Here is a 71,409-nt window from a genome sequence, read left to right as displayed (position 1 = left end):
TCGTGGCAGCGGTACCACTAATCTCCTCCCCCTCACTATCCATGTCATGATCGGCTGCAAGATTAGCTTCAAATGCATATTCTTCCTCGACATCACTTTGACTAACATATCCACCATCTGCTGTTGTGGAGTATGCTCGTTGGCTTGGGCAATCCTTCATGACGTGGCCAATACCTTGGCAGCGATGGCACACAATGCCCGTTGTACGACCCATGGTAGCTGCACTTGAAGAAGAGCTTGGCATTGGATCCTGCGAAACAGTAGATTTGCTCACCTCACGTGATGGTGGTGGTGCTCCTGCTGAACACGCCCGAGTGTTGGAGGAGGGGGCAGCAGATCATGTAGATGTAGAAGGGAATGTTGTTACTCGTGAAGTAGATGTACTCCCAAAATTGTTCCGCAATTTCTGCACCTGTTGTCGACCCTGCAGTTCTTTTTCAGCCAAGATAGCAAAATGGAACAACCTATTAGTAGTATTGTAATCTTTATAATCAACAAGGTCCTGAATTTCACGTCTCAACCCGGAGTAAAAACGAATCATGGTATCCTCATCATCCTCTTGTATACTACAACGAAGTATAGCAATTTGAAGCTCTTGATAGTAATCATGCACAGATTTAGAACCTTGATTTAAACGCTGCAATTTCTTTTTCAATTCACGTGTATAATCAGGAGGAATAAATCTATTGCGCATGGTACGCTTTAGTCTAGGCCATGATTCAGGTTCTAAGCCACTAGAAACTAAACCATTCCACCAAATAATAGCATAATTCGTGAACTCACAAGTGGCTAGTCTAACTCTATGCATTTCAGGAACCATATGAGAACTATACTTTTGGTCAACCGTCATTTCCCAATTCAAATAAGCATCAGCATCATATGCACCATCAAAAGGAGGCATTGAAAACTTAATCTTAGAATAAGGATCATCGCGACCGTTGCGATTAACATTATTACCTCCGTTACCTTGACGACGTTGTTGTTGGTCACGACGTAATTGTTCAGCACGAGGACGTTGCTCAGCACGTGCATCTTGCCCAACAAAAAGCTCACCATCTTCTTGGTCACCATCTCCGTCACCATTATTATTATCATCATCATGTGAATGTTCATTATCCTGTGGTGGCTGTCGCAACTCAAGGTCGTTGACTCGCTGACAAGGTTAGCAATGCTTGTTCTAATGTCTGTCAATAGTCTAGTATGATCCTGCAAGGCTTTGTTGAGTTCTTCCTTGGACACACAATCCTTAAAATCCGACGGAGAGCCATCACCTGACATGGTTAGTAGAAAACAAAGGACAACACAATATTATCCCTATCAACTACTAGGTGGTGGAAGGTGGAATCACACACACTCAAGCGTCTTACCACGCTCTTACAAATGATCTTACCAACGCAGCAAGGAGGAACAACCGGTGATAAGTCTGGAAGCGTGGGATGATTGCAAGAGTGAACCTGTTCGGATCAAAGGAGGTGGAGCTTGGAAAGGCACAATATGGTAGCAAGGATTAGCAATAACTGTAATCAGATGAGCAAAGCTAAATAAGTGTCCAAAGTATGAATCACAGTTGCTGGTCTATCACGTGTCCCTAGTCCTAGCACAACAGCTGAAACAAAGCTAAACAGGATGATCAGAGAAAGACACAGCAAACAGCACAATTATCTGGGTGTTCTCTATGTGCTCCTCTTTTTTGTCTTTTAGCACTAGTAGGAATCACGAATTTTTTTTTGTATTTTTCTGATATTTTTTTTCTGAACTAGGAGCACACAAGAAACAACCACAGAATTTTTCAACTCAAACGGATGCAAGATGTGGCCTATAGAAAATCAAGCACATTCTCTGAAAAGCGTGCGGAAACTTCGCGGCTCGAATACTCAATCTTCCGAGCCGAATTTGGGAAAAAAATTTGGCGGAACCTAGCAAAGCAAGGGAGCAACGGATGTAACTTTTTCTGTAGATGTCCGTGAAATTTTTTTTTGCCTGATTTCGAGTCCATATGAGAAAGTTATGGTCGTTTTACTGAACCCCTGTCGAGTTAGGGTTTTTTTTTTCAAAGCACCTCTTGCAGAAATTGTTCTTGTTAAGGGATGGCAAGCAATAGGATCGCGAGATGAACAAGGAGGGCAGCAGTGGCAGAGCAATTGATACAAGGTGGCTTGCGACCTATCTAAAGTTGGCGTGGCGGAAAGTAACACAAGGCGGCTCGCGGTGGCAAATCGAGTAATGTGGTGGCTCGACTTGTTGGTGGGGATGGTGGCGATGGGATAGCAGCGTGATCAAAACAGCACGGAGCATTGACTAAAGACCAAGAACATGACTCTAAACCAGCAACAAGACTCGACCACGGACACAAACTCAACAACGCGCAACTGAGAACAAAAATTGCAAAGGCACAAAGGGTTCTAGGGCAACGGAAATTGACGGAATTGTTTTTTTTGGCTTTTTCTGGACTCTAGGTAATGAAAAACAGACTAATCTAAAGGGGAAAACGAAATTACCTAACGGGCAACCTGAAAATCTGATACCAGTTGATGAGATTGTAGGCCTGATCTTCCGATAGGTAGCGATAAGTCGGTAGGTGGAGAACTCGACGTTGATGATCCAAAGGCTTCGACCCGAACAGATCGTCCCCCTTGCAATCACTACACCACAGCTCCGTTGGTTATCAACCGTGTCGCGCGGTTGACCTCGCCAAGAAGGCTCAATCCCTGCAAGCGTACCGAGAACACAAGCAAGAACGTAGAAGATGCAATCTGAAATATTGTGAATAGAATTCAAGCACTCGAAATCAGGGTTCCACAAACACTTGCGGCGGCCTAGTCGGTCTGGAACAAGAGCGAAAATCTCACAATCTGTGTGTAGATCAATATCTAAGCAAAACTCAACCCTAATTGAGGTGGTGGCTACTGTATATAAGAGACTAGGGTCGGCCAAGGACCCCTGGACGCGTCCCTAATGGACTCCAACACGTTACACGGCCCAACGGCCCAAAAGATGGTGGCGCAGCACCCTAACAGATTCTGGATGTCCACTTGTTTCGACGATTCCTGTTGACTCAGAAAGAATTTAAACATGGGAATAGTCTCGTTGGAAAGCCTATCTCCTTAGCTTTCCAACCATGTGTAGAACGTCAAAAACAGAGTCTGTATGCGCCCTGGGCGACAATTTTAGTGCAGCATGGTCCTGGACTCCGAAACGGACTCGAACTTGATTGGACCTCCACCTTGGCTTGGGCGCCCTTGCTGGTCTTCTCTCGTGTTCCTAAGTAACAATACATCACAATTATTCAGTAGCATCCCATCCTTATCAAAATATAAAGGAACACTAAGGAACGAGCTCACCTCATGATTTAGTTGACGTGCACGAGCTCGTGTCAATGGACCTATTGTTGGAGGAATACTCGGTGTGTGTGTATCCGAAAGAGTGATGTCCTCATCAACGTCGGTGCACGTCTGACGGCCGAGATGAGTCGGCGTGGACACCACTGGACCTGGGAGGCGCCCCTGCTACATCTGTGGTAGATCGGCAGGAGGTAAGCTTCAAGGCGCACGCCGTCTTGTCGAAAACCCGCTTAATGAAGCTCTCAACATCCGACGCACTTAGGTGGTGCCCTTGCCGGACGAGGTCCATGGCAGCAGCTGCATCCCTATGTACATCATAAACGATATCTGCTTGCAGATACGAACATAAGTAAACAATTACAGTATAAGGTTACAGTAAACGATATATGGACTATGGACTTCAAAAAGTAACTTACTGCTAATGCGGCGTCCTCATCCCAATGCACCGGGTATGCCTCCGTTGTCGACGCGATGTGGGGCCAGACACCCTCAGGGGTGTAGATGACATGGGTTCACGTACGTGGAACATACCACCGTAGGTACTCCTTGAAGTTCCGCTCGCTGTGGGGACAAGCCTCCTCCACGACGTCCTGTAGCGCTTGGGCCCATGTTGCCACGTAAGGGGCCAAGCGCTCTGCCCAGAGGTTGCCAGCTGGCTGGCCTTTCCGTGTGTACCTGCATTCGAACCACGGTAAATGTAAGTCACAGTGAAATGAAGGTTGCTAAAACTGTAATTTTGCATATGTACCTGTGGACTTGCACGGGGACGCTACGGATGTGGACGAGCGGGAATGCCTAGTAACGGCCAAACTGCCACATGACACGGTGCGGTGAGTACTCTTCGATGTAGATGTCGAAGATAAGGGGCGCCTTCGTGAGCCAGTACTCCTCGTCGCGGGTGCACAAGGGTGACAAACCCAACCCTGCACACGCCTGCACGGCCAAGATGCTGTATGGCTCCCATACCATGTCGTCAGGACGTAGCCTGTCAAACTGGGTACGAAAATACTCATACGCGTTGTGAGGCTGCTCGTGCGCCCAGTGTGGCTGCGTGACAAACATCAATACAAATATTTAGAGACAAAAAGAATACGAAGGAAACTATTAATGTAAAATACGTACCCGACGATGACACCACATCGATGCCATAGTAGGCGTGTCCTTGTCCGGCTCGCCGTACCATTCCTCTAGGTACGGGGAGCGGTCCACCACCGGCTTGCCTATGGAGAAATGCTCGTACGACCACAGCTGTAGAAGAAGTGGACACCCGGCGAAAGTGGCTAGTGGCTCCTTCTTCGTGCATGCGTCGTAGAGCGCCCGATACATCGCAGCAAGAATAGCGGATGCCCAGCTGAACTACGGTACGTCCTCCGCATCAACGTCCACTATCGACCAGGCGTACGGCACAAGCGTCCTGGTAACCAGGTGGCCTTGGCCACTAGTGAACATTACCCACCCAAACAACCAAAGCAGGAAGGCCTCCAAATGCCTCGAGACCGCGTATGTGTTAGCGTGTGGGTGTATGTAAGCCGGCTGCACACATGACTGGTGTCAGAAACGATCATTACAACATACTATATTAGTATTTGATAGGTTGTATGTTACCGTACCTGGAACTGTAGGATCCAGTTCTTCATTGGCCCTCGTGCATCGGACAAGAACTCAGGCACGTAGGGGGGTGCGTCCGCCTTTCGCTCCACCGGGCCAAAGCGCTAATGTATGTCGTTCATCCAGTCAGCCTGCATATCGATGACCCCAACCGCAGCTCCCGCGCAAGGAAGGCCTAAGAGGTAGGCTACGTCCTGCAGGGTCGGGGTCATCTCACCGCACGGGAGATAGAACGTATGTGTCTCCGGCCTCCAACGGTCGACCAGTGCTGCTATCAGCGACCGATCAAAGTAGAAACGACGGGCCGCAACCTCGGGGTTCTCCGTCGATCGGGCCTCGACCAACCGGCAAAGCGGTAGGAGTCCGGCTGCTGCCAACCTATAAGTGTTGCAGTATATCAATAATATGGAATAACAGCAGTGATATGGCAATTTCGTATCAAATTTTCAAAGTACTTGTGCTTCCATCGCTCGTCTATCGTCAGCAGCTCTCCAGGACCCCGTGGTCGAAACACTCCTAGCTCCATTTGGTGCTCGGCGGATAAGAAGCTGCGATGCTTCTTGTCCATGGCAGGGTCTAAAAGATCGGGGGTCGCAGGGTCAGCCATATCTGCATTTAAAAGACATGTACATTAATACATTGTTAAATAAATATAGTAACAATATACTTTGAATGCAAATTAACTATATCACTATATGCAAAATTAACGAATATTAAAATGATACAAAACGAGCACAACGCACATAAAACTCACCTAGACAACAGGTGCATCACCGGGTGCATTTTTGAGACAATATTTGTAAGTGTGACCTACTTCATTGCACTGACTGCATCGCTTCATCCTAGGGCCAGCCTCAGATTCATCCATATCGTTGCGAATCCGACGAGTTTGTCTTCGGCCCGGTGCGTTCTTCTTCTTTTCCAAATCAGGCACATATATTCTTGCAGGCCCTGGATTACTTGTAAAAGTGTCAACAATGCCGTAACCATACAGCTCCTGATTCCAGGTGTTGAGTATTTGATCTTTCATAAAATACTTTGACACATATTGCCTGGGAAGCATATGGTGCTCCGCACACGCAGCTATGACGTGTGTACAAGGTTTGTGGAGTAATTGTGGCTTCTGACAACTACATATGCATGTCCCACTCCTTAGCACACACTCTTGAACATGCCGCTCACGTCTACCCCCTCCCCCCCCCCTCTCCGACCCTTATCCCGACACAGGACACTGAACCTGTGCTCTGCAGTGCCCTCTTGATTTGCGCGATGCATGTGGGCCTTCTTATTAGCCTTCTCCATATACTCATGCTCCTCCCACCGCAACTCCGGTAAGAACCCTGTCACCCTTCTTTCTTCCCTAGATTTAGTAGCCAAGGATGGATGGATGGAAGATTTTCCTATGCCCCGCCTTCGTGCTTAGGACAAAAATGATGAAACGATTACCAGTTTGTACTTGTCCAAAACTCTTGTTGCCTTCATACAAGTAAGCTAAGATATATATCAAGATTACTATATTGGGGCTAGGATAGATTGAGTTCTTGTTTTTTTAGAAGAGTTTGGGTAGATTGTATGTATGATGACTGATTGATCAATGTCCAGATTATAAGTACAACAGAACAATGTTAATTAGTTGTGAATATGCTAGTTGCTACTGGTGTAGAATGTGAATAATAACAGAAAAAACAAATCAGTATGTTTTTATGTGTAAGGTTTCATTGATTTATAAGGTGGACTCGAAATGTTTACATCTGCTGTTCAGTTCTATCAGCACATATGCCCTACTCTTTGTAGATGCCGCATGGATCTACTACCCGCCGCGTGGAGCCCCCCCCCCCCCCGGGTGTCCTCCTGGCCTATTCCCCTACGATGGCTTCGCCCACCCTCCTCGGCGCCCTCAGGGATGATCAAAATGTATACCTCTCATCTAGTTTGGTTGGACAACTAATAATTGGAAAATATGTAGTTGTTAAAGATTTGTCTATATTGATGTAGGTGATTCCTCCTCTAGTTTGGTTAAACATAATGATTGCTGACATAAAGGGGTTGTACACAACCTATTGTGACTACCAATATAGGTGATGGTGGTACAAGGAAGCTATCAATTAGTTTTCGGATGCAGGCAAGCGAAGAAGAATCTATCAATATTGTTGCCTCTGGCATCCAATCACCTGAGAGCTATGTGGTTGAAAAAAGAGCAGTGGCAGCAGTTTTGCAAGAGGTTGAGGATCAAGTTGGGTACATTTTACCTGACTACAGCTGTCGGAGGGTGAACTCCTGTCGCAGGGATCCTGAGGGACCCCTTTTGTAGAGATTCGGCCGGAGGGATGATCTTGAATATGTTCGCTGGAGAAATAAATGGGTATGAATGCGATGGCCGGTGGGGTGGAATGATCTAATGCGGAACGGAGTAAATGCGCTGGTGTTTAGACAGGTTCGGACCGCATGGAGGCGTAACACCCTACTCCTGTATGGATACTATAAATGCCTTGAGAATGTCCCTCAAGGATGTTGCTGGTTACAACAATATTTGTCTATCTTAGAGCCTGAGGCTCCTTGTTCTTCGGTCTGCATGTAGCTGCCGGCTTTGGGTGCTCTCGATCTTCTCTTCTCTGCTTATGAGCAATTGTTTCATCCTCTCTCTTTTTCGTCTGTTCTGCCAGCGGCTTTAAATACCCGCCGGCAGTAGCGTGCCCCGAACGGGAGGGGGGGCACGAGTTCCGAGACACCATAAATGGAAAGGGCGTCATCATTACCTCTGGGCGAAGTGACCGGGGGTGGAAAATACGTCCCACGTCCGGTCATCCATCACCATAAATGCACTGGCAACGGGTGCCATGGAGAGGGCCCACCGGGCATCCGCAGAGCGGCTCGGCGTGCCCGCCCTTCTTGTTCTCCTGCCACAGCAGCGTGGCAGACGGAATGCCTTGGCTCTTACGACGTTATCCCGAGACGGGCCGGATAGCACGGGATGGGACCCGTGCATTCAATGACCCCACGCCCTTCTGCCAGAATGTGGCAGGAACTAACACTGAGCGTGGCGGGAGCAGTTGGAGGTGACAGGCCACGCGCGCTCTTTAAATGCGGCCTTGGGCCTTTGATTGGCTGACACCTCATCAGTGGGCCCCTCGGGGGCCACTATCAGGGGGCTCTCTGAGTTGTCGGGGAACCGAGTGCTCGGGGATACTGTTCACTTCCCCGAGCGCTCTCTCCCGAGAATTCCCTTTCTTGATCCTCGGGGAACCGAGTGCTCGGGGGTACTGTTTACCTCCCCGAGCACTCTCTCCCGGGCACACTTGTACGGATCCTCGGGGGACCGAGTGCTCAGGGGCTGCCGCACACAGTCCCGAGCACTCTCTCCCGGAACTTCCTTCAGCGGGTCTTCAGGATACTTGGGTGCATAGGGAGCCACCGCTCGCGGCCCCGGGCACACTTCTCCCAGTACTTAGCTTTCCTGATCATCGGGGGACTCGGATGCTCGGGGGTCACCGTACACCTTCCCGAGCACTTTCTTCCCGGCACTTAGATTTCGCATATCATCAGGAGACTTGGGTATTCGGGGACCACCGACTGTGGCCCTGAGCGCCCTCTCCCGGGACTTAATCTTTTTTACCTCGCGGAGGAGACTCCGCGGGATGGCGCCATGTGGCGGATTGCTGGCCTGGCCTAGGGATTCGGGGACCCCTGGTTCCTGATTCACCGACAGCAGCCCCCGGGCCCATTGGCAGGCGATGGCCCAGAGACTGCGGATGGGCCCTTCGTCGTTAATGAGGCCGAAGCCAGTACTGACGCCATGCGGCGAGCTTTCAGATGGCGACCCTTCCGGTCCGGGCTCCTGGTACGGCCCAACGGGGGGCCGAACGGATGCGCGTCCGTCCGTCTTCCGAGGCGTGTGATAACGGGATGGGCAACGCATGATAACGAGGCAAGCGGCGTGCGTGGCAACCGCGCAAATCGAGGAAAATACGCCTGGCAACGGCTGACACCCGCACGGCCCGAGGGAGATTCGCCTTGCGGTTACACTGGCCGAGGAAACCGCCCCGCTGAGCGCGCCGTGGCAGGCGACGCTTGAATTCCCCTGGGGTATAAAAGGAGGAGGGGAGTGAACCACCCCCCTCTTTATGCCATCTTGCGATAGAGCTCTTGTCTTCCTTGCGCTCCTGAGCCCTAGACTTTCCTTAGGCGATCAGAGCACCCTTCTTCCCCCGCCGTCCAAATCATCCCCCACCCTGACGAGATGTTGAGAGCAGGAGGGAGCCGCCGATACAGGACTCCTGACGGCGTGCTGCCGGAGTCCCGCCTTGTGAACGAGGAGGCGGCGGACAGGGTGCAGAAGCTGATGGTGCCCGAGGGCCAGCGGGGGGCCTCGGTGGTGGCGCTGGCGAGCTTCTCGCCGGTGACGGACCGTCCGGGGCGCATCGTCCTTTTCACTTCTTTCGTGGTGACCGGGCTGGTGCCGCCATTCTCGACGTTCTTTCTTCAGATCCTGGATACGTTTGGGATCCAGTTGGTGCATCTCAGCCCCAACTCCGTCGTCATCCTGGCGGTCTTCGCCCACCTCTGCGAGATGTTCGTGGGGGTGCCGCCGTCGGTAACGCTCTTCCGGCACTTCTTTGTGCTGCGGTCGACCGGGAAGAAGAGGGGCCTCTCCACCACGGACGTTGTCGGTTGCTACAACTTCTGGCTGCGGGATGGCCTGGGGGAGCAGTACATTCCCCAGGTGCTGCGGAGCAAGTGGGAGGACTGGCGACGCGACTGGTTCTACGTCAACGTCAGCCCCCACGACCGTCTGACCCTGCCGGAGATGGCGGCGGAACCCCAGAAGGTGACCTGGGAGGTGCCGCCACAGGCGGACGCGCGGATGGCTCCGGTCCTGGAGCGCATCGACTTCCTGCGCCAGGTCGGGCTTACTTCAGTGATGGTGGTGGCGGACTACCTGCGCCGCCGCCTGGCACCTCTGCGGGAATGGGCCCGGCCCTGCTGGTTTTACACCGGCCCCCAGGACATCACCCGGAACCAGATCAGCGCGGAATGGGACCTGGGCAGGCCGGCGCTGAGGGGCCTGCTTCGGGTGGTGATTGGGGTGGACGACCTGAGCCGGGCGGAGCAACCGTGGAAGGAGCTAGCGCTCAGCGCTGACCCTGACTGGGCGGCGCTGCAGGCGAAGCTGTCGGAGTTCGACGCCCAGGGGGTGGTCGACAGGCCAGGGCACCGAAACCCCGGGACTATCCAGATTCCCGGGGTGGACGAGGCGGATGACGAGGAGGCCGCAAGCGATCCGGCGCAGACTGGTGGCCCGGGCACCGGAGGCGGCGAGCCGCAGGCCAGCGGTGGGGCTGCTGCGGGCAGCAGCAGCCAGGCCGGAGAAGGAGGCGCCGCCGACAGCGGGGCGGCGATAGCGCCGGGGGACAGAGGGAAGCGCCCCCGGACTTTCTTTCCTACACCGGCGTCCCCGTCGTCGCCGTCGCCTGGCGAGGAGGGAGGCCGGGGTGGTCAGTCGTCCAGCATGGGGCCATCGGCGGGGGCGGCATCTGCGGTTCTGGACCCAGACTTTGATCTGCTGGGGCCTGGTCTGGAGCCCGGAGACCGCACGGCGGCCCTGCAGAGCCCCCCGCGGAAGAGGAGGAGGGAGGACTCCGAGCCAACGCCATCGGGCCCGAGGTATAGGATCCCGGCATCGAGGTGGCAATACCGAAGACCCACATCTGCGTAAGTTTCCCCCCTTTTTCCCTGAGCATGCCTTTCCCGGGCTAAGTTTGGAGACTAACCTCGTTCTTCTTTTGCAGGCCGCCTACGGGCGCTGCCGGAGGCCAAAGACTGCCGGAGGCGGACGTGGCGGGAGAGATGACGCAGCTTGAGGCGAACCGCGCTGCCCTTGCCACGGAGAGGGAGCGGCTTGTCGCGGGCTGGCGCCTTTTTGAGGCCCGCGTCGCCGCGACACGCGCCGCCAATGAGAGCGAGCGGCGCACTCTAGAGGAGGAGCGGAGGGCCCTAGAGGGCATTCGCATGGAGACCGTGCGGGAATGGGAAGAAGCCGCCCGCCTGGCCGAGGCGTCGCAGCAATAGGCTGCCGAGGCACTCGCCAGGGAGAGGCAGGCACAGGCGCGGGAGGAGGCGGTCCTGGCCCGTGAGAGGACGACGGAGGCCTCCCTGGCTGACTTGGCCCGTCGGAAAGGCGAGGCTGACCAGATCCGCGCTGAACTCCAGCGCCGGGAGGAGGACGTCGCGATCCGAGAGACCGACGTCGGCATCACGACGGCGGATCTGGAGGCCCGGGAGGAACTGCTGATTCTCCGGGAGACGGAGGCTGCCGAGGCGGCGCTGGCCTCAGCCGCTCGGGAGGAGCGGGCCACCAAGTGGGAGTCTGAGCTGACCACCCGCGAGCAGGCCCTCTCCGCCCTTGCGGAGCGGGTGAAGCAAGCTGAAGCCCAGGCATCCGGCGCAGCCGGGGGACAGGGCCTCGAAGGGCAGCTGCGGAGCGTGACGGAGGAGCTCGAGACCGCCAAGACCGAACAGGCCAGCGTGAAGCAGATGATGGAAGACATCCTTCGGCAAACGCAGAGGTCCGTGAGGGTGGCTGGGCTCGGGCGAGTCCATGTGGAGGCGAAGGGGACAGGCCTCGGCCAGGTTGCCCTTGGCTTTCAGAGAATCAGCCAGCGCCTCGAGGCGCTCCCCCAGGCTGTCCAAGAACTAGCCACCCGGGTAGGGCGTGGCTTGGCCCAGGCAGTGGCCGAGCATGTCTTGGCCTGCTACCGAAGCCGGGACCCAAACTTCCCGCTGGAACCAGCTCGGGAAGGGGTGGTCAAAGCCGAGGAAGAGGCCGCCCGGGAGGCAGTCCGGGGCACCGCCGCCGAGGTGGCGGCCTGCTTCGCGCGAGAGGCGCCACCGACTCCGTACCCAGGGAGCAGCGGCGAGGGCTCCGACTTAGAGTAGGCTTTTGTAGTTTTTCTTTTTCTTTATCATGATGTAAATATGGGAGTGATCCCTCAGAATAGCTGTCCTTTTCTATGAATATAATGGAAGCCTTTCTTTGGGATCGCAACTCCAGTGTTCTTCTAAGTGCTTGATGAAGTTTCTGTTCTTTTCACTTGATGCCCCGAGGAGTACTCAGTCAGAGCGGGCCCGACCTTTCCCTCCCCAAGAACGAAGTCACCCCGACCACTCGTCGCCCGAGCAGTGAGGCCTTCTCGGCGCATTCAGCCCCCGAGCCCTCGCAAGTCCGCAACGGCTAAGTCAAAAGACAAAGGTACGAACTTCCTTGCTCGGGAGATAGATCGATCCAGCACGGAGCACGCCATGACCAGTGAACACTTTCCCACTCTGCGACCACTTAGCAAGTAGACTGGAGACACGTGCGGGCGGGAATGCGACCAAGAGTCCCCATGGTTTGGTGGTGCCCGGGCTTAGGACAGACCAGACCGAGCACCGACAGCCCGCCCCTGGGGCCTAGACTCCGGACTACTCGAACGGCTCGAGCGATAGGATTACCCGAGAACCCCAGGGACTCGGTAGTGCTCGGGGCCCTTTAAGCGGACCGAACACCACGACCACCATGAAAGACTTCGGTCAGACATTGCCGTACGTACGGTACATTTTTCTACTGACCGTTCTGTCGCTCCGGGAAAAGCGGACACGTTGCAGGGTTTTATGCGCGAGGAGACCATCTCGCCGAACAGATTAGAGTACGAGGGCCCCCGAGGACAACTCGGGAACAATATATTACTGAATGTAAATTCGTATGAATTTCACCACTCACCGGACAGCTGTCAGCTTTTCGGCCAACCGATCCAGGAGAGGCATGCGCTCTGAGCTCGGGGTGCCCAGGAACTTGGTTCCCATGGCTGGGGCGCCCGAGTAGTGGGGGGCGCAAGGATCTGGCGATCTCGACCACTCATGCCCGAGCAGTAGGACCACCCGAGGACCCTTAGGGCCGAGCAGTGACCTGGGCACTGAGGCCCTCGTGGTCGAGCTGCTTTTGCTTTTGATTATCGATCTGTGACTTGAGAAAAATAGAGAAATTCTTTGCTTGGTGCGCTCTGTTAGTGCGGTACTCATTATAGACTGCTCTCGTTTTCGACACGAGACCTCTCGAATACCCAGACCGGCGGACTAAACAGGCAGAGGCATAACCCAGAGGTCCTTTGGTTCGGTGGCGTCTGGGTATGACAGACCAGACCGAGCACCGACAGCCCGCCCCTGAGGCCTAGGCTCCGGACTACTCGAGCGGCTCGAGCGATAGGATTACCCGAGAACCCCAGGGGCTCAGTAGTGCCCGGGAGACTATCACGACACCGAACACCACAGCCTACCACAACAGACGTAAGTCAGCGCAACTGCCCGCGCGCATACCGATCGGGGTTCTTTTATCAACGGGGAAAATAAGAGAGCGAACTTTTCTCGCACAATCGAGCATCTCACCAGACAGATTAAACATAAGGAATCCAGAAAAATGAAATTTTGACATAAGAACGGCACATTGATATATGTATTGTATTGACAATTTTTTTTATAAGGTTGGGTGACTTACCCAGTTAGTGGTAGCCCCCGGTCAACTTGGGCGGGGGGGGGGGGGAGCCCCCGGCCTGGTTGACCTGAGCCTGCAAACATGGCCATCTACGGGAAGAACTTGCGCAGGTGCTCGATGTTCCACAGGTTGGGGAGCGGCTGCCCATCCTCTGCAGCCAACCGAAAGGAGCCTTCTCTCGGGACACCGATCACAGTAAAGGGGCCTTCCCACATAGGGGACAGTTTATTCCTTCCTTCGTGCGATTGGACGCGTCAGAGAACTAGATCCCCCACCTTGAGAGACTGGGCCTGGACATGATGCTGATGGTTGCGCCGCAGGCTTTGCTGGTAGCGGGCTGCTCGGATGGCGGCACGCCGTCGGTGCTCTTCCAAATAGTCGACGTCGTCGCGCCTTTGCTGCTCCTGTTCGCCTTCAGAGTAGGCATGCACCCGAGGGGAGCCTAGAGTGAGCTCAGAGGGGAGGACCGCCTCAGCGCCGTACACAAGGAAGAAAGGAGTCTCCCCGGTAGCGTGACTTGGCGTGGTCCGATTGGCCCATAGCACGGCAGGCAGCTCGTCGATCCACCCTTTCCCGTGCTTTGCGAGCACGTTGTAGGTCTGGGTTTTGTGCCCCTTCAGTATCTCCATGTTGGCGCGCTCGACCTGCCCATTGCTCCGAGGATGAGCGACGGAGGCGAAGCAGAGCTTGATGCCGAGGTCTTCGCAGTAGTCCCCGAACAGGGCACTTGTGAACTAAGTGCCATTGTCGGTGATGATCCGGTTCGGGACACCAAAGCGACTGGTGATACCACGGATAAACTGGAGCGCTGTGTTCTTGGTCACCTTGACGACTGGAACCGCCTCCGGCCACTTGGTGAATTTGTCGATGGCGACGTAGAGGTACTCATAGCCTCCGATTGCTCAGGGGAATGGAGCCAGAATGTCCAGCCCCCAGACCACGAAGGGCCATGACAGGGGGATGGTTTGAAGAGCCTGAGCTGGCTCGTGAATTTGCTTTGCGTGGAACTGGCACGCCCTGCAGCGTCGAACCAGCTCGGAAGCATCCTGGAGGGCTGTAGGCCAGTAGAAACCTTGCCGGAAGGCCTTCCCGACCAATGTGCGGAACGATGCATGGCCACCGCACTCGCCCTCATGGACCTCAGCGAGAAGCTCACCGCCTTCTGCCCAGGTGATGCATTTCAGGAGGATGCCGCCTGCGCTACGCCAGTAGAGATCCCCATCTACTATGGCATAGCGTTTGGACTGCCGAGCAACTCTTTCAGCAGAAGCCTCATCCCCGGGGAGGAACTTTTCCTTCAAGTACCCTCGGATCTCGTCTATCCACGAGGCATCTTGAGAACTGACAGCAAGCGCAGTGCACTCACCGGACGGTGGCACCCTGTCGGGGCTTCCCACTGAGGGCGCCACCGGGGTCCCCTGAATTGAGCTCAAGGTTTCCCCTTCGTCCTGTTCGGCAGGCAGGACGGAAGGCCGTGTGAGTCTTTCTTCAAGGACTCCGGTAGGGACGCACGCACGGGAGGAGGCTAGGCGGGAGAGGTCATCGGCCAAAGCGTTGTCGCGGCGAGGGATGTATTGCAGCTCCAGGCCGTCAAAGCGCTTCTCCAGCTTCCTGACTGCCACCACGTACGCTGCCATTTGAGGATCCGTGCACTGGTACTCTCTTGATACCTCATTGACCACCAGCTGAGAGTCTCCCTTGACCAGGAGGCGACGAATCCCGAGGCCCACCGCGGCTCGGAGGCCGGCGATGAGGCCCTCATATTCTGCCATGTTGTTGGATGCGCGGAACTGCAGCTGCACGACGTACCGGAGTTCTTCACCCGTTGGGGAGGTGAGAACCACTCCGGCCCCCGCGCCTTTCAGCGTGAGGGAACCGTTGAAGTGCATAATCCAGTACCCGGGTGCATCGTGCCCGGGATATGTGGAGATTTCTTCTGGAACGACCTCAGGGACGGGCGTCCATTCTGCCATGAAGTCAGAGAGCGCCTGGCTTTTGATCGCCTGGGGGCTGACAAAGTGCAGGTCGAATTCCGCCAGCTCCACCGCCCACTTGACAACGCGCCCGGTGCCTTCTCGGTTCCAGAGGATGGGCCCCAGTGGGTATGTGGTAACCACCGAGACCTTGTGCGCTTGGAAGTAGTGGCGCAGCTTCTGGGAAGCGATGAGCACGGCGTAGAGCAGCTTCTGAGCATAGGGGTATCTTGTCTTGGCCTCCCGGAGGACTTCACTGACGAAGTACACCGGTCGCTGTACCCGGCGGGCCCGGGCCCAGGCCCGGGCTGCGGCTTCACCCGAGGGCCTGCTACATCCCCCGAGCTTGGCGACGCGGTCAGGGCTGGCCAGGTGCTCGGGCTCGACTCCCTGGTCGGGAGGAGCCAAGTGCTCGGGCTCGACCCCCTGCTCAGGGGGAGCCAAGTGCTCGGGCTCGACCCCCTGCTCGGGGGGAGCCAAGAGCTCAGGGGAGTGCTCGGGGGTGGCCGGGAGCTGGGACCCAGCACCTGACCCCATGCACTCATCGCGCTCCACCACCATTACCATGCTCACGACCTAAGGAGTGGCCGATACGTAGAGCAGTAGTGGCTTGCCTTCGGAGGGGGCCACCAGTACGAGTGGCGAGGTAAGATACTTCTTCAGATCGCGGAAGGCCTGCTCGGCCTCCGGGATCCGGTCGAAACGACCGGTCTTCTTCAGAAGCTTGAAAAGGGGGAGTCCTCGCTCCCCGAGTTTGGAGATGAAGCGCCCGAGGGCCGTCATGCAGCCGGCGAGATGCTGAACCTCCTTGAGTCGAGCCGGGGGTCGCATCTGCTTGACAGCCCGGATCTTCTTTGGATTGGCCTCGATCCCTCGGCTGGAGACCAAGAAACCGAGGAGCTTGCCCGCAGGCACCCCGAAGACGCACTTCTCGGGGTTGAGCTTCAGGCGGGTAGTACGGAGACTGTTGAAAGTCTCGGCAAGATCTTTGAGCAGGGTGGCGCGGTCTCGGGATTTGACCACGAGATTGTCGATGTAGGCCTCGACGTTGTGGCCAACCTGCGAATCAAGGGTGATGCGGATAGCGTGCTGGAAAAAAGACCCAGCGTTGCGCAAACCAAAAGGCATCGATACATAGCAATAAGTCCCCACCGGAGTGGTAAAAGCAGTTTTTTCTTCATCCTCTATGGCCATGCGAATCTGGTGATAGCCAGAGTTTGCATCTAAAAACACAAAAGATCACATCCCGCGGTTGCATCTACAATTTGATCTATGCGGGGCAAAGAAAAAGGATATTTGGGGCAAGCCTTGTTTAGATCGGTGTAGTCCACGCACATGCGGAGCTTGCCGTTGGCCTTCGGGACGATAACTGGGTTTGCCAGCCACTCGGGGTGGAGAACCTCTAGGATGAATCCGGTGTCAAGGAGCTTGCTGACTTGCTCCCGGATGAACTCCTGGCGCTCGGGCACCTGCCGCCGGACCTTCTGCTTCACCGGGCGTGCGTCCGAGCGCACAGCCAGGTGGTGCTCGATCACCTCCCTAGGGATCCCGGGCATATCGGATGGCTACCATGCAAACACGTCGGCGTTAGCCCGGAGGAAGGCGACGAGCGCGCTTTCCTATTTGCCACCCAAGTCACCGCCGATTCGGACGACCTGGGAGGCGCCTTCGCCCACCACGACCTACTTCGTAGGAACGGAGGCGTCGGCAGCGAGTCGGGGTTTGGATGAAGAGGGTCCCAGGCCCCCTGGACGACCTTCAATGTGAGGAACCGTCCAAATAGTATTCTAATTAATCATCAGGAGGATCATTATTCATAATCACAACCTCGACGATTAACCAGAATACCATTCCGGTAGTCCCGGCACGTGTTTTGTGCCCAGGATCGGAACACATGCCTTCCAACTCAAATATCACAACACAGTTTAATAGAGAGCAAGTAATTAAGCTGTATTACAATACTTAAACATGCAGCTGCTTCCACAATTTACAACAAAAGAGGAACAACAACAACTATGCAGCGGAAGATAAACCTATACAACAAAAGAGTATGGAGCCGTATGCCCTTAGGCTCCATACCAAAAGCGCCGGAGTTCAGAGTAGAAGGTGTTACTCCTGCCCGCCACCCTGATCGGCAGGCACAAAGTAGCCGAACACTGCCTCTTCCTCGCCAACCTGCGAACCTGAAAGCAACTTAAGGGCAGCACCCCTTAGTACGAAGGTACTAGCAAGTCTTACACAGTATGAGTATATATATTCTCGACTCCAAGGATCATGCATTTAAAGCTGTAGCAAGGATTAAGACATGTTTAAGTTCATTAAGCGGTAAGCAACCTAGACTCTAGGTGTAAGCAACTGACTTAACCAACCACCGACTCAAACCCTGCCAACCAACTGATCAGAACAGATATATGAACAACAAGTGTATAAAATCAAACCATTCCCACCAAACCACCAACCACATACCGACCAAACCACCCCAATCCAACCATGCCACAACCCACATCGAAACTCTACGACCAAAACATGGTCGCTCGGTGGAGATAAGCGATAGCGATGCTCATGACGGAGAGCGCGGCAGTTCGAACTGATTATAAACCCTGCAGGGGGATACTCCTGGACCCACACGACACAGGGACCATACGGCTTGTGCCACCCGCTAAGATGCACACAAGGGGGTACCCGTGACAACCTTTCCCAACCAGGCCCAACCATGTGGATCAACCATAGCTCGGCACGGCGGTATTAGAACTACTCCCCGAGCAAACTAATACCGCTAAAAGCCCGGACTCAAACCGGACTCACACCGTCTATGACGAGGCCCACATGACCACGTCTGCGAAGGTAATCAGCTCGCCTACCATTATATCAGCATGTGGTGAGTAAGGTATGTGCTAAAGCCGACTACACCGACGGTCGGTGCTTAACCGGTGCAAGCGGTCTACGGTGTCCGGGTTCCCTCCCCGAACTGCCTGAGGACTCCTCGTGAGCAGATGACACCCCTAACACCGCCCACACCTTGTCTCAACTTACCACTCACCAAACCGACTAATCATCAAAACAACCATAAGTGTGAACAAGTAATAAGCCCTAGGCTCGCGACAACGGTGGACACCGTCGTCGACTTCTACCGGAAAGCCTAAGTACCACTAAGCATAGCGAACTATAATTAGACCTCGACGACACCACTAGGCTCCAAGGAATAACACATGACAAGTGACCGAAATGGGAGAATGCATAGGCATAGGTTCTACCCAACTCGGTACCCGACACATGCAATGTATACATAAGCGTAGATAACATATTAGATTTTCAAGTAGACACGGTGCAATATGATAGATGCTTGCCTTGCTGCCCTGGATCAGAAAGGTGGGGCGCCTCACGATCGCCCACGGCCTCCAGGATCGACGGATCGGCGTTCACTATAGAGAGCAACGCATGCAATGTAATGAGCATGTATGAAATGCGACCATATAAGAAAAATATGCTCCACAATACATGACAATATTTTTCCCAGATCGCACTGTGCAAAACAAGAGTTTTCCCAGTGGTCTCACAACTTTCGAACATGGCATTGACTATTTGTGCTTTAACTAAGCTGAAATACATTTAATCAATAAATAAATTCTCAGAACGTATTTAATGAGTTTCAACATTTTTAACATGTAGTTCATGTTCCTACGAAGCCAACGCAACTGGTCTCATGAAGTTTGGAGTTCGTACGAATTAACTATGAATTTTACAAGCTACCAGCTTCCAGAAAAGCCTGATAACTGCCCTGCGACCACTGCTACAGTGCTCGGGGGTACCGGGGTGATTCGGGTACTCGGGATGAACAGTACCCGGGAGTACTCGGGATGAACCGTGCTCGGGTGCTCGGGGTGAACAGTACCCGAGAGTGCTCGGGGTGAACAGTACCCGACAGTACCCGAGAGTGCTCGTGTAGCTCCGGAACAGCAGCCATTACGAAGGAAAAAACTGGGCTAAACTAACCTGGGAGTCTCTCTAAATCAAAAGTAAAAATGCCTAAAAGGGTGTACAGGGTCTAGACTTTGCTCAACCGCCTAGCAACATAATTCCTAACTCAAATCCACATAAATCCTCATTTGTTCCCAGACTGAAGAACTTTAAGAACTTTGCCACCCTAGTTCCAGATTCAAGATCTATCCAACCAAAAATGAGCATACTTGCCATGGGAGCCTAGCAGACTCACCCAAGGTCCTTTGCTGAGGTTGGTGACCGCCAGTTGAAGGAGGAAACTACGGAAAGTGGCTTGGAGAAGAGAGGAAAAACTGCTGCTTCCTTGCTTCTTCCAAAGAACACCAAACAAGTTCAGAACCAGCTCGAATTCCTTCGGGGAAACTGAAAACGAATTGGATGGATGAGTAATCCTTGAGCTGGTGGTCACGTGAGTACCACATACGTACATTGATCTTGCTCCCAGAGGTAGGGATCCAAAGGGGAAAAAAAGGGAGTCTAAGAGAGAGAGTGAGAGACAGCCAACTCCAACTTGCTTCCTCAAAAAGCCTTACCTGGTGGAGTGGGTGAGTAGTACGTATGGGCAAGTTTTGAGGGGGAGAGAGAGTGTTGTTGCCCACCTATAGAGAGATATTTTCCACCCAAGTGGGCCCCATTTACCTAGAGGAAAGTTCAGACTTGCTTCTAGCTCCTTTATTTCTCTTAGTTTTTCCTTCTCCCACCTCATTGATTCAAAGTGAGGTGCTCCAGTGACCCAAACTGGAACATGAAGCTGAAATTGCATGTTTTAGGATTAAAACACACAATTACGGATTTCAGGACGTGACATTCAACCTCGGCTCGGGCTGAGACCAAGGCCGAGTACAACTGCTCAGCGCAGGAGGCGGCGCTGCTGGTCTCGGCGGACACGGAGATGGGGCCTGCTGGGCCCGGCATCTTAACCGTGAGGTACGCATAGTGCGTGACTACCATAAATCGGGCGAGCGCCGGGCGCCCGAGGATGGCGTTGTAGGGGACGGGGAGCTCCACGACGACGAAGATGACGTTCTCCGTCCGGAAGTTGTCCCAGCTCCCGAATGTCATGGGCAACACGACCTGCCTGAGGGGCAGGGAATCCCCAGGTGTCACCCCGTAAAACGGGAGCAACGGCTTTAGGCGCCTGAAGGGCATCTGCAGCTTGTCGAAAGCCTCCTTGGAGAGGAGGTTAAGGCCTGCGCCCCCGTCGATCAGCACTCTGCTGACCTTCACATTGCAGATGGTGAGGGACACTACCAGGGGTAGTCGCCCCACGCTTGCAGTACTGGCGGGGTGGTCGGCCAAGCTGAATGTGATCGGGGCGTCCGACCACTTCAGGGGCCTTATGGCCTCTTCACTCGGGGTCGCTGAGCACACGTCGCGCCGCATGGTTTTGACACTGTGGCAGGAGGAGGGCGTGTACGCGCCTCCGTCGATGCAGGCGACGGTGTGCTCAGGCTCCTGGAAGCCGAGCTCTAGGTTGTTGGGGCGGCTTCGTCGTTGCCACCCTGGCGGGCCTCCTCGCGGTCCCTTTGGCGCTGCTCGATGAGGCCCTTGACCGTGCGGCACTCCGTGAGGTCATGCCACCTGGTCTGGTGAATCGGGCACCACTTCCCCGGCTCGGGCCCCACAGGAGCGGGGGCCCTTGCCGGAGCGGGAGCCCTTGCGAGAGCCGGAGCCCTTGCGGGAGCCGGAGCCCTAGGAGGGGCTCGAGCTGGAGCCCTTGCGGGCGCGGGCCATCTGTCAACGGCCGCCCGGCGTGCTGGCCGGCGGTCGGGCTCCTGGGCCGGCCCACGAGCGGGGCCCTGGGCTGGCTCGACGGGGACAGCCTCGCGCCTCCTTCTCTTCTTCTTTTCCCGCCTGTCGGAGCGGGAAGGACATGGTTGATCGGCGGCGGGGTGCTCAGGGCGCGGAACGTGCGACGCCTGAGCTTTCGTCGCCTTGGCGCACTTGTCGGCCAGCGCGAAAAGTTCCGCGGTGGTTTCGACCTCGTACGTGCCTAGCTTCTCGAGCATCCGCTCGTCGCGGACGCCCTGCCGGAATGCGACAATGACAGCGTGAGGGGTTATCCGCGGGATGGTGTTGCGGACCTGGCTGAAGCACTGAATAAAGCACCACAGTGTCTCCCCCTCCTACTGCTTGATGGCATGGAGGTCGCACTCCAGGGCGGGGCGCGTGAACGTGCCCTGAAAATTGGCCACAAACTGGTGGCAAAGATCATCCCAGGAGCTGATAGACCCTGGGGGTAAGTTCATAAGCCAAGAGCGGGCAGAGCCCCTCAAGGCAACATGAAAGTAGTTAGCCATCACCTTTTCGCTGCCACCAGCCGCCTGGACAGCGATGGTGTATATCTGGAGGAACTCGACAGGGTCGATGGACCCGTCGTACTTCTCTGGTAGCTCGGGGTGAAACTTGGTGGGCCATTTGACCCGGCGGAGCTCACTAGTAAAGGCACGGCAACCAGTGCCGTACCCTGCGGCGCGGGCAGCACCCTTGGGCGGTGAACACCGGCGAGCCGGGGAGCCCCGGCGATCGTGGGCCGGCAAAGAGGAGGCCTGGTCCTCGGCTTCAGCCTCCTACCGGGTCTCCCGCTGGCGCTCGAGAGTGACGCGCGCGTCTTCGATGCCCCTCCGCTCGTTGAGGTGTAAGCGGAGGTCCTGGGTTCCGGAAGTGGCCAGGGGGGCGACGCTCCACCTGGAGGCCCCCCGGCTAGCGCGAACGCCACCCGACGATGGGCCGGTCCCAGCGGCGCCACGCTGGGTGGTGGCGCGGGAACTTTCGGCCAGCACCTGGCGGCAGGCCGTGCCGACCAGGGCGGCGACTTCCTGGAGCCAGCGGCCCTCCGGGGTTTCCCCCGCTGCCTGGACTGGTGGATGCCTGAGGAGAGCGTGCGCCGCAAGCAGCGCGCTCCAGGGACTGGCCTCGCCGAAGGCGAGCCTATGCCGGAGCGGCGCCCGGCGCTGTCCAGACGCGGACCTGGCGGCAGGAGTTTCAGCCACCTGCTGGGGGTTGGATGGTGCACCGGCGACGGCAGCGGCGGCGGCCCTGCTGGGCCCAGCGCCCTGGTCCCCTTGAAAAGGGAACGCCGTGCGTGCAGACCGCGGCTGCTGCTGGGACGCAGCAGCGACTGGGGCCTCCTGTGCGAGGGGCTCCATTTCCCCGCTGGAGCTGGAGCCGGAGCGCTGGAGGCGATGACCACTGGCCATTTTTTCTGCAGAAGAAAACAAACAAACAAATTTAGGGATGCTTCCCCCCTACCTGGTGCGCCCGCTGTCGGAGGGTGAACTCCTGTCGCAGGGATCCTGAGGGACCCCTTTTTTAGAGATTCGGCCGGGGGGATGATCCTGAATATGTTCGCCGGAGAAATAAATGGGTATGAATGCGATGGCCGGTGACGTGGAATGATCTAATGCGGAACGGAGTAAATGCGCTAGTGTTTAGACAGATTCGGGCCGCACGGAGGCGTAACACCCTACTCCTGTATGGATACTATAAATGCCTTGAGAATGTCCCTCAAGGATGTTGCTGGTTACAAGAATATTTGTCTATCTTAGAGCCTGAAGCTCCTTGTTCTTCGGTCTGCGTGTAGCTGCCGGCTTTGTGAGCAATTGTTTCATCCTCTCTCTTTTTCGTCCGTTCTGCCGATGGCTTTAAATACCCGCTGGCAGTAGCGTGCCCCGAACGGGAGGGGGGCACGAGTTTCGAGACACCATAAATAGAAAGAGCGTCATCATTACCTCTGGGCGAAGTGACCGGGGGTGAAAAATGCGTCCCACGCCCGGTCATCCGTCACCATAAATGCACTGGCAACATGCGCCATGGAGAGGGCCCACCGGGCAGCCGCAGAGCGGCCCGGCGTGCCCGCCCTGTCTTGTTCTCCTGCCACAGCAGCACGGCAGACAGAACACCTCGGCCCTTACGACGTTATCCTGAGACGGGCCGGATGAAACGGGATGGGACCCGTGCATTCAATGACCCCACGGCCTTCTGCCAGAATGTGGCAGGAACTGACACTGAGCGTGGCGGGAGCAGTTGGAGGTGACAGGCCACGCGCGCTCTTTAAATGCGGTCTTGGGCCTTTGACTGGCTGACACCTCATCAGTGGGCCCCTCGGGGGCCACTATCAGGGGGCTCTCTGAGTTGTCGGGGAACCGAGTGCTCAGGGATACTGTTCACTTCCCCTAGCGCTCTCTCCCGAGAATTCCCTTTCTTGATCCTCGGGGAATCAAGTGCTTGGGGGTACTGCTTACCTCCCCGAGCACTCTCTCCCGGGCACACTTGTACGGATCCTCGGGGGACCGAGTGCTCGGGGGCTACCTCACGCAGTCCCGAGCACTCTCTCCCGGAACTTCCTTCAGCGGGTCTTTGGGATACTTGGGTGCCCAGGGAGCCACCGCTCGCGGCCCCGGGCACACTTCTCCCAGTACTTAGCTTTCCTGATCGTCGGAGGACTCGGGTGCTCGGGGGTCACCGTACACCTTCCCGAGCACTTTCTTCCCGGCACTTAGATTTCGCATATCATCAGGAGACTTGGGTATTCGGGGACCACCGACTGTGGCCCCGAGCGCCCTCTCCCGGGAGTTAATCTTTTTTACCTCGCGGAGGAGACTCCGCGGGATGGCGCCATGTGGCGGATTGCTGGCCTGGCCTCGGGATTCGGGGACCCTCGGTTCCTAATTCACCGACAACAGCTATTTCAAATTGAAAGCGCTTGAGCAGAATGTGGAGGATGTGGCTTCAATGACTACCAGTTTCTTGTGGTTACATGCACTTGACACGGTTGGTGACATGAATTTTAGCTTATAGTATTATTTCATATATTATAAAACGTTCACCTCATGTTCATGCTCTTTGCGTGTAGGATTTTTACTGGAACATCAGGATGCTTTCTGATGTTAGCTTGGGTTCACTCTTACGCTATGTCATGGAGCGGCTTGGGTACACAATGATTGGCCCGAAAATGAAGGGGGTTCATGAAGGCAGGTATCGGGCTTATGTGGAGTTTGATTTAAGTATCAGCAATTTCTTTGTTTATGGAATGCCGTTGGATCTGCTCTTTTTTGCTCGAGATAGTTCGCTCGTTTATGCACTACGCCATTTGGATGAGATATATTGAGTTGATATTGTAGATGTCAACTATAAAGACAATATGATTCCTCCTGCATGGTAGAACCAGGGTTGAGTGCATTTGCAATGTGTTTAAATTTATGATGTGAAATGTGATAATGCTTATGTGTGGATGTTGATGAACTCAAGATTATGTATGGATGTTGATGAACTCATGATTATGTGTGGATGTGGATTAACTATTTGTGATGTATGTGTTTATGTATATATCTTCCTGTGATGAATGTCTACATATATATGAATACAAATTTGAAATCGGATTTTGAATGTTGTATTATTGAATTCATAATTTATTTGTGCCTATATATAAAAGTATCAATGTCGGATTGTCCTACTAGCCGGCACTGATACTCAGATTATTAGTGCCGATTCATTATCAGTGCCGGTTCAAAAACTGTCACTGATGGAGTTTTTGAGCCGGCATTGATGACCATTTCTGTAGTTGTGTTAAAGGTTACTAAACAAATTTGAGATTTCTTTTGCATGTTCTTTTTTACTTGTCATTTAAAACATCAACACGGTCTCCAACATACACATTTGATCATTACTTTTTACAACTATTTCTTTGTAAAAGTTGATATAAGTATGATGACGGGAAGGTATCATTTCTTGTGCTATATCCTAATACTTTTATGTGTAATAGTGATCAAAGTTTCTAAATTTGACTGTACGTATCCTAGGACGTCATCTATTTGAGAACGGAGGTAGTAACACAACATTATCCGAGTGGCCTCACGCATTTTTTTCAATAGTGATTTTTTTCCCATATAGGAGGTCACAAAGGGGCCTCCCGGTGCCAGCGCTGGGGTTCGAACTCAGGTTGCTGGCCTAGGAGCTGGCCCTAGGAACCACTCGGTTTTGTATTGATTTTTATCATCGTATCAAAATGATATAACCATATAAGAGCTCAAACCTGCGCCTCTGCATAGATAGAACACACTTAGCCAAAACCGACCAACACAACCAAAGTAACAAAAATAGAATAATAGTCTAATGAAAACGAGGAAGACAACAGAGGCTTCACGCATAGTGCTTTTTCTTTTAATAGTGTGACTCCATCTGCACGGTCTTCATTAGAGACCAGGAGCGTGCGAGACCGAAGATCGAACCCATGACCAGCTCGGTCTCTCACTGAGGCTTTGCCACCGGGCTACAAGCCCGTTCGCACCCCACGCATGGTGCTCGTGTTCAACCGCCTCTTCTAGGCCACCACTTCCTCTCCTCGTGTCTAAGTCCAACGCACGACGTGTTTGAATGATGAGAGCCCCGGTCAATTATATTGATGCGATGAACAATTGGGAAAGGGAACTGTTGAGATTCGGACAATTGATGCAGCAAAAAATTGCGAGAGGCAGGACTAGGAGAGGGTAAAAGGGTAGAAGTTTCATGGATGAGAGCTGGAGCCACTATTTTACGGGTTTACTATTCAGCAATCATATTGTTTTGGGTCTCAAAATATCACACTCATATGTAAATAGCTATACAAATTACTGAATGGAGATGGAATCTAGCAAGACCTGATTTGCAATAAATATATGGGATCAAAACACTTTCACAAGTCGAAGGAAAACTGGTGACTCACTTCTGGACGAGACTAATGAAAGTAAAATGTATCATATTCCGTTATGGAGCTTTCAGCTTAAAAGGATGGTTCACAAATTATATTTTGAGAGGATATTTGGTTAAGAAATTTGCCCCTAAAGGACCAATATCCAAACATATATAACATTGTGCTCAACAAGCAAGATTCAATTGCCAAAGTAATAGTCATTTCGCAAGAACTTATCCTTCAGGAGGGATCTAACCAGCCCGAAATTGGTAGAATGGAACGAAATGTCTACATGCCTCAGCACCAACACTTTGTCTGAAGGACGAGATGAGTTCAGATGGAATTTAAACCAATCAGGAAAGTTTTCAGTCAACTCTCTTTATAGGGCGCTAGTGCAAGGGGGCGAGATAATCCAGAACAATCAAATATGGAAACTAAAAATACCATTAAAGATAAAAAAAATCTTCCTTTGGTATGTAAAAAAGGAGTACCGCTAACAAAGAATAACTTAAGTAAAAGACAATGAATAGGTGATAAAAAAATGTTGCTTTTGTTACAAATCGAAGACAATTAAGCACATCTTCTTTGATTGTCACTTTACCCGTTTTGCATGGTTCATAGTTTAGGTGACATTAAATATTTACCAACCGTGAAGTGTACCAAATATGTTTAGGCATTGGCTTCAGGTTATTTTTACGTATACACACTGGCTCTGTGTGTGGTCTGTGCTACAGCAACGTGAACAACACAAGCAAGTGTCTTCGGCATGCACACGTTTGGAGAGAGTGGCTACGGAGCTCTTTATCCGGTTTGGATGGCAGTCTAGACTGCGCATCTTAGCTTAAGCATAATAAAAACCGCGGAGAACTGTTTTAGCTTTTTTTGGGCGTTTGTGTTTGTTTGTGTTTGGTTGTGTGCATTAATATACAGAGGTCAGGGATAATTTTTATGCGGTTGTATCAATTTGATGTAACGGTAAAAGTTAATAAAGCTTTTTTTTTAAAAAAAATTTGTTTTGGACCTCAACTTCTATTTAAGAGAGGCTGACAAGAGAAGCTTGAGCAGCCTACACAACTTAAGAATCGAGAATGGGAGCTTCAACCATACTATGTCTCCTCTCCATTTCAGTCGCCTCTTGCCTTGTCTACAAAATCTTCACCTCTCGCAAAAGCAATGCGCGGCGGCCGCCGGGCCCGACAGCAATCCCTCTCCTCGGCAACATCTTGGACCTCCGGGGCGGCGAGCTGCACCACTCCCTGGCCAGGCTCGCCGGGGTGCACGGCCCCATCATGTCCTTGAAGCTCGGCACGAGCAACGCCATCGTGGTCTCCTCCGCCGCGGGCGCCCGCGACGCGCTGCAGAAGCACGACCACCTCCTGGCCGGGCGGTCCGTCAACGACGCCGCGCGCGTGCTCGGCAACCACGAGCTCTCCATGATATGGCTCCCGGCTAGCAGCGCGCTCTTCAAGCGCCTCCGCGCCGTGTGCACCAACCACCTCTTCTCGGCGCGCGGCCTCGACGCCACGCGGGCCGTGCGGGAGGAGAAGGTGAGGGAGCTGGTCGGCTGCCTCCGCGGCCGCCACGCCGGCCAGGCCGTGGACGTCGGCGGCTTCGTGCTCTCTGGGATGCTAAACCTCATGTCCAACGTGCTCTTCTCTGAGGACGTGGCCGACCTGAGCTCCGACCGTGCGCAGGAGCTGGAGATGCTGATCAGCGACACGGTCGAGGAGATCACCAAGCCCAACTTGTCGGACCTCTTCCCCGTGCTCGCCGCGCTAGACCTGCAGAGCCGGCGGCGGAACAACGCTGAGTACATGAAGAGGCTCTATGACTTCTTCGACGGGGTCATCAACCGCCGTCAGAGCGCAGGAGGTGAGAGGAAAGAGGATTTTTTAGATGTGCTCCTCCAGCTTCACTCAGCGGATCAGTTCAGCCTTCAGACAGTCAAGTCCTTTCTTTTGGTAATTAAGTATGACGTACTATTGAGTCTTTTTTTTTCAACGGTATCATATTATAATTAGCCTATTCTTTACTACAATTAATTATTTAATGATCAATATTTTTGGGCAGTTTACTCCATCTGGAGTTGTGGACTACTGAGCTGAAACATTTCTTGTGCCCAGGATCTCTTTGTGGCCGGGACAGCTACGACCTCGCTCACGGTGCAGTGGACGATGGCCGAGCTACTCCGGCATCCGGCCGTCATGTCAAAAGTTCGCGGCGAGTTGCAGCAAGTGCTCAACTCAAAGCAGCATCCTGACGAGTCCGACATCGACAAGCTACCCTACCTCCGCACTGTCACTACCGGAGACGGCGTCTTTGCCGAGTGTTCCATACTTTGCCGAGTGCTTTTTATCGGACACTCGGCAACGACCCTCTTTGCCAAGTGCCAGAAATAGGACACTCGGCAAAGGAGTATCTTTGCCGAGTGCCAGAGAGCCAGCGCTCGGCAAACATCTGGCACTCGGCAAAGAGGGTCTTTGCCGAGTGTAATTTTTAACACTCGGCAAACCCTAATTTTTTTCCCCCCTTTTGGCCTCCAAATTTTTTCTACAGTCCTCATACAGTACCTGGTACTCCATGTTCCAATGTGGCACATTTCTCGGACTTTTTCTATATTTCTTTAATTCATTTCAATTAATTGAATTTTCTTGGATAATTCAAATTATAACTGCTAGTCATTCGAATAATGAAAAAAAATGAATGGAAAAATGATATTCATGTTATTTAGTATATTGTGAGACCGTATCCAGGAACATACCACCAATTTCAAATATCAAGGTCACGAAACATGACCACGAACTTGCGATCGAGTTGTTTTTAAATTGTATAAAAAGCAAACAAAGTCCGAAAATCTTGAAACTTGTCAAGATATCATGATATCATATGTGGAGGCTGTCATAAAAATTTGAGAAGGTTTTAAGCAAGTTATCACGTACGATGCTTGCAAACCGAAGAATCTCAGCAAGGTTTTAAGCAACTTCTTCGGAGATTCTTCGGTTTGCAAGCATCGTACGTGATAACTTGCTTAAAATCTTCTCAAATTTTTATGACAGCCTCCACATATGATATCATGATATCTTGACAAGCGTGTCTTTGCCGAGTGCCATACTTCTGGCACTCGGCAAAGACCTGAAATTTTTTTAAAAAAAATCCCGGTTTTCTTTGCCGAGTGCCAGATCGGGGGCACTCGGCAAAGAATTTGCACATGTTTTTAAAAAACCCCTCTTTGCCGAGTGCCAGATCGGGGGCACTCGGCAAAGCAGGGATTTAAGTACCCGGCCCAGCCGGCCCGCACGCACGCACGCACGCGCACCCGCCGCCGCCGCCGCCCGCGCCCGCTCCCGCGCCCGCCGCCGCCGGCCCCTGCCGCCGCGCCCGCCAGCGCGCCCGCGCCGCCCGCGCCCGCCGCCGCCGGCCCCTGCGCCGCCGCCACCGGCCCCTGCGCCCGCAGCCGCCGGCCCTTGCGCCGCCGGCCCTTGCGCCGCCGGCCCCCGCGCCGCCCGCGCCCGCCGCCGTCGGCCCCTGCGCCCGCGCCAGCGCCGCCGGTGGAGGAGGAGAAAGAGAGGAGGAGGAGGAGAGGAGGAAGAAGGAGGAAGGGAAGGAGAGGAGGAAGAAGGAGGAAGAAGAAGGAGGAAAGAGAGGAGGAGGAGGAGAGGAGGAAGAAGGAGGAAGGGAAGGAGAGGAGGAAGAAGGAGGGAGAGAAGGAGGAGGAGGAAGAAGGAGGAAGAGAAGAAGGAGGAGGAAGAAGGAGGAAGAAGGAGGAAGGAGAAGGAGGAGGAGGAGGCGCTCCGGTCGTCGTTGTCACGTTCCCGACGTTTCCGTATCACTAGGTATGCCATACCGTCGTCGTCGTAGTATTACTAATGGTTGCGGTAGTAGTAGTGGTAAAGTAGTTGTGGTGGTAGTCAAAGTAGTCGTAGGAGTGGTTGTGATATTGTTATATATATGCGGTTGGATATAATCTTGTGGATGTCGGCCATCGTGCCGTTCATATATATGTGCATGTCGGCTATCGTGCCGTTGGTTTTGTTGCAGGTTTTGGAAACCTCACCGTGCAGGGGAGGTGCTGCCGAAATTTTGTATTAACAGTTTTATATTTCTTTTTTGGCAGAGAAGAGCCAGTCGGAGCGGCGCCGGAGTACCTCGGCGACCCCGATCGCCTTCCTTGGCGCTGCGAGACTGCCTGCACCACGTCGCCTGACTCCACCGCCACCCTAGGTATAACCCCTCTTTCCGTATCATGTTGTAGATCACGTAACCCAGTTAGGCGTCTCCCGTTCGAAAGAGATACGGTTGGAAATATGCAGATATTTGCATATCTAAAACCGTATCTGTTTCGAATTGTCCACGTTTTTTGGACAGCACGCGGATGCGTAGGTGGGGTTAGTTTTCATGATCTGCTCCGATCGGAGACAGAGTTTCGGCATCATCTCCCTGTTGTTCTCCGGATACACACTCTCCCTAGCAGGACGTGTATTTGGAGAACAGCGGGGAGGTGCTGCCGAAATTCTGTCTCGAATAGGAGTAGAGAATGGAAACTAACCTCATCTACGGATCCTCGTGTGGGATTAGGACCTAACCTCACCTATAAGATAGTAGGAACGTCGTGTAGAGGCAATTGATGTTTATATTACTCGCCGCTATATATGTTAGAGGATGGAGGACCGTGAGTGGATGTACACGGGCCGCGCAAGTCAGGGTCAGGTCACCAATGAATGGATCGACAAGACCGATGCTTTCTTGGAACGGGCATTTGGCGTGGCTGCTAAAGGAGCGAGTAAAATTTGCTGTCCCTGCAGCAAATGTGCAAACAGGAAAAGACAAACGAAGAAGGTAATGGGGGAACATCTTTGGAAGAATGGATTTACGGCAGACTATACCTGGTGGGTCTACCATGGTGAAGCCGATCGTACGAGAGAGGAGGTGGTGAGGCCACGCGTCGAGGATTATGATGCTGAGGCCGGGGTAGCAAACATGTTAAATGACTATCACGAGGCACAGTTCGCTGAAGGACGTACGGAGGAGGAGCCAGAGGCAACCGCAAAGGCGTTTTACGACATGTTTGCCGCGGCACAGAAACCCCTTCACGGCCAGACAAAGGTTTCTCAACTGGATGCCATTGGACGCATAATGGCGTTGAAGTCCCAGTATAGCCTGAGTCGAGACGCCTTCGATGGTATGTTGACAGTTATTGGCAGCCTGCTTCCGGAGGGTCACCTTCTGCCAAAGAGCATGCACGAGTCACAGAAACTCCTTCGTGCACTTAAGATGCCGTATGAGCAGATACATGCTTGCCCGAAGGGGTGCGTCCTATTTAGGAAAGAATACGTGGAAGCAAAGTACTGTCCAAAGTGTAAATCATCTAGGTTCCTGGAGGTAGATTCTGGTGATGGCCAGAAGAGGCAGCTTGACATTCCCGTGACAATCCTACGGCACCTTCCGTTCATACCGAGGATCCAACGGCTATACATGACCGAGGAATCCGCGAAACAGATGACATGGCACAAAAATGGCAAACGATACAATCCTGACAGGATGGTACATGCATCCGATGGTGAAGCATGGACCCACTTCGATGGCATTCATCATGAGAAAGCTAAAGAGGCTCGTAATGTACGTGTTGCGCTGGCAACAGATGGGTTCAATCCTTATGGAATGATGGCTACCCCATACACATGTTGGCCCGTGTTCGTTATCCCCCTCAATCTCCCCCCCGGCATATGCTTTCAACGACAGAACGTATTCTTGTCGTTGATAATTCCTGGACACCCGGGGAATAATATGGGTGTGTTCATGGAGCCTGTGATTGATGAATTGGTCCGTGCTTGGGAGGAAGGGGTATGGACATACGACCGAACTACAAAGAAAAACTTCAAAATGCATGTTTGGTACCACTACTCCCTGCATGACTTCCTGGCGTATGGGATATTCTGCGCCTGGTGTGTTCACGGGAAGTTCCCATGCCCAGTATGCAAGGAAGGTCTGAGGTTCATTTGGTTGCAGAAGGGTGGCAAGTATTCATCGTTCGACAAACATCGGCAATTCCTCCCTCTTGACCATGCATTCAGATGAGACATCAAGAACTTTACGAAAGGTGTCGTAGTGACAGACCCTGCACCACCGATAATGACTGGTGCCACGGTTCGTGAACAGATAGATGGTCTCGTGGTCAATCCAGAAGGTGGTTTTGTGGGATATGGTGAGCAACATATGTGGACTCATAAGTCGGGCTTGACTCGGCTCCCCTATTTTGATGACCTTCTCCTTCCACACAACATTGATGTAATGCACACTGAAAAGAATGTTGCCGAGGCACTTTGGGCAACAATCATGGACATTCCTGACAAGTCAAAGGACAACGTTAAGGCTAGAGTGGATCTGGCAACGATATGCGATAGACCAAACCAACATATGAAGCCTCCTAGTCGCGGCAAGACATGGAGAAGGCCTAAGGCCGATTTTGTCTTGAGCAAGCCTCAAAGGAGGGAAGTACTAGAATGGATCCAGACGTTAATGTTCCCTGATGGGTATGCAGCTAATCTGAGGAGGGGAGTGAACTTATCTACTATGCGAGTCTTAGGGATGAAGAGTCATGACTACCACATATGGATTGAGCGGCTTCTTCCGGCGATGGTTCGGGGCTATGTCCCTGAGCATGTCTGGCTAGTGCTAGCAGAGTTGAGCTATTTCTTTCGCCAGCTTTGTGCCAACGAGTTATCTCGGACCGTGATTGCTGACTTGGAAAGAATGGCACCTGTGTTGCTCTGTAAGTTGGAGAAGATCTTTCCACCCGGCTTCTTCAATCCGATGCAGCATTTGATTTTGCACCTCCCGTACGAGGCACGAATGGGGGGGCCCGTGCAGGGCCGTTGGTGCTATCCAATCGAGAGATGTCTAAAGGTTCTTCGAAAGAAATGTAGAAATAAATGCAAAATCGAGGCTTCCATTGCAGAGGCATACATTCTGGAGGAGGTGGCGAACTTCACAACAACATACTATGGTGACAACCTCCCTAGCGTGCATAATCCACCCCCTCGTTACAATGCTGGCGAAAATGAATCGAACCTCAGCCTTTTCCGAGGCCAACTCGGAAGCGCAAGTGCATCGACCCCCAAGACCTTGAATCATGAAGAGTGGCGCCATATCATGCTATACGTGTTGACCAACCTTGACGAAGTGGCACCGTACATGCAGTAAGTTCTCAACGAACTTGTTAAATACGCCATCACTATTCTGCATCCAACCCCCTTGTTTCTCGTTGGTACAGGGAATTTCTTCATGAATTCTGGCGTCAATCAAGGGATCCTACCCCGCAGCAGGTAGATACCCTTCTTAGACAGGGTGCGGGAAATGGAATGCCCGATTTCATTTCTTGGTTCAAACGGAAGGTACCGTCCAATTTAGCTCGTACGTAGTTTGACATTCCAAGTTACTCGTACGTGCGAATAATATAACGATGTATCCTGCTTGAGCTTGCAGGGCCAGAGGGATGCGTCTATGTGTGCCGAGTTGAGACAGGTTGCCGATGGCTTTGCCTATAGGGTCAGGTCATTTTCTGGTTATGACGTGAATGGATATCGCTTTCGCACAACAAGCTACGAGCAGAGTCGGCCCAATCGAAGAACCACAAGTTCCGGAGTTTTTACGCCCGGCGTTGATGAGGTCGAGTATTATGGAAGAATTGAAGAAATATACGAACTCAAGTTTCATGGTTCCAAACCTTTTAATCCCGTCATATTTAAATGCCATTGGTTTGATCCTGAAGTAACGAGGCGGACATATTGTAATCTTGGGCTAGTCGAAATTCGACAGGATTCTGTCTTACCAGGAGACGATGTCTATATTGTGGCCCAACAGGCCACGCAAGTTTATTATCTCCCATATGCGTGTCAAACCATAAGGCATCTTAAGGGTTGGGATATTGTGCACAGGGTATCGCCACACGGTAAAGTGCCTGTCCCAAACGATGAAGATTACAACTTAGACCCAAACACATATGACGGAGAGTTCTTTCAAGAAGAGGGACTAGAAGGGAGGTTTGAGATAGACTTAACTGAAGCGATCGGAATGGAAGTAGACAATGAAACGGTTATTGAAGAGGACGTTGGAGATGAGGTGCAAAATGTGAAGGACTTACAAATGCTTGAGCGATTACATTTAGACAATGACAATGGCAACATTGCTCATTCGGATAGTGTTGATTATTTCGACATGATTGATAGTGATGATGAGACTTATGATCCAGCTAATCCCGATCATGAAGATTATTTCTAATACATGTAATACTATGTTATTTTGTAATTACGTTTTGTTTATTTTGCATCTCTTTCTAAGTACTTCTTGTTTATCTGTGCTTATTGGTTTACTCTTTTTAATTGCAGGTGATTGAACAAAGATGGTGGGCGGTGGGATGAGGAAGCTAACGTCCTTGTACCGAAGGACAAGGAGGAGCAGCCGCAGGAGGGAGTCGTCGCTTGCCGCCCCGTCGCGTGAGGAGGAGGAGGAGGAGCAGGTGCCCCAGGAGGACGCCGAGGAGGCGCAGGAGGACGCGCAGGAGGAGGCGCAGGAGGACGCGCAGGAGGAGGCGCAGGAGGACGCGCTGGAGGAGGCGACAGCAGGGGGTTCCGCTTCCTCTAGTTCGTCCAGCGTCTACTTGCGAGGTCCCGCGAGCCTCCCTCAGCGACCGATACCTCGTGAGAGACGCCCGCTGATTCGACCCGAGGGGGAAAAGTAAGTAACTTTAGATGTTATCACTACTTTATATGATATGTTGAATATCAAAATAGAAATTGGACGATTGTTAATCACTTGGGCAGGAACTGGACGATTGTGGCGAGTGGAGGTGCTCACACACGCCAAGTCAATGGCATCCTCGGTCTTCTGTGCAAGGAGCACTTCCCTGGCCTGGTTGAGTACGCCGGAGTGACGGGGCCGGCCTACTCGTTTGACCACTACGCCGCCGCCCCCGATGCTGCAGATCGGGCCCACAGGGTATTCAACAACAAGGCGGAGCGGGTGAAGCAAGAGCTGTGGGTAAGTCTTCCTCGCACTACATTGCTCAATACATCATATTTATTGGACATTCTTGAAATAATGAATGGATACATCGTGTTTGTATGCAGGATTTCTTTAGATGCCAGGACGGACATGAGGCCAGGGCGGATGCGGTGGCTACCAAATGCTGCAAAAAACTCGTCGTGGACATGCATTACGAGGCGCGCATCCAGGCCGTCGTAACTTACCACGGGACCGTCGTTGGAACGAAGGTCACCAAAAGGGACGCAAGAACCATGACGCTGACCCGGGACCAGTACCTGCAGGTAAATACAGAACATTAATACTGATTCCTTTTGAGATTAAGTAGGCTTAATTTCATCTTCTGATATGTCATGTACTTGATGGCCTGTAGATGATTCCTTATTGGTGCGCCGCGCATCCCCAGTGCTGGGAACAGATGGTGGACAAGTGGTGCTCACGCGAGTGGGAGGAGACGCACAACTTGTGCCGGGAGCGGCGTTTGATGATGCCAGGTGTAGCACACCATCAAGGCAGCCGCAACCTCAGCGGATACGCAGAAACATGGGTACGCGAATTCATTTATTTATTCTAACGCTCAATTCTGCATGATTTCTAATCATCTTGCTGTTTTTCTCGCAGTCGGCGTCACATGGTGGCCAGCCTTGCTCCATCTTCAAGGCATTTGCTATGGCCCACAAGGGCAAGGCGACGTCCGACGTCGACTACAACCCGGAGGACGGGCCCGAGGCGTACAGCAATGCGACCGTCCACAACCGCCTTAGTGAGTACACATCGATGGCAAGGGAGGTCCATGGGCCAGAGTACGATCCGAGCACCGAGGACCTTGATGGAGAAGTCGTCATGAGGGTGGGAGGAGGCAAGAAGCATGGGCGATACTGGATTGGCGACGGCGCAATCGACTCGGCCGCTACTCCCAGTCTCTCCCAGATTCGAGCAAGCAGCACGAGCACGAGCCCGGCCATACGACCTCGGAAGGACACTTCACACCACCGGGTGGAGGCACTCGAGGTTATTCCTGGTTTATTCGTCGTTCATTGGTTTTTTCATACCTTTCCTTTGCATTATTGTAACATTAGGGTGAATATATTGTAGGCCCAGCTGGAACAAGAGAGGAGGATACGGGAGCAAATGCAGGCGACGATGGAGGCCGAGCAGCGGAGGATGGTGGAGATTCTTCAGTACATGCAAAGTATTGGCGCCGCTACGGGTGTGACTCCGCCACCTTCGCTATTCGCTCCACCTCCACCTCCACCTCCTCACTATTCTACTCCTGTGAGTATAAATGTTTTAGTTTGTATGTTCATGCTTACGGTCAAACCTAGTGGAGTATGAAAATTTTATTCATGTATGGTATATATTTATCTTGTCTCACACATGCAATCTCTTCTCCTTTGTGCAGAATCAATCGGCGGCATCGAACGATCCTCATGCTTCAGCGAATCATTCACCAAATCAGTTTCATTGACCATCTTGGTGATGATACTTGTAGTTGTTAATGGTACTTCTATTTGCAATTATGGTTGTAGATGATGGAGCACTTGGATTACTTGTGAACTTATTTGTGATATATTGTGAGACATGTGATGTTTGTGATATATATGTGGTGTTGGTGATATGTATGTGCTGTTGATGATATATATGTGATGTTGGTGATGTTTGTTATATATATATATATATATATATATATATATATATATATATCTGTTTGTTTGGATGGGATGTCAAAAACAAATAAAAAAGGCTGGCTGTTTTCAGTCACTTTGCCGAGTGCAATGGCCATGACACTCGGCAAAGAGGCCTCCGCTTTGCCGAGAGCCACGGTCCAGGCACTCGGCAAAGATGGCCTGTTTGCCGAGTGTCCTCCAGGTGGCACTCGGCACAGACGCCCCCTTTGCCGAGTGTTTGATTCATTGGCGCTCGGCAAAGCGGAGGCCTTTGCCGAGTGTCAGCTTAGCACTCGGCAAAGCATTTGCCGAGTGCCCGATAAAGTGCACTCGGCAAAGAGGTCTTTGCCGACAAATTTTTTACCGAGCGCCCTTTGCCGAGTGTAGCACTCGGCAAAGCCGTTGCCGAGTGTATATCGTCCTTTGCCGAGTGCCTGAGGCACTCGGCAAAGAAGCTGTCTCCGGTAGTGTGTGGTGATGGAGATCATGCGGCTGCACCCGCCGAGCCCACTCATGATGCCGCACGTGGCCATGGCCGACGGCGCGGAGGTGGGTGGCTTCGCGGTGCCTAGGGGCACCAAGGTGATCATCAACGTGTGGACCATCATGCGCGACCCGGCGTCGTGGACGCAGCCAGAGGCGTTCGTGCCGGAGAGGTTCCTAGGGACGGATCTGGATTTCCGGGGCATGGACGCGCGTGCGTTCGTGCCATTCGGGGCGGGGAGGAGGGTGTGCCCTGGGATGCCGATGGCAACGAGGTCGGTGACGCTGATCCTTGCGTCTGTGCTGCACGCGTTTGAGTGGAGGCTGCCTGAGGGGATGCAACCGTGCGATGTGGATGTCAGGGACCAGTTCGGCACATCCCTCAACATGGTTACGCCACTTAAGGCCGTGCCAACGCCAATGTGCCATTGATGCACTGATATCGATTCTCATCAGCTAGCGCGGTTATATACGCGATTTCTGTTTGTGTTAAAACCCATATCTGCAGAATAATTAATGTCATCATGACGAAACTAGATAAAAACACGTACGCTAATAAATAAATGAAGAATGCCACGTGGTGTCGGTTAACCCATGTACTACTACTTGCTTAACCTGAACTGTTTCTACTGTTCTGTTAGCGAGAGTTATCAGCAGTAGGCGATAACTTCAGTAGATTTTATTTTCAACTGTTTTGTTTACTGTTAAGTCGGAACCTGTGCGTGGGTGGCAGCAACCCGAACTTTGTTGCACTACGTTTCGTTATCTTCGGATAGGGTTGAAAATGGGCGGGAAAAATCCCGTCCTGTCCCGTCCCGTCCCGTTTTCTACTTTTAACCCGATCGATTTCGTATTTTCGGAATTATGCGAAAACGGTTCGAAAACGGGAAAGTGCATGCGAAAACGGGATCGAAAACGGTATATCTATTATCCCGACCGTATTTTCGAAATACCGTATTTATTCGGGATTTTTCCGCCAAAATCCCGTTTTTAATTTTAGCCCAGCCCAGCCCACAGCCCACAGTCTCACACAGCCACACCATGTCCACAGACCACAGGGCGCACTTCGGCTGGCGGCTGGACCGGCTCTGCAGTTCCGGCTAGGGCTAGATCCGGCAATCCCCACTCCCCAGCCGACATCGTACGCCGGAACGCCGCCCGTCGCCCCGTCCCCAGGCAGCGTCGGTCGTCGGCCGTCGCCCCATCCCCAAGCAGTGTTGCCCGTCGACTGTCGCCCATCCCTAGCCTGCGCAACTGCGCTGCCTATCGGCCGTCGCCCTCCCCAGCCTGCGCAGCTGCGCCGCCCGTCGCCCCGTCCCCAGCCTGCGCCGGCCGCCGTCCACAGCTGCGTCGCCTGTCTCCCGTCCCCAGGCTGCGCCGCGCCGCCGCCCGTCGACCGTCGCCCTGTCTCCAGGCTGCGCCGGCCGTCGCCCTCCCCAGCCTGCGCCGCCCGTCGCCCCGTCCCTAACCTGTGCCGGCCGCCGTCCACAGCTGCGTCGCCTGTCTCCCATCCCCAAGCTGCGCCGCGCCGCCGCCCGTCGGCTGTCGCCCCGTCTCCAGGCTGCGCCGGCCGTCGCCCCGTCTCCTGTCTCCAGGCTACACTGCTCGTCAGTCGTCCTAAGCGGCAGCGCCATCCCCAGCCAGCGGCCAACGCGCGGAGCAGTGGTTCGCCCGGGCCTCCGACTGTCCCGACACTCAGCAGTCAGCACGCCGCATTCTGAACAGCAGTCAGCACGCCGTCTTCCTTCAGAATGGACGTTTCAGAAGGTATCTATACTCTATAGTGTATATTTAACTTTGAATTTTCATTGAAAAATACTATATCAGAATGGACAAGGGAATTATCACAATTGTTATAGAGGTTTTTGAAGAAATCCATAGTCCATTTCTAAATGTGATCCATAGTCCATTTTGAAGAAATACTATGTGCTGACTTTGAATTACAGATATGACAATACTTTAAATCAATTCATCACTTGGCAAAGTATAACTCATGGATATTTGTCTTTGTTTGATCTATAATATATTGCAGGATGTAAGAGGCCTGCAAATGTGAGTGTTACAGCTAGCTCAACTCCTGCAGCATCTGAAAGTGAGAGGGGTTCTGTGCCAAGTGAAGATGCACATAGAACTATTGGCAGTGGCACTGGTGATGTAGTTGCAACTCCAGATGTTGTTTGTATTGATGAGCAAGAGGAAGAGCAACCTTAGCTTACTGTAAAGAGACAAAAGAAGTGCACATCTGAAGTCTGGCAGTACTTTACCAAGAAAAAAGAGATAGTAGTGGTGAACGGGCAGAAGTTTGAGCAGTTGTGGGGGTATTGCAATTTTCCAAATTGCAAGACCAAATATAGAGCTGAGAGCAACCATGGAACCACTGGATTTAAGAACCATCTAAAGTCAGTACATAGTATTGTAAAAGGACAACAACAGCTCAAAGTTGGTAAAGATCATGGAAGTGACATTACTCATGTTCAGACTTACAGGTATGATCAAGAAGCTAGCGTAAAGAAATTTTACTTGGCAATAACTATGCATGAGTACCCTTTCAATATAGTTGAGCATGAATATCTTGTTGATTTCATTAAGTCCCTGCGCCCAAGCTTTCCAATCAAGTCTCGTGTCACTATTAGAAAAGAAATAATGGATATATATTTGAAAGAAAAGGAGAAGTTGTATGCATACTTTAAAACTGTCCATTGTCGATTTAGTGCAACTATGGATATGTGGACATCATGTCAGAATAAATCATACATGTGTGTCACCATTCATTGGATAGATGAAGATTGGCATATTCAGAAGAGAATTATTGGTTTCTTTCATGTGGAAGGACGGCATACTGGTGAAAGGTTGTCAGAGACCTTCACTGAAGTTATGGTTAGATGGTACATTGAGAAGAAATTGTTTGCTTTGACTTTGGATAATGCTAGTGCAAATGAAGTAGCAGTCAATGATATAATTTCCGATCTCAATGTGAATGTTCATGCTTCTTTAGTTTGTGAAGGTCTGTTTTTTCATGTGAGATGTGCCTGTCATATACTTAATCTGGTTGCTAGAGATGGATTGAAAGTAATTTCAGGAACAATTGACAAAGTGAAAGCACTTGTGCTAGCTGTGAAAAGCTCTCCATTGCAGTGGGAGGAACTTATGAAGTGTGCTACTGAGTCTGGATTAGACACATCAAAAGGTCTCTCACTTGATGTTTCAACAAGGTGGAATTCAACCTATCTGATGCTGAGGGATGCCCTGTACTACAAGGCTGCTTTTGTGAGGCTTAAGTCTTCAAATCGCCGTAAGTATGAGAAAATATATCCATCTCCTGCTGAATGGAACAAGGCACTACAACTTTTTCAATGCTTGAAGAAATTCTATGATCTTACTAACATTCTCTCTGGTACTGCATATCTAACTGCAAACTTGTTTTATAGAGGTTTTTGTGAGATTAAGGTTTTGCTTGCTGAATGGTGTGTTCATGAGGACAATACTATTAGTGAAATGGCAACTGCTATGAGTACAAAGTTTGAGAAATATTGGAAGAAATCCAACATTGCTCTTGCTGTGGCATGCTTCCTTGATCCTAGGTACAAGAAAAAGTTAATAGAATTCTATATAAAGAAGTTCTATGGTGATATGTATCAAGTTGAACTTGATGAGATTGTTAGTGTGATAAAGAAATTGTATCAATCTTATGTTACTTCTGCACCTTCATCTTCAACAACAAAGAGTAAAGCACATGAAACTTGTAACACAGGTGATGTGTTAATGGAAAATGTAGATGATGAACTAGAAAGCTTCTTATATGATACAAGTGAACCTGATATGTACAAGTCAAATGAGTTGGAGAAATACATGTCAGATCCACTTTTGAAGATCAGTGGTGAATTTGATATTTTAGCATGGTGGAAGAATAAGAGAGAAGAGTATCCTATTCTTTCACAAATTGTTCGTGATGTGATGGCCATACAAGTATCAACGGTTGCATCTGAGTCTGCTTTTAGTGCTGGTGGTCGTGTCATTGATCCTTACCGTACTCGTCTTGATCCAGAGATGGTAGAAGCTTTGATTTGCACTAAGGATTGGGTAAAGGCCGCCAGAAAAGGTGATACTTTATTTAGTTACAATTGTGCAAGGATTGATTTTTTTTTCATTTACTAATGTAACTGTTTATTGGCTTTATCTTTCGTTTTGAATTTTTAGATTCTAACAATGTTGCTTCAATTGTGAGTGATCTTGAGGTTCTGTCTACTGCCATGGCTAATAAAATGTTGATTGAGGTATGTTCCATAAAATATGCAATATCATTGCTTCAATTTTAGTGATCTTGAGGTTATGTCTACTCTATGGCTAATAATGTTGCTTTAATTTTAGTGCTGCTCATTCTCATGTTTTGCGTGTTTGAAATGTAGGAGAATGAGAATGAGGAGAAAGAAGAAACAGAAAGTGATCCAGATATGATGAATGATGCTGATGAGTGATGAGCTGTCGGCTACGTGGAAGAATATTTGTCTATGTATTTTGCACTTTCGCTATCCTATATTTCTATTAGGCTATTATTGTGACTATATTGTGTTGGTGTGTGAATTTTCTATTTGTGACTCATATGTCATCATGTGAACGAATATGGTTGAATGCGGTGTACTAGTGTGACAATATTCAAACATTTAGTGTATGAAAATTGATCGGTTATGTCCGGTTTGAATTACCGGTTTCCGACCGATACCGACGTGTTTCCGTTCGGTTTAATTCGTTTCCGATATCCCGACATTTCCGAGTTCGTTCCCGTTTCCGACTTTCCCGTTTTCGATTCCGTTTTCGAGATAAAATGTGAAAGTGAAAACGGTTAGAGGGTTTTCCCGACCGTTCCCGTCCGTTTTCAACCCTATCTTCGGATAGTAGAACCCGGCTCTTATGAGTCTTAATGAAAAAAAAAACTAAGATTTTGAGTGATATTCTAGTGAATGTTCGCCTGAAAATTTGTCTAGACACGTTCTCTGTGGAGGAGCTGACCTGGCAGTCCAAAGCCGCCCAGAAGCGTTTCGAGCTCGACAACAGCAAGAGAAGCGGTGGATGCATACTTCTAACCGAGGAGGAGTGGCTTGCACACATGAAGCGGCGCGACCAAGAGGGCTTGTTGGGTTGCAATAGCACCAACAACTAGCTCTACGACAAGTTAAAAGTCCGCGGATGTTACGGCACCGGGAAGGACGCCAAGGACACTCGGTCGTCTAATGGTGGCATGCAACGTCTCGAAGGATAAGTGCCGCTATTGCGAGAAGCGTGGGCACTGGCCAAGGGACTGCCGCAAAGCCAAGTGCGAGCAGGACAACCACACTCAGGCCCACAACAAGATTTATTTCTTTGATACATCTTTTGTAAACCTTTTTTATTCCATTAATGACATCAAGGATAACTCCCTTCTATAAAAAAAAAATACATTGCAAGTACAACGGATACTACGTGAAAAATAAACTTAAGTGACGGGTCATAACAGTCATGACTCGTCACCCGAACACGTTACTGATGATTAGTCATTAGTAACAGGTTAGGACTCGTCACCAATAAAATTATTAATGACGGGTCACAACTTATCATAAGTGACGAGTCACAGTTATAACCCGTCACTAATTATTGATGAATATTTTTTTGTGTTTTTTGACAAAAAAAAGTTAAATTTTTTTTTCACCCGAGCCATTTCAACGTAGGGGCTATCGCCACTCGTCATGTGTCACTTGCTATTTTTCACACTATTTTTATACTCTGCGTTCGGTGGGAATAGAACCCGTGACCTCCCGTCGCGCGCGTAGCCCAATTACCACCTCACCCGCGCACACATTCTTAAGAAAATTGGATATTTTATCTTTTAACTTTTTTTATCGAATGTCATAAGTGATAGATCATCACAGTTATGACCTGCCACTTATAACTGTTTTTGCTGAATTGTTGATTACTGAAGTGTGTTTGATACTGAATTGAGTGAATTATTGTTGATTACTGAATTGTTGATTTACATATAAAATTTTTATTCTAATCCAAAGTTGTACAAATATTTTATGAATTTCTTAATATCTCATGCGAACGATCGTAATTTGATAGGTGATCCAAAATGTATTCGGTAAAACGGGTATAACTTTTGCATACGGACTTCGATTTCGATATATTTTTTACTCTACGGACATTTACAGAAAAAGTTACATCTGTTTCTCCTTGATGTTGCAGGGTTCAGCAAATTTTTTGAGGCCAAATTCGACTTGGAAGATTCAGTTCTCGCCCCCTGAAGTTTCTGCACTATTTTCAGAACACGCGTTTATGTCCATAGCTGTCACTTCTTACATCAAACTTGAGCAGAAATGTATAATGGTTCCTATTCTAGTGCTGCTGAGGTGAGAAAAAATAAGAGAAAAATTAAAAAATTAAAAAATATTTGTAGCATTTCCATGATTCTTTTCCTTTTTTCACCGGTTTTGCTAACTTATTATTTGAAAGTATGACTAACGTACTAATTATATGTATTTGTATTGAAAGGATGTTATATGATAACGGACTTATGGTTGATTGTAAACACTCAGGGAATAAAGCTGCTGGAAGAACTCCATTGGACTGGGAGAAAAGAGTGACGGGTCTTCATGCTGAGGGCGGTGGGAAGTTCATCCATAAGTTATTGTCGACGGGTCGTAACAGTTACGCGTCACTAATGAAGTTATTAGTACTGCACGAGAAAAATAAAAGAAAAAAACTGTCATTAGTGATAGGTCATAATTTGACCCGTCATCAATGACTAGTCTAGGACGATCCGTCATTGATGAGTTTGTCATTAGTGATGAGACATAACTTATCTGTCACCAATGACTGGTATAGGATGATTCGTAACTGATGAGTCGTCATTAATGACGGATCATAGCTCACCAATGACTGACCTAGGATGACCTGTCACTATTATCATCAGTGACATGTCATGTTACGACTCGTCATTAATTTCGTGTCTCTTTTATCTGTTTTTTACATAGTGAGACATACACTACTCACTAGAAAATTGCGGCACAAGCCTGGGCTAAAAGCTGCTAAACATGGGGCAAATATAGAAATGGACAAAGAACAAATTAATGCTTAATATTTACCAGAAGATGAACTGCCGGGCATCAGATCTGAGACATATATGCGGAATCCCTGAATTGGATACAGAATTTTACAATTGGATTAGCAAGCTAACTACTAAACCCCCTCCAATCCCCTTATTCCCCTCGTCTCCTCACATGTGTTCCTCACCGCCATCAAGAATTGCAGTAATAGATGGAGATTTTACCAAAGATCTGAATCAAGTGTTCCTCGATTCAATTCGTCTCCGCATAGAAGAAATCAACATGGCTCTTATACCTTTTGTCCGGGTCTGAAGTATCATTGAAAATTTTTGAATGATTATGGAACACTTTTCCGTACTTTTGTGGTTTTTTAGAAATAAAGAAGAACACGATAACAAAATGGAAGAACAAAGAAATTCGGGGGATTTTTCTCTTCTTATCATACAGCTCTAAGTATGTCCGATCCTCATTTTACCTCCTCCAACCTTCCGAAACGACTAAGTATAGAAGCCTGAACTTTCTGAACTTCCCCCACTTCATTTCTTCAGATTTCACTGCTCCTGACAGGATGACATCCGGAAGGGATCCATGCTGTCACGTCTACTTTTGTCTTGCAGATGTATGTCCTGCAATTTTTCTATGGTTAAATTAACAGCTGGAGTACTTCAGTTTGAATGGTCATATGAGGTACCATTCAAAAAAAAAAAATTGAATGCTCATATTGTGCATTTGCAAATACATGGGTCATTGTCAGTACTTAAGGACCAATCAGTTGTCCGCAATGCAGTTGAAGTCACATGTACAACTAGTCAGTTAGTTTGAATAAAAGTTGAGAAAAGTCACGTGTATACAACTGTTGTGACATGGACATGTGAATGGTGAGACCGGAACACCAAAAATCTTCGAGCCAGTTCTGCATTTTTTCCATGCATGTTTTCTGACATCTGGTTTCTCCTTGTTTTGTATGTGGAAGGTAGTATATGGTTTTATATTGTGCTCAGCTGGAACTAATTCATGTTGGGCCTCTCTGTCTCCGCCTGTCATTCTCCATGCATGTCAAAATAATTTAGTAAGGCCGGCATGGCATCTTGATTTCATCTGGTAGCGGCGGCTAAACCCGGCCGCCGGCTGAATATTGCATCGCACGTTTGCGCATCTACACGACTTTTCTTTGCAAGGGCACATCAACAAGAAAAGATCCAACCATAACTCAACAGTGCTATCTACTGTGACTCCAAAGTCCAAACATATGCATGCTTGGTGCCAGTCAATGGCCGATTGGCCGTTGTGCAGATCTTTCGTTCACATATTCCAATACACACCCCATTCGTCAAGAAGGAGAAAGAAACAGGCGGTGACCAGTGACGGACCTGGGATTTTTGGCTAGGGTGTGCCTAGCTAATAATCCAACTTTGTATTCGGTATACAACCATAAAATTTGCCAAGCAATACGGTCTACAACTACAAAATTTGCCAAACAATTCCATATGCAAGTATAAATTGGCCAAACGTGTGATACAAATATATTAAAAGGGTCTCATAATATCTTAAATTCAACAAATAAGTTCAAAACTTGCATAAATTATAATATAAATAGTTCAAATATGAAATAAATAAGGTCTTACATAAATAGAAGACTACAATACTACTTAAGGTTGTTCACTTTACGCTTCCACATGGCCATGAAATTGTGGACAAAAATAATTCAACAGTAAGTCAACACTTGAACAAATGACAAATCTAAGCTAACTAGCTAAGCCACGATATCCTGTTTGATACTTCAATATCTAATCTAACTAACTAACTTGTACTCTGCAAAATGGATGTTGCATTTTGCTAAGCACAAGGGCGTCTCTGAAACTGAAAGCTGACAGGCACGGGTAGAGGCGCAGAGCCAGTATCTCTCGGTCTCGGCGACGGCGAGAAGGGGCGAGTGGCCGCCGGCCGACGACTCGGCGAGAAGAGAAGGGGCAGACGGAGCGCATTGGAGAGCCTATAGACAGCAAGACCGGCGGCGGCAGGGCGTGTGTGGTAGGTGGGATGGAATTCGGGGATCGAGATCGTGTGCTCGACGCTGTCGCTGAGAGGTGAAACAGAGACCACCGACTCGGCCCTTTTCTATTGGACTGGGCCTGTGTGGGCTAAGCAGTAAAAACGGCCCAAAACCCAGGGTAGCAGCCTAGAAGGACTACCCCTTGGATCCGGCACTGGGGGTGACGAGTGTATGGATGCCCGAATGCCACAATTATAAAAGTCATAGTCAAGCAACCATTTGGAAACTTCCAACACAACCTACCGCTTTTGCGTGGATAAAATAACAAAATGGTACTAATAACTCTGTTGGTAATCGTCTTAAATACGTGCAGTCAAACTTCTATAATTTTAACCACTTATATATCGATCGAAAATTATTTGGTATAATGTGAAAAAAAGAATCACTAGATTTGTCACGAATAATATTTCTATAATATCAAGTTTTATAATTTTCTACTAACATGTGTATATAAAAGTTATAGTCAAAGATGGTTGTTAGAGACCATGGCAATATTTGGAACGATATGTATTTCCGAACAGAGGGACTAATGGATATGGATGCATTTGATTCTTATTCAAAACACAATTCTAAATATTGTCATCTCTTGTACCACATAAGTGCCGCCAGATGTTGAACATTGTAGGCGATTTTTGATGAAAAACGACTGTGATACCGATTTTCTCCAAACTCGCCTATGTCACAGCCAGATTTTTTGAACCGTGTTTATGATACAAGGTTTATTAGTAGTGCCGGGCGTTGAACCATCTCTTCGTCCAGATATTGCTACCTTTTCTATCATCGTTATATCCTCCCTATCAGAAAACAATCTCATATAAGGACAAAGTTGTGGCATCAGCTCCACACATGCCCTATATACAACTACTACCAAAAGTACAGTTGTAGTTCAGGAAGCAGGCGAGTAGCTACTACTATAAATAAGAACCAGTAACAACTTTACAAAAGCACTTCTCGGACAGAATAAAACATCTAAGTAGTCAGCCATGGCAAGCAACTCCCAAGCTCCTGCCGCTGCAAGGAAGTATGAAAAGTAATTTCCTTTTTAACCGTGTTGCTAGTTGCTACTATATATGCAGCTACTTAGATTAATTTGTCATGCGCGTCGTTGCAGGCTGGAGGGCAAGGTGGCCGTGATCACTGGCGGCGCGAGCGGCATCGGCGCGTGCACGGCGCGGCTGTTCGTGAAGCACGGAGCCAGCGTCGTCATCGCCGACATCCAGGACGAGCTCGGAGCTAGCCTCTGCGCCGAGCTCGGTCCGGGGGCCTCCAGCTACGTGCACTGCGACGTCACAAACGAGGACGATGTCGCGGGCGCCGTCGACCACGCCGTTGCCAAGTTTGGGAAGCTCGACATCATGTTCAACAACGCGGGCATCGGCGGTGCGCCGTGCTTCAGCATCCGGGAGAGCACCAAGGAGGACTTCGAGCGCGTGCTGGCCGTGAACCTGGTGGGCCCGTTCCTGGGCACCAAGCACGCGGCGCGGGTGATGGTGCCCGCCCGCCGGGGCTGCATCATCTCGACGTCGAGCCTGGCGTCGGCGGTGGGCGGCGCGGCACCGCACGCGTACGCGTCCTCCAAGCGCGGCCTGGTGGGGTTCACGGAGAACGCGGCGGGGGAGCTGGGCCGGCACGGGATCCGCGTCAACTGCGTCGCCCCCGCGGGGGTTGCCACGCCACTGGCTAGGGCTGCCACGGGGATGGACCTGGCCGACGAGTCGTTGGAGGCGATCATGGAGGCCGCGGCGAACCTAAAGGGCGTAGGCCTGAAGGTGGACGACATCGCCGCCGCGGTGCTATTCCTTGCCAGCGACGATGCGCGGTACGTGAGCGGCCAAAACCTGCTCGTCGACGGCGGCGTCTCCGTCGTCAACTCGACCTTTGGTTTCTTCAGGGACTGATGGAGACCGATCGATCGATACATGCATCATGCTAGTATTACGTCATTATGCTGTGACATTGGTTGGCACTTGGCAGCTTGGCGCCGTGCCAAGTGTATGGTTCCAACTTCCAAGCACGTTTCTCTTTCATCGTCATTTGTGTTGCATTCTTGAATAAACTAGCATGGTGCCCCCACATGTTCGCACGGACATACCGTAGCTCTATTATATTTTGTATTCTCTTGTTCTTTCTATAGAAGTTGGTTTTTTCACTAATTTTATGTCGAATATACTTCTATTAGAGCTATTTAACATTATATATATATTAAAAATTATAGGAAAGCTTGTATAGGTCATCCTCGACCTTAGTAGGGCGTAGGTTCGTTAGAACACTACTTAAAAAAGATATATCAGTGCTGGTTGAAAAATGACATCACTGTCAGTTTTTTAACCGGCACTCTTAACTCGACACTGATAGTCAATGACTATCAGTACCGGGTCTGGAACTGGTACTGAAAGTTCTTTTCAGTGCCGGTTCGTGCCTCCAACCGGCACTGGAAAAGTTTTCCGAGCCAAAGAGCTGGCTCGGCTGCCGCTCCTGCCGCCGCCGCTCAAATCAACTCATCTCATCCATACAAACGCATCTCACAATCAAATCGACTCATCTCAGACTCAAATTGACTCATCTCAGGCTCAAATCTTCTCATATCATCCATACGAACAAATCAACTCAAGAACACAACATAAGAACAAATCAATTTCATGTAATTTTGAACATTTCAGTACTCATCTCATGCATCAGGTGGTGAGTGCGTGAACTAGACAACGCATGCATTCATTACTCATCTCATCTCATCTCATCTCATCTCAACTCAAGAACACAACAAAAGAACAAATTAACTGGACGAATCTCATACATGCAGGATTTGGAGGGCGCCGGGGTCATTGCCGTGCTTGTGGAGCTCGCTGGACCTTCGACCTCCGCGCGCGGGACCTCTGGGAGGTGGTTGCGGACGGCAGCCGCGGGCCCGACCCCCTTGAACGCATCTCCAGCGAATGTCAATCCAATCTCTGATTCCATTCCAAAACAAGAGGAACAAAAATTGAAGCTCCCAGCTAAAAGTGTAGAATCAGATGCAAAATCGAAGCTTTGATGCTCGGGAGCTAAGCAATTAGAAGAAGGAACAAAAATCTTTACCGCACCACAGCAGCTCTGCCGAGCTGGGACCCAGCTTGCTCCACCACAAGCTAGCCTCTGGTCCTCTTAAAGAACTACTGGCTCCGTCCGCGCTTCACCGAGAACATCATGCGCCTCCAGAATAGCTTCAAAGCTCGCCATGAGGACACCATCCTTGTCACCAACCCCAAGTGTGGCACCACCTTCGACCTCCACCACCCTCTCCTCTCTCGTCATCCCCAGGAGGACGACCCTTCTCTGCCGGAGAGAGAGAGAGGCTAGCTTGTGGTGGAGCAGCAGCAACGAGGTAGGAGTGAAGGAGAGAGAGAGAGAGAGAGAGAGAGAGAGAGAGAGGAAGAGATAAGGTGGAGAGAGAGGCTAGCTTGTGGTGGAGGATGCGTGAGGAAGAGATAAGGCCAGAGTTGAAAGGACGCGAGGCGAGCCGAAACGCGATTCAAGCAAAAATTCGGGTCTGAGCAAACCTTCAGTGCTGGTTGTGACTGGAACCGGCATTGATAGTCGACTATCAGTGCCGGTTCATGTTATCAACCGGCACTGATACATAAGTGCTGATTTATAACACGAACCGGCACTGATAGTCGGTTTCAGTGCCGGTTCTTAACACCTCAGTTATTTTTGGGGCGCGGGAGGTTAAGAACCGGCACTGATACATTTTCAGTGGCGGTTCCTGTATAACCGGCACTGATGTGCCGCTACTTATGACTAGTTATGTAGTAGTGGAAGTTGGCGACGAACTGGTCGCACAAGTCCTCCCAGGAATGAACCGACCCGCGGGGAGGTTCATAAGCCAGGATCGGGCTGAACCAGTCAGAGCGGTCAGGAAATAGTTCGCCATGACCTTCCCGTCACCTCCCGCGGCCTGCATCATGGTGGTGTAGATTTGCAGGAACTCCTCCAGGTTGGTCGAGCTATCGTACTTTTCAGCCAGAACCGGCTGGAACTTGTGTGGCCAACGCACCTCTAGTAGTCGGGCAAAGAGGGCATTGCACCCTGTCCTGAAACAGGGAGCCGCCCGCTGAAAGGCAGCCTCGCGCTACCAGGGAGAGAGCCGTCGGTCTCGCGGCCCGGGCGATGGGGTGGAGTCTGGCGTCACCCTGCGTGGGGGTGAGTGGTAGGGCCGCTTGCCCTTTTCCAGCTCTTGCCGGTCGCAGTCCTCCTGTTCTCTGGTGGCCCTCTAGCCTCGGATTATGTCGCGGGCGTCACGATGACGAAGAGAGTCACGCAGGTTAGTAGGTTGACTGTCCCGACGCGGTGGGGGTTTTCGTGTACTCCCTATTATTGAGAGAGCCTGGGTGACCTCCCGCCGTGGGGTCCAGTACGAACCCTACCGAACACCACCTCAACTACTCTTTGAGATGGACGAGGCAGCTGTGGCTATGGTCTTGTGCCGAGCGGTCTCTACAAAGAGGGCGAGGTCACACAGCCATGGTGCTACCAGTGAATTCTCTGGTACCACCACCGATGGGTGGCTAAGAAGTGCTCGCGCAATCTGCAGGTTCTGCGCGGGGGTCATGGCCTCATAGTTGAGCCGCTGAGCGCGAAGTGGCAAGACATCATGAGGGGGGAGCCCCCGGTGCTCGTGTTTCGCGCACAGCACGAGTCCGTGGTGCGACGTGATAGTCTTGAAGACAACGCAGCCGATGGCTCAACCCCAAGCGAGTGCTCCTCCGGGCGGTGTTGTAGTCGCTGGGGCGGTACAGGACTGCCTGGGTGCCTGGCGCCGAGCTGGTTTCCCTCTTGGCCAATGGCCTAGGGCTCACCTCCAGTTCCTAGGACACGAGCATCTCTGCTGCCCTCTACTGCATGGTCTGCCATGCAGACCTCTCGTTCGGTCTTTGAGTCCTCATACTCCGTCACGGTGTCCCATGCTTGGAGCACACCGGGCTCGTCTAGGTCGTACCCCATAACGAAAACCTCATGACGACTGGGGTCCTCGAAACGGGACCCCATGGGCGTCATGGATCCAATCATGGGCAGCCCAACCGTGGTCTTAAGATCTAAAGAAATGCAAAAAAATGTGCCCCCCTACTTGGCGCGCCAGCTGTCGGGGGAAAAATCCCTAACAATGAATCCGAGGTGTACTGGATGATGGGCGCGTTGATCTATGTTTCTTATGGATGGATCTACAGAACCTAAGAACACGAGGATTTATCCAGGTTCAGGCCTCCTGCGGGATAATAACCCTACGTCCTGTGTATTTTTCTTATAGATGTGTGAACTGGTTACAGAATGAGTTGCCTCCCTCTTACAAGTCGGGTCCTCCCCCCTTATATAGCAAAAGAAAAAATACACATACAAATGAACCGTGCCAACTCTGTGGCAGACCGATGTCTGACGGAGCCAACTACTCCTAGCCCATCATGACGGGGGATAGACACGCCAGTCCTACTCTGGTCATCCTACAAAACATGTCCCATCCGCCAAGCGGTGTCGCGCTTTCCTGCGAGGCCATCCCGTAGCATTAAATGCTACAGGATAGGTCACTCTATCTCTGCGCCAAAAGGGATTGCCTGGAAAAGGAAAACACTTGAGTGGATAACATTAAATATGATTTGATGGGTTAGATGAATACCTACCCTGCGACCAGCAAAAGATTGGTCGCAGGGTCTCCTTAGGCGACTAGGGGTTGGTCGCTCGAGCCCTACTCTGGTCGCGCGGTGAGGCCATAGTCTTGAAAATATCCACTGCCGGCTAGCATTTGGCAGTGTGGGGCCCTGACAGGGCACCCCATTACCCATTACACCGACAGGCATGGGCTGCAATTGCTATTTTATCTAGATCAATCTGAATAGATGTGATTGTGCAGTGCATCAATTTAACTCTTAGTACATGTTTATTGAGAATGACCAGCTACCTGACACAAGTGACAACTATTGATCAATGTGTTCCACCATAAGCTGTTCAATTTGTGATTCATTATCATGTGCCTTTGGATGGAATTCAGTTGATTCTGATAGATATTTAGTTGTTCCTTTGTTGTCATTTAGTTATCCTTTCCTGCGTTATGGGAATTACACACCATTCAAATTGCATTGTTCATGTGGCATTTCAATTCTATCGGTTAAATTATTCTGCATTTTCACTACCCTCTTTTGTGTTAAATGCTTTGATTGTCAGCTTGCGCACAACTCTGTGTGTGAGATTCAGAAGCGAAGTAGTAGCATGTGGGGTTATATACGCCGCAGCGAGGAGATTACATGTTCCCCTCCCTGAAGATCTATCGTGGTGGACACTATTTGATGCTGATGAGGCAGGGATTCAGGAAGTGTGGATGTAATGTGATTCAAATAGTACCAAGACATCTGAACTGTGTTGTATCATCAAATGTAAGCCAAATAGTATCATGGCATCTGAATGTATGTTGTATCATCAAATGTAAGTCAAATAGTATCATCAAACGTTAGTCAAATAGTATCATGAAAATTAAAAATGGCACGGCAGTTGCAAAATTATCTTTGTTTGATCATACATGATTGTGAGTGGAATTTAGGGAGCAGGATTTAAGGAGTCGGTTAGAGGGTGTAGAGAAATAAAAAGGAAATCTTTTGCAGAGACTCCCTATTTAAAGATATAAGAAGCGTAATTCAGATAGTCGGTTGGAGATGCTATTAGTGCCGGAGCCAACTGGAATCTGGACCGTCGTGAATCCGAGGCGACACCTTTTCGTGCACTATATCACAAGCACGGGAGGCTGCCGGTTACACTCTTGATTCGTTGCCATCTTTTCCTCTTGTATTCCCACTCTCGACTCCAGAACAAAAGTGGTTTCTGTTAGAAAACCTGGAGTTTCACAACCGAATGTGGGCCCGTCTCGATCTCTTGAAAGACTCGATTCTATCTCTTAGGGGTTTTTAGCACTATATATACGGGGCAGCACCCCTCATTGTAAACACAGATAAATAAAGAATAGGCAGCTTTTCCCCTACGTTTGTTTCTCCTTTTTGCAATTATTCTAGAGAGATCGCTAGACTACACCCGGTAGCAGCGGTTTCTCAACACGTTATCAGCACGAAGCTCTGCCGGAGATCAAGCTAGCGGAACGAATCTGCCTACGACTGATCTGCACTGCATCGACATCGTCGTCAAGCGGGCAGATCTTTGGCCTAGCCTATATGCACTACGTGGCACAAATCGTTCGCAAGAATTGAAAGGTACGATCGACTTGGTATGAATCCTCGCAGCTACTGTCTTTTGCATCAAAATAGATCTGAAATCTTGCATAAACAGTAGCATGCATCATATGTGTGAACAGTACCGAGTATGTATGAACAGTAGCCCGTAGTACAATGAACAGTAGCTAGTGTATTTCGATCTACACAGTAGAGCATCACGGCAAGAACCAATCATCGCATGAACTCCGTGTATCTTATCTGGTGGGGCCCGCAGCCACCACCTCGCCGCCGGTCGAATTTGGTCGCCACACTCAAGCACAGTATGCGGTGGCTCGAAGGCCACCACCACAGATCGAAAAAGAAAAAAAAAATATGCCGGCGACCTTCTCGTCGGTGCTCGCCGCTACACCTCCTGGAGTCCCTGTGGGGTCCACCGGCATGGGGTTTCTCGGGGAATTCTGGGTGCTTGGGGGGGGGGGGGTAGTAGTTCCCGGCCCCGAGCACCGCCTCCCGGATCATGCCCCTCTCTAGTCCTTGGGGAATTCTGGGTGCTCGGGGGGCTAGCAGTTCCCGGCCCCGAGCTCCGCCTCCGGGATCATGCCCCTCTTGGGTCCTCGGGGAATTCTGGGTGCTCGGGGGGGCCAGCAGTTCTCGGCCCCGAGCACCGCCTCACGGATCATGCCTGTTGGTGACACAGGAACCAGGGGTCCCCGAGTCCTGAGGCCAGATCAGCAGTTTGCCACGTGGCGCCCTCCCGCGGGGATCATCTCCCCAAGGTGCGAGAAGATTAAGTCCCGGTAGAGGGTGCTCGGGGCCATGAACAGTGGTCCCCGAGTACCCGAGTTCCCCGATGACCCGAGAAAACCAAGTGCCGGGAAGAGAGTGCTCGGGGCTGTGAACAGTGGCCCCCGGGCACTCAAGTCCTCCGACGATCAGAAAAACCAAGTACCGGGAAGGGGGTGCTCGGGGCTGCAAACAGTGGCACCCGAGTCCCCCAAGGACCCAAGGGAAGTCAGTTCTGGGAGAAAGTGCTCGGGGCCGTGAACAGTGGCCCCCGAGCACTCGGTTCCCCGAGGACCAAGAAAGGGCATATCCGGGAGAGAGTGCTCGGGGCTGTGAACAGTGACCCCCGAGCACTCGGTTCCCCGACGGCCTAAGAAGTCCTACGCCAGTGGCCCCCACAGAGGTCCAGCAGTGAGCTGTCAACCAGTGAAAGGCCCGATGCCGCATTTAAAAGGGTGCGTGGCCCGACACTTCCAACTGCTCCTGCCACGCTCGGTGTCAGTCCTTGCCACGGTCTGGCAGAGAGGCGTGGGGACATTTAATGCACGGGTCCCATCGCGGGACATCCGGCGCGCCTCGGGATAGTATCGCGAAGCCCAAGGCGCCCCGCTTGCCGCCCTGCTGTGTCAGGTGTACAAGACCGAGCGGGCACACCGGGCCATTCAGTGGCTGCCCGGTGGGCCCTCTCCGCTGCGCCCGTTGCAAAATGGCATGATGACGAACAAGACCGGTCAGGGGTGCGTTTTAAACCCTCCCCGTCACTTCGCGCAGCTGCCCGTGATGGTTGCTTTCCATTTATGGCGCCTCGGAACATATGCCCTCCCTTTCTGGGCACGCCACCGCCCTGGCGAGTATTTAAGGCGGGGTGGGCTCCCCGGAGAAGGGAGAATTTGGAGACGATACAAGCTAAGGGAAGAAGAACCCGGTTGACACGGAGCAACCGCTAGGACAAGTTGAAGCACAGAAGCTGAGATCACCGAAGAACAAGGAGCCTGAAGCTCTAGGCTAGACAAATATTCTTGTAACCAGCAACATCTCTGAGAGACATTGTCAGAGCATTTATAGCATACACACAGGAGTAGGGTGTTACGCTCAGTGCGGCCCGGACCTGTCTAAAAACCTCCGGTGCATTTACTGCATTCTGCATCCGATCATTCCATTCCACCTGCATCGCATTCACGCCCATTTATCTCACCCGCAAAACAGATTCAGAATCATCCCCCCGACCGAATCTCAAAGGGGGTCCCTCCGGATCCCTGCTTGAGGAGTTCACCCTCTGACAGCTGGCGCGCCAGGTATGGGGGTTGCATCCCTGAATTTGTTTTGTTCTTCCTGCAGAAAAAATGGCAGGTGGCCATCGTCTCCGACGCACTCGCTCCAGCTCTAGTGAAGAAATGGAGCCCCTCGCACAGGAGGCCCCAGTTGCTGCTGCTCCTCAGCAGCAGCCACAAGTCCGCCCGCATGGCGCTCCCCTCTCATGGGGACCATGGCGCTGGGCCCAGCAGGGCCGCCGCCACCGTTGCAAGCGGACCGCTTAACCCTCAGCAGGTGGCAGAAACTCCTGCCGCGAGGTCCACGTCTGGACAGCACCGGGCGCCGTTACGGCGTAGGCTCACCTTCGGCGATGCTAGTACTGGGAGTGTGCTGCTTGCGGCGCAAGCTCTCCTCAGGCACCCGCCAGTCCAGGCACCGGGGGAAACCCCAGAAGGCCGCTGGCTCCAGGAGGTGGCCGCTCTGGTGGGCACGGCTCACCGCCAGGTGCTGGCCGAGAGCTCCGGCACCACCCCCCCCCCCACCGCGGCACAACCAAGGCCGGTCCATCCTCAGGTGGCGCCAAACAGGCCGGGGAGCCTCCAAGCGGAGTGCTACCCCCTGGCCACTACCGGAGCTCAGGACCTCCGCTTGCATCTCAACGAGCGGAGGGCCGTTGAAGATGCGCGTGTTACCCTTGAGCGCCAACGGGAGTCCCAGCATGAGGCCGAAGCTGAGGACCAGGCCTCCTCCATGCCGGCCCATGACCGCCGGGGATTCCCGGCTCGCCGGCATTCACCGCCCAAGGGTGCTGCCCGCGCAGCAGGGTACGGCACAGGCTACCGTGCCTTCACCAGCGAGCTCCGCCGGGTCAATTGGCCCACGAAGTTACGGCCAGAACTGCCGGAGAAGTACGATGGGTCTATCGACCCCGTCGAGTTCCTCCAAATCTACACCACTGCTGTTCAAGCGGCGGGCGGCAGTGAAAAGGTGATGGCCAATTATTTCCATGTAGCCTTGAGGTCCTCTGCCCGTTCTTGGCTTATGAACTTACCCCCATGATCCATCGGCTCCTGGGATGACCTCTGCCACCAGTTTGTGGCTAATTTTTAGGGCACATTCACGCGCCCTGGCCTGGAGTGCGACCTCCACACCTTCAAACAGCAGAAGGGGGAGACGCTGCAGCACTTCATACAGTGCTTCAGCCAGGTCCGCAACACCATCCCGCGGATAACCCCCCACGCCGTCATTGTCGCGTTCCGGCAGGGTGTCCGCGACGAGCGGATGCTCGAAAAGCTGGGCACGCACGAAGTCGAGACCACCGCAAAACTCTTCGCGTTGGCCGACAAGTGCGCCAAGGCGGCGAAGGCTCAAATGTGGCATGTTTCGCGCCCTGAGGAACCCGCTGCCGATCAACCAGGTCCTTCCAGCTTTGACAGGCGGGAAAAGAAAAAGAGAAGAAGGCGCAAGGCTCTCCCTATCGCGCCGGCTCAGGGCCCTGCCCGTAGGCCGACTGAGGAGCATGACCGCCAGCCAACTCGCCGGGCGGCCGCCAACAGAAGGCCTACGCTCGCAAGGGCTCCGGCCCCTCTGAGGGCTCCAGCTCCCGCGAGGGCTCCTGCTCCCACAAGGGCCCCCGCTCCTGCGAGGCCCGCGCCAGGGAAGAGGTGCCAGATCCACCAAACTGAGTGGCATGACCTCACGGAGTGCCGCACAGTCAAAGGCCTCATCGAGCGGCACTAGAAGGACCGCGAGGAGCGCTGAAGGGACGACGACGACAGAGCCGTCCCCGAGAATCAAAAGCTCGGTTTCCAGGAGCCTGAGCACACCGTCACCTTCATCGACGGAGGCGCGTAGACGCCCTCCTCCCGCCACTGTGTCAAGACCATGCAGCGCGAGGTGTGCTTGGAAACCCCGAGCACGGAGGCCGCAAGGCCCCTGAAGTGGTCGGACTCCTTGATCACATTCAGCCTGGCCGACCACCCCGCAAGTACTGCAGGCGTGCGGCGACTACCCTGGTAGTGTCCCCCACCATCTGCAACATAAAGGTCAGTAGAGTGCTGATCGACGGGGGTGCAGGCCTAAACCTCCTCTCCCGGGAGGCTTTCGAGAAGCTGCAGGTGCTTTCCAGGCGCCTCTAGCCATCGCTCCCCTTCTATGGGGTGACGCCCGGGCACACCCTGCCCCTTGGGCAGGTTGAGCTGCCTGTAACATTCGGGAGCCGGGACAACTTTCAGAAGGAGAACGTCATCTTCGATGTCGCGGAAGTCCCCCTCCCCTACAATGCCATCCTCGGGGGCCCAGCGCTTGCTCGGTTCATGGTGGTCACCCACTACGCATACCTCACAATCAAGATGCCAGGCCCTGCAGGCCCCATCTCCGTGCCCGCCGAGACCGGCAACGCCGTCTCCTGCGCCGAGCAGCTATACTCGGCCTTGGTCTCTGCTCGGGCCGAGGTTGAAGGATACCCAGGGGGCCTGGGACCCTCTTCATACAAACCTTGACTTGCCGTCGATGCCTCCATTCCTACGAAGGAGGTCGTGGTGGGCGAAGACGCTTCCCAGGTCATCCGAATCGGCGGTGACCTAGGCGCAAATAGGAAATCGCGCTCGTCGCCTTCCTCCAGGCTAACGTCGACGTGTTTGCGTGGCAGCCGTTCGATATGCTCGGGATCCCTAGGGAGGTGATGGAGCACCACCTTGCTGTGTGCCCGGACGCACGGCCGGTGAGACGAAAAGTCCGGCGGCAAGCGCCCGAGCGCCAGGAGTTCATCCGGGAGCAAGTAAGTAAGCTCCTTGATGCCAGCTTCATCTGAGAAGTCCTTCACCCCGAGTGGCTGGCAAACCCAGTCATCGTCCCGAAGGCCAACGGCAAGCTTCGCATGTGCGTCGACTACACCGACTTAAACAAGGCTTGCCCAAAAGATCCTTTTCCTTTACCGCGCATAGATCAGATTGTAGATGCAACCGCGGGGTATGATCTTTTATGTTTTTTAGATGCAAACTCTGGTTATCACCAAATTCGCATGGCCGTAGAGGATGAAGAAAAAACTTCTATTACCACTCTGGTGGGGACTTATTGTTATGTGTCAATGCCATTTGGTTTGCGCAACGCTGGGTCGTCTTTCCAGCTCGCTGTGCGCATTACCCTTGATTCGCAGGTTGGCCGCAACGTCGAGGCTTACATCGACGATCTCGTGGTCAAATCCCGAGACCGCGCCACCTTGCTGGAAGATCTGGCTGAGACTTTCAACAGCCTCCGCACTACCCGCTTGAAGCTCAACCCCAAGAAGTGTGTCTTCGGGGTGCCCGCGGGCAAGCTCCTCGGTTTCTTGGTCTCTGGCCGAGGAATCGAGGCCAATCCAGAGAAGATCCGGGCCATCGAGCAGATGCGACCCCCGGCTTGACTCAAGGAAGTTCAGCACCTCGTCGGCTGCATGGGGGCCCTCGGGCTCTTCATCTCCAAGCTCGGGGAACGAGGACTCCCCCTCTTCAAACTCCTGAAGAAGACCGGTCGCTTCGACTGGACGCCGGAGGCCGAGTAGGCCTTCCACGACTTGAAGAAATATCTCACCTCACCGCCCGTACTGGTGGCCCCCTCCGAGGGTGAGCCCCTAGTGCTCTACGTCTCGGCCACACCTCAGGTCGTGAGCATGGTACTGGTGGTGGAGCGTGATGAGTGGTCGGGGTAAGGTGCTGGGTCAGTCTCCAGTTCTCGCGGCTCCTCCCGAGCTGGGAGTCGAGCCCGAGCATTCGGCCGGCCCCGACCACGCCGCTGAGCTCGGGGGCTGTGACAAGCCCTCGGGTGAAGCCGCAGTCCGGGCCCGCTGTGTACAGCGACTAGTGTACTTCGTCGGTGAAGTCCTCCGAGACGCCAAGACAAGATATCCCCAAGCCCAGAAGCTGCTCTATGCCGTGCTCGACGCTTCCTGGAAGCTGCGCCACTACTTCCAAGTGCACAAGGTCTCGGTGGTTACCACGTATCCGCTGGGGCCAATCCTCCGGAACCGAGAAGGCACTGGCCGCATCGTGAAGTGGGCGGTGGAGCTGGCGGAGTTTGATCTACACTTTGTCAGCCGCCAGGCGATCAAGAGCCTGGCCCTGTCTGACTTTGTGGCAGAGTGGACACCCGTCCCCGAGATCGACCATGAAGAAATTTCCGCATATCCCGGGCACAATGCGCCCGTGTACTGGGTTATGCACTTCGACGGTTCCCTCACGCTGAAAGGCGCAGGGGCCGGAATTGTTCTCACCTCCCCAACAGGTGAAGAACTCCGGTACATCGTGCAGCCGCATTTCTGAGCAACCAACAACATGGCGGAATATGAGGGCCTCATCGCTGGCCTCTGAGCCGCGGTGGGCCTTGGGATTCGTCGCTTGCTAGTCAAGGGAGGTGATCAACCAAGTGTCCAAGGAATACCAGTGCGCGGATCCTCAAATGGTGGCGGAAGTCAGGAGGCTGGAGAGGCACTTCGATGGCCTGGAGCTGCGGTACATATCTCACCGCGACAACGCTCTAGCCGATGACCTTTCTTGCCTGGCCTCTTCCTGTGCGTGCTTCCCTACCAGAGCCTTTGAAGAAAGGCTCACACGGCCTTCCGTCCTGCCTACCAACCAGGATGAAGGGGAACCCTCGAGCCTAGTTGAGGGAACCCAAGCAGAGCCCTCAGTGGGGAGCCCCGTCAGGGTGCCGTCGCCCAGTGAGTGCGCTACGCTTACCGGTGGTTCTCAAGATGCCTCGTGGATCGACGAGATCCGAGGGTACTTGAAAGAAAATATCCTCCCCGGGGATGATGCCTCTGCCGAGAGGATTGCACGGCAGTCCAAATACTATGCCATAGTAGACGGGGGTCTCTACCGGCGCGGCACGGACGGTGTCCTCCTGAAATGCATCACCCGGGCAGAAGGCGGTGAGCTTCTCACTGAGATCCACGAGGGCGAGTGCGGTTGCCATGCATCGTTCCACACGCTGGTCGGGAAGGCCTTCCGGCAAGGTTTCTACTGGCCTACAGCTCTCCAAGACGCTTCCAAGTTGGTTAGGTGCTGCAAGGCGTGCCAGTTCCACGCAAAGCAGATTCACCAGCTAGCTCAGGCTCTTCATACCATCCCCCTGTCATGGCCCTTCACGGTCTGGGGGCTGGACATCCTGGGTCCATTCCCCAGAGCAATTAGGGGCTATGAGTACCTCTACGTCGCCATTGACAAGTTCACTAAGTGGCCGGAGGTGGTTCCAGTCATCAAGGTTACCAAGAACATGACGCTTCAGTTTATCCACGGTATCACAAGTCGCTTCAGTGTCCCAAACAGGATCATCACCGACAATGGCACTCAGTTCACAAGTGCCCTATTCGGGGACTACTGCGAGGACCTTGGCATCAAGCTCTACTTCGCCTCTGTCGCTCATCCTCGGAGCAATGGGCAGGTCGAGCGTACTAATGCTGAGATACTGAAGGGACTCAGAACCCAGACCTTCGACGTGCTCGCAAAGCACGGGAAAGGGTGGATCGATGAGCTACCTACTCTGCTATGGGCCAATCGGACCACGCCATGCCGCACCACCGGGGAGACTCCTTTCTTCCTCGTCTACGGCGCTGAGGCAGTCCTCCCCTCTGAGCTCACTCTTGGCTCCCGTCGGGTGCATGCCTACTCCGAAGGCGAACAGGAACAGCGAAGGCGCGGCGACGTCGACTACTTGGAAGAGCACCGGCGACGAGCCGCCGTCCCAGCAGCCAGATACCAGCAAGGCCTGCAGCGCTATCATCAGCGTCACATCCGGGCCCGGTCACTCGAGGTTGGGGATCTAGTTCTCCGACGCGTTCAATCGCAAGAAGAAAGGAATAAACTGTCCCCCATGTGGGAAGACCCCTTTACCGTGGTCGGTGTCCCGCGGCAAGGCTCGTTCCGGCTGGTTGTGGACGATGGGCAGCCGCTCCCTAACGCATGGAACATCGAGCATCTGCGCAAGTTCTATCCTTAGGTGGACATGTTTGTGCTCGGGCCAACCAGGCCGGGGGTCCCCCCCCCCCCCCCCCCCGCCCGAGTTGGCCGGGGGCTACCACCAACCATGTAAGTCACCCAACCTTGTACTAAATTGTCAATATATATTCTCATTTTCCAGTTCTTATTTCAAATTTTATTTCAAATTTTCTCTCTGGAATCCATATGTTTAATCTGTCTGGTGAGATGCTCGATTGTGCGAGAAAAACATGCTCTCTCATTTTCCCCGTTGATAAAAGAATCCCGATCGGTATGCGCGCAGACAGTTGCCGCTGACCTAAGTCTGTTGTGGTAGGCTGTGGTGTCCGGTGCCATGGTAGTACCCCGAGCATCACCGAGCCTCTGGGGTTCTCAGGTAATCCTATCGCTTGAGCAAAGAGTGGTCGGGAGCCTAGACCCCAGGGGCGGGCTGTCAGTGCTCGGTCTGGTCAGTCCTTCCTGGGCGCCACCGAACCATAGGACCTCTAGGTTATGCCTCTGTCTGTATACTTCGCCGGTCCGGGTATTCGAGAGGTCTCGGGTCAAAAATGAGAGTAGTCTATAATGAATACCGCACTAACAGAGCGCACCAAACAAAGAATCTTTTCCTATTTCTAAAGCTTACAGATCAACAACCAAGAATGAAAGCAGCTCGACCGCAAGGGCCTCTGTGCCCAGAGCGCTGCTCAAGCCTATGGGGTCCTCGGGCAGTCCTACTGCTCGGGTACGAGTGGTCGGGACTGCCTGGCCCCTGGCTCCCTCTCATGCCTTCCAGTGCTCGGGCGTTCCGTACGAGGGAACCAAGTTCCCGGGTATCCCGAGCTCGAAGCGCATGCCCCTCCTGGATCGGTCAGCCGAAAGGCTGATAGCTGTCCGATGAGTGGCTAGAGTCATACGAATTTACATTCTTACTTACTCAGTAAACTATTGTTCCTGAGTTATCCTCGGGGCCCTCGCATTCTAATCCGTTCGGCGAGATGGTCTCCTCGCGCACAAAACCCCGCCCACGTGCTCGCTTTTTCCGGAATGACAGAACAGACAGTAGTTGGGTGTACCATATGAACGGTGATGTTTGACCGAAGTCCTTCATGGTGGTCGTGGTGTTCAACCAGCTTGGCAGTACCCCAGGCACTACCGAGCCTCTGGGGTTCTCGGGTAATCCTACCGCTTGAGCAAAGAGTGGGCGGGAACACCTAGACCCTAGGGTCGGGCTATCAGTGCTCGGTCCCTTCCGTCCTAGCCCGGACACCACCAAACCGTGGGGACTCTTGGTCGCATTTCCGCCCGCACATGTCTCCAGTCTGCTTGTTTGAGTGGTCGCAAAGTGGAAAAGTGTTCACTGGTCATGGCGTGCTCCGTGCTGGATCGACCTATCTCCCGAGCAAGGAAGTTCTTGCCTTTGTCTCTTAACTTAGCTGCTGCAGACTCGCGAGGGCTCGGGGGCTGAACGCGCGGATTGGTCTCACTACTCAGACGATGAGTGGTCGGGGTGACTTCGGTCTCGGGGGAGGAAGGTCGGGCTCGGTCCAGCTAAGTACTCCTCGGGATATCAAGTGAAAAGCGAAAAGACTTAATCAAGCACCAAGACAAAACATCGGAGTTGCGATCCCAAAGAAAGGCTTCCATTATATTCAAAGAAGAATCATTTGGAGGGATCACTCCCATATTTACAACAAGTCAAAAAACAAAAAAAAAAGCCTAATCTAGGTCGGCGGACTCTAAAGGCGGCGAGGAGTCTTCGCTGCTGCTGCCACTGCTCGGTATCGGCAGCGGCTCCCGCGAGAAGCACACCGCCACCTCGGCGGCGACGCCCTGGACGGCCTCCCGGGAGGCCCCTTCCTCGGCCTCGACCACCCCTTGCCAGACTGGCTCCAGCGAGAAGTTGGGGTCTCGGCTCCGGTAGCAGGCCAGGACGTGCTCGGCCACCGCTTGGGCCAGAGTGTGCCCCTCCTGGGAGGCCAACTCCTGCACAGCCCGGGGAAGAGCCTTCAGGCGCCGGCTGATCTCCTCAAAGCCAAGGGCAATGTGGCCAATGGTCTCTTGGTCCATCCCCTTCTCGCCCACGTTGACTCGCCCGAGCCCGGCCACCCTCACGGACCTCTGTGCTTGCCGAAGGATGTCTCACATCATCAGCTTCACGTTGGCCCAATCGGCGACGACGGTCTCGAGCTCGTCCTTTGCGATTTGCAGTCGCTCCTCAAGGCCTAACCCCTCGGCTGCGCAGGTCGGGACACCACCGGTCGCTGAGGCTTCGCCTTGTCCCCGCTTCACCTGCTCGGCGAGGGCAGCAAGGGCCCGCTCCCGGGCGGCTAGCTCGGCCTCCCATTTCGCGGCCTGCTCCTCCCGAGCAGTTGGGGCCGCCGACGCCGAGGCGGCCTCCACTTCGGGACGAGCAAGCTGCTCCTCCCGGGTGTCCTGAGCCGTCGTCGTGATTTCGACGTCAGTCTCACGGACCACAACCTCCTCCTCCCGACAGAGGACTTCGGCGCGAGTCCGCTCGAGTTCGTCAATCCGGTGGGCTAAGTCTGCCCGGGCGGTCTCCACAATCTTCTCACGCTGCACGACGGCCGCCTCCCGAGCACGGACCAGCCGCTCCCATGCAAGGACCTCCGTGGCGCGCCACCACGATGTCTCCCCCAGGCGGTTGGCCTCCTCCTACGCGGCGACAGCTTCCTCGCGCACCTCCTCCAGGGCCTCCCGCTCCTCGGCCACCGCGCGCATCGCCCTCTCATGGGTTACACGGGCCGAGGCGATGCGGGCCTCTAGGAGCCGTCTGACCTCCTCTACGCACCCCCTCTCCTCGACGAGGGCGGCGCGGTCCATCTCGAGCTGTGCTCGCTCCCCCGCCACGACCGCCTCCAGCCGCTCGATCACCTCCCGGGCGCTTCCTAGCACGTCCGGGAGGGGTTCTGCTGCCTGGCTGGACGACGGTCGGGAGCTGGGTCCCCTGCGAGCCCTCTCAGCAGAGGCACTCGGGGTCCCTGATTGTTGCCACATCGGCGCCGCCCTCGCCGCGGCCACTTGCCCCGCCCTTGAAGTGCTCGGGGTGGGCTCGGCCGGCACCGGCTGCTCGGGCGCAGCCGCTGCCCTCGGCTCAGGGCAGGGCGACGCCTGCGGCTCCGGTTCGGCCGGCGCGCTCGCCTCGGGGGCGAGAGCCAGCCTTGGCGCCTTTGGTCGCCTTTGGTCTCTGGCGGGGTCCTTGGCCGGCCTGAAAATAGAGAAAGGTTAGTCCCCTAACTTGCATCCGGGCAAAGCGCGCTCGGGAAAAGAACAAGACTCACGTAGACTTTGGTCCGCAGTACTGCCACTGGGACTCTGGGATCTTGAACTCCGGGCCCTGCGGCTTCGGCCCAGGGTCCGCCTTCCTCCTCTTCGGCGGGGGGCTCTGTCCCTCTTGCTGTTGAGGGGCCACCGTGGAACCTGCCTCCGGCGGCGGGTCGGCTCGGGCACCCGCTGTGGCGCCACCACGCCGGCCTTGGTCTTCAGGCTCCCGCGCCCTGGTCCTTGCCTCCGACGCGGATTTCGCATCGGAAGACTGGTCGCCCCGGCCTCCCTCCTTCGTGTCGCCCGCCGACGGCCGTTGCCGTGGAGGCGACGGCGACGACGAGGACGACGGCTGAGGCACGAACACCCGGGGGCGCTTTCCTTTGTCCCCCAGGGCCGCTGCACCGCTGCCGGTGGTGCCTCTCTCGCCGACCTGATGGCTGCTGCCTGCGGCAGCCCCACGGCCGGCCTGCCGCCCGCGGCGCCCCTGCTGTTGGCCTGCATCTGGTCGCCTACGGCCTCCCTGCCGCCCGCCTGCGGCCTGCTACCTGTGGCGTCCCCGCCGCCGGTCCTCCACGCGCCGCTGGGAATCTGTATGGTCTCGGGGTTCCGACGCCCCGGCCGGTCGACCAAACCCTGGGCGTCGAACTCGGGCAGCGTCGCTTGCAGCGCCACTCGGCCCGGGTCCGCGCAGAGCGCTATCTGCTCCCGGGGCAGGACCGCCCGGGTGAGATCTTCAACGCCGGTCACCACCCGGAGTAGGGCCACCAGCGCTCTCTCGTCCAAGTCCCCGTCCTCGTCGACCTGGGTCCTGGTGATGTCGTTGGGGCCCGTGTACATCAAGCAGGGGTGGGCCCGTTCCCGCAGAGGCGCCAGGAGGCGGCGCAGATAGTCCGCCACCACCATTACCGACGTCAGCCCCACCTGGCGTAGATCGTCGATGCGGTTCAAGACCGGCCGCATCCGCTCGTCCTCCACCGGAGCCGCCTCCCAGGTCAGCCTGTGAGGCTCCGCCATCGTCTCCAGCAGCACGAGGCGGTCGTGGGGGCTGACGTCGATGTAGACCCAGTCACGCTCCAATCGTCCCATTTGCTCCGCAGCACTTCGGGGATGTACAGTTCCGCCAAGCCGTCCCGCAGCCGAAAGTTGCAACAGCCGGCGACGTCCGCGGTGGAGGAGCCTCTCTTCTTCCCGGCCGGCCGCAGCATGAAGAAGTGGTGGAACAACGCCACCGACGATGGCACTCCCATGAACATCTCGTAGAAATGTGGGAAGATCGCCAGAACCAGGGGTCCCCGAGGCCAGATCAGCAGTTTGCCACGTGGCGCCCTCCCGCGGGGATCATCTCCCCAAGCTGCGAGAAGATTAAGTCCGAGAGAGGGTGCTCGGGGCCATAAACAGTGGTCAATGAGTACCCGAGTTCCCTGATGACCCGAGAAGACCAAGTGCCGGGAAGAGAGTGCTCGGGGCTGTGAACAGTGGCCCCCGGGCACTCAAGTCCCCCGACGACCAGAAAAGCCAAATACCGGGAAGGGGGTGCTCGGGGCTGCGAACAGTGGTCCCCGAGCACCCGAGTCCCTCGAGGACCCAAGGGAAGTTAGTTCCGGGAGAAAGTGCTTGGGGCCGTGAACAGTGGCCCCTGAGCACTCGGTTCCCCGAGGACCCGAACAGCCAATTCCGGGAGAGAGTGCTCGGGGCCGTGAACAGTGGCCCCCGAGCACTCGGTTCCCTGAGGACCAAGAAAGGGCATATCCGGGAGAGAGTGCTCAGGGCTGTGAACAGTGACCCCCGAGCACTCGGTTCTCCGACGGCCTAAGAAGTCCTTCGCCAGTGGCCCTCACAGAGGTCCAGCAGTGAGGTGTCAACCAGTGAAAGGCCCGATGCCGCATTTAAGAGGGCGCATGGCCCGTCACTTCCAATTGCTCCTACCACGCTCGGTGTCAGTCCCTGCCACGGCTTGGCAGGGAGGCGTGGGGACATTTAATGCACGGGTCCCATCGCGGGACATCCGGCGTGCCTCGGGATAGCATCGCGAAGCCCAAGGCACCCCGCCTGCCGTCATTCTGTGTCAGGTGTACAAGACCGAGCGAGCACGCCCAGCCGTTCAGTGGCTGCCCAGTGGGCCCTCTCCGCAGCGCCCGTTGCAGAACGGCATGATGACGAACAAGACCGGTCGGGGTGCGTTTTCAACCCTCCCCGTCACTTCGCGCAGCTGCCCATGATAGTTGCTTTCCATTTATGGCGCCTCGGAACATATGCCCTCCCTTTCTGGGCACGCCACCGCCCTGGCGAGTATTTAAGGCGGGGTGGGCTCCCCGGAGAAGGGAGAATTTGGAGACGATACAAGCTAAGGGAAGAAGAACCCGGTTGACACGGAGCAACCGCCAGGACAAGTTGAAGCACAGAAGCTGAGATCACCGAAGAACAAGGAGCCCGAAGCTCTAGGCTAGACAAATATTCTTGTAACTAGCAACATCTCTGAGAGACATTGTCAGAGCATTTATAGCATATACACAGGAGTAGGGTGTTATGCTCAGTACGGCCCGAACCTATCTAAAAACCCCGGTGCATTTACTGTATTCTGCATCCGATCATTCCATTCCACCTGCATCGCATTCACGCCCATTTATCTCACCCGCAAAACAGATTCAGAATCATCCCCCCGGCAGAATCTCAAAGGGGGTCCCTCCGGATCCCTGCTTGAGGAGTTCACCCTCCGACAATGCCCCTCTCGGGTCCTCGGGGAATTCTAGATGCTCGGGGGGCCAGCAGTTCCCGACCCCGAGCACCGCCTCCCGGATCATGCCCCTCTCGGGTCCTTGGGGAATTCTGGGTGCTCGGGGGGCCAGCAGTTCCCGTCCCCGAGCACCACCTTCCGGATCATGCCCCTCTCGGGTCCTCGGGGAATTCTGGGTGCTTGAGGGGGCCAGCAGTTCTCGGCCCCGAGCATCGCCTCCTGGATCATGCCCCTCTCGGGTCCTCGGGGAATTCTGGGTGCTCGGGGGGCCAGCAGTTCCCGACCCCGAGCACCGCCTCCCGGATGGTGAGCAGAAACAGACATGCTATAAGTGTGGTGTTTGGGGCCATTGGTCCCGAATCTGCAAAGCACCAAAGCATGTTGTGGAAGCATTCCGGAAGAAGAAGAAAGAGCAGCCAGAAGCACACCTCACCATTGCAGTGGGGATGGAAGAGGACAAAGCAGTCGAAATTGAAAGGGATGCATCTCGCATGGAAGTTGATGATGCTCCCGCAATGACTGTAAAAGACCTCCCGATGAAGGATGCAGAGACCTCTACTTTGCCCTCCTCCACTGACATAGAAGATGCCATAAAGAATGAAGCAGAAGAGAGCCATTGAAGCAGAAGTGGCCGGATATTTCGCAGACTCTATCTAGAATTAGAGTAATTAGCCATTCAATTAGTTGCTGAATTTAGGAGGATTGAATAAATGTAAGCTCTGGAAGAGAAATCTTAGATGCAAACAATATTATCTTTTGATAGTTAATGAAGCATTTAATCTTGTTGCTACTTCTACGCATGTGAATGATTGAATGTTTTATTTATAAAGTATGTGTGGCGCCCACATGGAGGAAGTGTGTATTGTGGATAGTGGAACCACAAACATCATCTTAAGAGAAAAGATGTATTTTCAGTCTATTAGAAATAGCTCTAGAAAGGTGATGACTGTCACTGGAAGTGATAAATGCATAGTAGGTTCTGGAAGAGCCACAATCATACTACCTATGAGAACTACTTTGCACATTGAGGAAGCATTGTTATACCCTGAATCTACAAGAAATCTCTTAAGTTTTAAAGACATTCGCGCTAACGGTTTCCATGTAGAAACTGGTGAAGAAGATGGTAGGGAGTACCTACACATCACTAAGCGTGATAACAAAGTGAGAATACTAGAAAAACATCCCTCCATGAGCAGTGGCTTGTACTACACTCGCATTAGGGCACTTGAAGTGCTCACTACCTTAAAAACTTTGTTTCGAAGTGCAGAATTATTCTCCCTGTGGCATGATAGGTTGGGTCACCCTGGTCTTAGAATGATGAGAAACATAATTACTAACTCACAAGGTCATGGCATAAATGTGAATAATTTTCCGAATCATGAAGATTTTGTATGCCCTGCATGCGCTACTGGAAAATTAATAATAAGACCGTCTACCTTGAAGGTACAAGATGAAATCCTTGCATTCCTGGACCGAATCCAGGGGGATATTTGTGGTCCTATTCAGCCGCTTTCTGGCCCGTTTCGGTACTTTATGGTATTAATAGACGCATCCTCGAAGTGGTCGCATGTATGTCTATTATCTATCCGCAACCATGCCTTTGCAAAGTTGATCTCGCAGATCATACAAATCAGGAATAATTTTCCGGATCATCGCGTGAAATCCATCAGAATGGACAACGCTGGTGAATTTACTTCTAAAGCGTTCGATGATTATTGCACTGGTATGGAAATTAAAGTTGAACATTCTGTACCGCATGTCCACACCCAGAATGGACTAGCCGAAGCGCTGATAAAGAGAATAAAGTTCATTGCAAGACCTTTGTTGCAGCACTGTAATTTGCCTGCTACATGTTGGGAACACACAGTCTTACATGCGGCAGCTCTCACTAATTATAGACCATCCTGCTACAACATCCAGTCACCTATGCAACTAATGCAAGGGGTAATTCCGAAGATTTCCCATTTACGCAAATTTGGATATATGGTTTATGTGCCAATACCGCCACCACAGCGAACCACTATGGGACCTTTGTGGAAAGTTGGAATATATATCGGTTATGAGACTGCATCCATAATCCAATATTTAGAACCAACAACTGGAAATTTGCATACGGCCCGCTTCACTGACTGCATTTTTGATGAAAATAATTTTTTGTCATTAGGGGGAGGAAATATACTCTTGGATGAAAAATGTCGGGAAATTATATGGTAGGCTGAAGGAATTGCGGCACATGATCCTCGCACTAGTGAAGCAAATGGTGAAGTACAGAAAATTATCAATTTGCAGAAATTAGCAAACAATCTGCCTGATCATTTTTGTGATTTGAAGAGCATGACTAAGTTGCATGTGCCTGCACGCAATGCACCGGAGAGGGTGGAAGAACCAAAAGAAGGTACCCCTCATCTTGTCCTAGGAGCTCCGAAAAATAATAAAAGGACAAGAAATTTGGTTTCTCAAGTCCCAAATAGCCGGAGACGTCCGACGAAGGTGGGAAATGAGAGCTTACCATAGCCGATCGCAAAAATGCCCTAAAGGAAAAAGAAGGGGAGCCAGTTGAGACCTAGCGATGGTATGAAATCTCAGGAAGTAGGTATACCAGATTTGAATCTTCCCACACAGGAAGGAACCAGAGAAAATACGCACGCTGAAATTGACGCTGGTAAACTAAAGGACCTTGCTCCAATAGTAAGAAATTATGAAGAGCAAGATGAAGAAGCACCTGAAAGTGCAGCCCATGATGAAATAGCAATAAACTATGTGAATTCAGGGGAATCCTGGAATAGAGCAACCACAATAGTCGACACATACTTCGCAAATAAAATTGCCACAGTCATAGATCATGACCCTGAGCCTGTATCGCTCGCTGAATGTAGAATGAGGTTAGATTGGGAAGACTGGCAGAAGGCAATAACAGCTGAACTGTTATCCCTGAGCAAAAGAGAGGTTTTCGGGCCAGTATGCCGCACACCTCCCCACATTAAACCAGTCGGATATAAGTGGGTTTTTGTTCGTAAGAGGAATGAAAGGAATGAAATTGTGAGGTACAAAGCACGACTAGTGGCACAAGGTTTCACTCAACGACCAGACGTTGATTATGAAGAAACTTATTCCCCGGTGATGGGTGTCATTACCTTTAGATATTTAATCTCAATGGCAGTCAACCTGGAGTTGAAAATGAAATTGATGGATATTGTGACCGCATATCTTTATGGGAGCCTAGATTCGGTCATTTATATGAAGGTACCTGAAGGAATACCATTGCCGAATCAGGATAGAGGAAATAGACACCTTAATAGCATACAATTGAAGAAGTCGTTGTATAGGTTAAAATAGTCAGGTAGAATGTGGTACAATCATTTAAGTGAATTTCTTGGAAAATGAGGCTACACAAATAGCACGGATTGTCCCTGTGTATTCATAAGAAGGTCCCAGAATGGATTTTGCATAATATCAGTATATGTAGATGATCTGAATATCATTGGTACACAAGAAGATATAGAAGAAGCAAGTTCCTACTTAAAATCTGAATTTGAAATGAAAGATTTGGGTAGAACCAAATTTTGCTTGGGCCTGCAGCTAGATCATGTGGCAGATGGAATCTTTGTACATCAGTCAAACTATACTCAGAAGGTGTTAGAGCGATTTGGTTTTGAAAAATCATTTCCTGCTAAAACCCCCATGGTCGGAAGGTCATTACAAGCAGATTAAGATCCCTATAGACCTAGAGAAGAGGGGGAGGAAGTATTGGGACCGGAATTCCCATACTTAAGTGCAAT

General features: G+C 52.4%; 2 protein-coding genes across 3 annotated transcripts; both read left to right on the top strand.

Annotated features, from left to right (window-relative positions):
• The first annotated feature begins 27,168 nt into the window (after window positions 1-27,168).
• Window positions 27,169-38,074, top strand: LOC133898369 (cytochrome P450 76M5-like). Its single transcript, XM_062339038.1, has 3 exons — window positions 27,169-28,076; window positions 28,239-28,414; window positions 37,295-38,074. The coding sequence occupies exons 1-3, from the start codon at window positions 27,204-27,206 to the stop codon at window positions 37,734-37,736; spliced, it is 1,491 nt and encodes a 496-aa protein (XP_062195022.1). The 5' UTR covers window positions 27,169-27,203; the 3' UTR covers window positions 37,737-38,074.
• A 9,225-nt stretch (window positions 38,075-47,299) lies between these two features.
• LOC133898338 (momilactone A synthase-like) lies at window positions 47,300-48,586 on the top strand. Of its 2 annotated transcripts, none has more exons than XM_062339003.1 (2): window positions 47,300-47,454; window positions 47,545-48,586. In XM_062339003.1, the coding sequence occupies exons 1-2, from the start codon at window positions 47,417-47,419 to the stop codon at window positions 48,329-48,331; spliced, it is 825 nt and encodes a 274-aa protein (XP_062194987.1). In that variant the 5' UTR covers window positions 47,300-47,416; the 3' UTR covers window positions 48,332-48,586. The 2 variants fall into 2 exon arrangements, with proteins under 2 accessions (XP_062194987.1, XP_062194986.1); XM_062339002.1 differs by having other exon boundaries at window positions 47,304-47,463.
• The last annotated feature ends 22,823 nt before the right edge of the window (window positions 48,587-71,409 follow it).

Source organism: Phragmites australis, chromosome 18, assembly GCF_958298935.1.
Source record: "Phragmites australis chromosome 18, lpPhrAust1.1, whole genome shotgun sequence".
Classification (NCBI taxonomy): Eukaryota; Viridiplantae; Streptophyta; class Magnoliopsida; order Poales; family Poaceae; genus Phragmites; species Phragmites australis.
Note: the sequence above shows the minus strand (reverse complement) of the source record. Positions and strands in the feature narration are given on the sequence as shown.

What these genes read in the sequence shown, in the direction of transcription:
- LOC133898369 (XM_062339038.1), top strand. Translation starts at nt 27,204, where the DNA reads ATGGGAGCTTCAACCATACTATGTCTCCTCTCCATTTCAGTCGCCTCT. An exon ending in CAGTCAAGTCCTTTCTTTTG is followed by an intron (nt 28,077 to 28,238) that starts GTAATTAAGTAT and finishes TCTTGTGCCCAG; the next exon opens with GATCTCTTTGTGGCCGGGAC. An exon ending in CTACCCTACCTCCGCACTGT is followed by an intron (nt 28,415 to 37,294) that starts CACTACCGGAGA and finishes CCGGTAGTGTGT; the next exon opens with GGTGATGGAGATCATGCGGC.
- LOC133898338 (XM_062339002.1), top strand. Translation starts at nt 47,417, where the DNA reads ATGGCAAGCAACTCCCAAGCTCCTGCCGCTGCAAGGAAGTATGAAAA. An exon ending in GCTGCAAGGAAGTATGAAAA is followed by an intron (nt 47,464 to 47,544) that starts GTAATTTCCTTT and finishes GCGTCGTTGCAG; the next exon opens with GCTGGAGGGCAAGGTGGCCG.